Here is a 71,925-nt window from a genome sequence, read left to right as displayed (position 1 = left end):
AAGGACTTGGGTCCCTGCCACCTGCGGGGGACCTGGATAGAGTTTCTGGCTCCTGATTTTGGCCTAGCCTAACCCTGGCTATTGCAGGCATGTGAGGGAGTAAATCCACAGAGGAAAGGTCTCTTGCTCTCTTTCTTTTTAAAGATTTATTTATTTTTATTGCAAAGTCAGATATACAGAGAGGAGAAGAGACAGGAAGATTTTCCATCCAATGATTCACTCCCCAAGTGACCGCAATGGCCAGTACTGTGCTGATTTGAAGCCGGGAGCCAGGAGCTCTTCCAGGTCTCCCACACAGGTACAGGGTCCCAAGGCTTTGGGCCATCCTCAACTACTTTCCCAGGCCACAAGCAGGGAGCTAGATGGGAAGCGGGACCACTGGGACTGGAACTGGAGACCATATGGGATCCCAGCACATTCAAGGACTTTAGCCGCTAGGCCACGCTGCTGGGCCTTCTCTCTCTCTCTTTCTATCTCATTCTCTCAGCCTTTGAAATAAATGAAAACAAGCAATAGAGGGCTGACATTTTGGCATAGTGCATAAAACTACCATCTGTGACAGTGGCATCTCATATGGATGTTGGTTCAAATCCCAACTGCTCCATTTTCAATTCAGCTCCCTGAGAATGTACATGGGAAAACAGTAAAGGATGTCCAAGTCCTTGGGCCCCTGCACCCATGTGGGAAACCTAGAAGAATCTCCTGATTTCTTGCTTCAGCCTGTTGCAGCTCCAGCCACTGGGGCCTCTGGGGAGTGAACCAATAGATGGAAGACTTTCTCTCTCTCTCTCTTTCTCTCTCTCTCTCTCCCCCCTTTCCCTCTCTCCCTCTCTTCCTCCCTCACTCCCTCTTCCTCCTCTCTCTCTCATGCACACTCTTTCTATCTCTCCCCCTGTCTCTTTAACTGGTTTTCAAATAAATACATCTTTAAAAATTCAAGTAAAGAACCTTTTTAAAAGGATCCACGGGAAGGAACCATAACTTGCTGGATGCACCTGCTCTGGCTGGACTCTTCTTGTGCTTTCCTGTGAGATGTGCTGTGTCTCCTTAGAGGATCTCCCAGAATCAGACCCTGAATGGAGGTTTGAGCGTCTCTGTTGGTTTCAAAAGTGATTCCAAAAGCATTGGCAGGAAATCGGATGAGTGAAAGTGGGGCAGCTAGGACGAGAAGGACAGAGATTGCAAACACCCTTAAATTAAGGTTAGACTTCATTGAAAACACACCTGCAGCTAGCCACCTGCCTAGCTCATTTCTCATGGAAGGGCATGCCCAGGCACAGAGATGAGCTTTGGATTCGTTTGTGTGTAGTGTGGTTGTGTCAGCTCTCCTTTGTGCTAGCCGCTTACCTTCTTTACAAGCTGTATTCAAAGCATGGGCCACAGACACCTCATGCCCAGTATCTCTGTTAGTGACATCTTGACACTGAGCTGAGGGAAGTAGCTAGGAGGCAGTATTGGACTGCAGTCCAGCAGCCTTCGACTGAAATCTCCAGCATGCCACTTTCTCTCCTGTGATTTGGGGGCCAGGGACTCCATTTGCCCCCAAGTTTTGGTGTGTTCATCAGCAAAATGGAAGGCAGCGAGACCCACATTCTAGCCTGGCACTGCAGACAAAATCAGACAGGGCAAGCGTCTGGCACCTGGCCATGGCAGGTGGCCTGCTTCAGGACTGGGCGTCTGTGTAACTAGTGCCCAGAATTCTATGTCCCCTTTCTGCCTTTGAGAGTCAGAATGTCAGCCCAGGTCCAAGGTCCACGGCTGCGTGCATGGGCACTTGTGTGTGCACGCGCGCAAGCATAGCTCTGATGGATACTTCTGCTATTACTCACCCCAGCTCTCTGTCCTCCGTCCCTCTCCTTGCATCTGCTTCACCTAGCCTGCCCAGAGGACTTCTCAGCAGCTTTCCTGGAAGCACCAGCAGCAAAGGGCAGCTCAGGTCAGCAAGGGCTCCCTCCGCCACCGCCTGCAGCCTCCTCCCCTGCCCCCTTTGCCTTCCCTGGGATTTAATTTAGAGCCAGGCCTGCGGTGTCACTCCCCGGGGCTTGCGACCACAGTGTCATCAGGAAGGACAGAGCCGGAAATCTGCCTTGCCTTCTAATCAGAGTCTTCTTCCTCCACCAGCCCCGGCCACACTGCCCTGGCAGCCGCTGACTGGCCTGGCCGGTGCAAGGAAAAATCTTGATATTGCCTGACTGTCCGTGTGGCCTGCTTTCAATCAAAAGCCAGCAAGCCTGGCCACAGTGAAAAAAAACAAAAAAAAAAAAGCCCGAAAATGTCAATCTAACAACTGCACAAGTTTCCTTTGGCCCTGGCGATGTTGTGGTTTCTTTCTCCATCGTAATGATTGTATCGGTGACAATTCCACCTTTCAAATGAAAGCCCTCTTCTCGCCTCGTTATCTCGGTTTGCTGAGATCCTTGTCGGAGCTGAAACGGATTTTGTGACAACTCTGAAAAAAGCAGGGTTGGCTAAATTTAGCTCTAATTAGGCCTCATCTCAGCCCCCATGATTATTCCTTCCCTTCGTGTGGATTTTTCCCGCTGGAATGCTGAGCCAGGGTTTGGCTCGGTGTCTGTGCGATTTTCACAGAATTCTCCACCACATTTCTTGCGAGCCTGCTGATTGTTTGTAGCCACAAATGGTTTTTGCAGATAGAGCATTAATCCCCCTTTTGGAGCTCAGAGTTTATTAGGGAGACCCAGGCAATGCTTTGCAGCTGGGAGCCGCTGAGAGGAAAACCCAAAACCCCATTGCAGGGCGTGGCTCTGCCTTCGTGCAGCCCTGGCCCGGAGCATCCCCTGCGGACTAGACATTTGCCACTCCAGATGGAGTGTGTCTGACACCTCTCAAGAGGGTGTGTCCACCTTTATTTGAATCTTAGTGTGGAATGGAACGTTTTGCTGGCCTCCTCTGGCCTCTCCCATGTTTGAAAATGATCAGGTATGCTGGGTTACAAGAGGGCTCTGGAGCTGGAACTACCAGGGGGCAAATATCAGTGCTTCCCATCCCCCCGACCCCGGCATGCCCCCTCCACTTTGTCTTGGCAAAGTTGCCTCTCTGCCTCCGTTTCCTTGTCTGCAACAGCGGGGTTGCGGCAGGAGTGCTTCGGTGGGTGGCTGTGCGTCCCGAGTTAACATACTCGTATGGAAGGCATTTGGAATGGTGCCTGGCACAGCATATGGCATAGAAGTGCTTGTTGCTGCCACCACTGCTGCTGTTGCTACAGCCTCCTGGAAAACAGCATCAAAGAGTTCTGTTCAAAGTGGCAGAGGGGCAGGCACAGCCTGGGAGTGCAGGAAAATCTGCATTTCCCCAGAGAGAAACTCACAGGAACCAATCATGACTTAATCTTCAAGGGACACTGGATTTTCCTTTAGGGAGCTGCATGATTCGATAGCTAGTTGGCACGACAGAGCCACTCTGGGTAGGGAGTGAGATGTCTGTTGGGATCTAGCAGCTGATAAAAGGGTTGAAAGTCATTCCATCATGGTAAAAGAAAGCCAACTGGTTGATCCAGCAGACAGTATCTGTCTCCAGTAGGGTTGGGACCAAAGGCCATCAGTGAACACCAGAACTTGGGTGGATCTGAAGAGCTAGAGCCAGGACCATAGAGACGGGGCCCCAGAGGCAGCAGTGTGACAACCTGGGCAGAATGAGAAGGTGAATGCAAAGAAAACATGTGCTTCTTGCCTTCTGTTCTCTCATCTGCCAGCACTGGGGCCCACGTGACAGACATCTGGGAGATTATAATTCTCTGGGGATGCAGATCAGAAATCAGAGAGCCAGTAGCAACTGGCCCACCTCTCTTCCCCCAACCAGTCCATGGGATTCTGGGGGAACCGATCTTGACCTCTGCCTGCAGGCTTGTGACCTTGGGCCAAGTCTGCCAGCCACAGTGTTGCATGAAGACTGTGACCCAAAGTGCTCCAGTGAGTTCCCGCATCGTCTCGGGGAGAGTGGAAGGAGTTGGTGTCTCTCTGTGAGAGTCTGCTGGAATCCAACAAAGTGCACACACACACACACAAGAACAGGACAAAGATGACCGACAACACCACCACATCCAGCCAGGACCAACACACAACAGATCTGAGATGGAATTTGGGTGCCAAGAGGTGATTGCAGTTGAAACAGTGGCAGAGAAGGAAGCCCATGGGCTACCCATGGGGTTCGGTGCTTCTAGATGTGAAAGATGGGCAGAGAGCAAAGGAGAGGACTGAAGCCTTGCATAGCCCATCACTGAGTACCTGCTCATCCCAAATGATTTCTAGATGCACCCACCTCCCCCAACTCTTGGAGGATCTGGCAGGACCGACTTCCTACAAATTCCTCTGCTTTGTTGTTTAATTCCTCTCCAATTTCTCTGTGATACTTGCAAGTCCCTTCAGACTGCAAACTGGTTCCTCTCCCACCCTTCAGCACACTTTTTCTTGGGAATTCTCTGTTAGGTAGCAGGTATTATGCAACTGAGACTTACACATAAGTATCTATGCAAGCTCATGTAGATTTATGAAGACAGTAACCTACAAGGTTAAAAATTGATAGCATTCTCATTTTTAAAATAGAAAACTGAGCCTGGCGAGTTGGTTTAATTGGCTAATCCTCCCCTGCACGTGCTGCAAAACCATGTGGGAGCCGGTTCATATCCTGGCTGCTGCACTCCCCATCTAACTCCCCAACGCGGCCTGGGAAAGCAGTACAGGATAGGTCAAAGCCTTAGGACCCTACACACACATGGGACACCTGGAAGAAACTCCTGGCTTCTAGCTTTGGATAGTCTCAGCTCTGACCATTGCGGCCATTTAGGGAGTAAACCACGGATAGAAAATCAGTCACTCTGCCTTTCAAATACAAATAAATCTTTTGACCAGGGAACTTGAGATTGAGATGGGTATGTTGTCTGGTCCAGGGTTTGAAGCCAGCCAGCAGGCCTGAGACTGGAGTGCCTCCTTTTGCCATCTACCTTTTCCCAAGTAACCTCCTTTTCCTTTTGGTCTTAGCTTTGGTCTACCCTTAAACTGGTTTCAGGTCTCCTTCAGTACTTGCCCAAACTGACTGTCCTCCCCTCTTTATGGATGTGTGCCCCTTCTGCCATGGTCCCATTCAGTGGATCCTATCAGGCATACCCGTACTTATGACGTGCCCCTGGTGCCAGCACGCTCTAGATGCTCAGGGCCAGTTTCAGGAAATAAAGCAGAAGTGCATGTCAAACCACAGGGGTCAGCTTGAAGGATCCTGCCTTTCATTCTGGTTTAACCTGAAAATTGTGTGATGAGTTGCCTTTCTCAATTATGAATCAAGAAGTTTAGGACTGATAGGGATAAAGAATCAGATACAGCTTGATCCAGCTCCGGACACTCAAAGGGAAACTCTCAGAGGATCAGGCAAGGAGAGAGGCCGTCAGGACGAGGAGTCTGATCGCATCCCAGAATCAGATCCTAAATCATCCCTGGTCTCTCACTGTAGTAACCACCTTTTCCAGCAGTTGCCAATTTCCAAGAGCAGTCTTCTCCCTACCTTTTGTTTTCCAGCCCTTGCCCATGGCATTAGTTGTGGCTGCAGTGCCTCCCTGCCTCTCCTGGGTTGAAGCCGGGTGGAGAGGATGGTTGCTAACTGCCAAGGGGTCACCTGCCCTGTGCAGCTTTGGTGGACATGCCAAACTTTTGCAGGGACCAGTGCTTGGGCATGGCACACGCTTCTGATGCTGCCTTGTCATTTCTGAGGATGTTGCCTGCTGAGGCATAGAGATTGCTCTCGTTCACTCAAAATATGTACTTATTGGCTCAACTGCATTCCCCCAGGCATTGGCGGCGGTTTCCATACCCGTTCATTTCTTCGCATAGGCGTCATCCAGCAAATATTTGCTGCACACGTCTCAAGTGCAAGAAGACACATGCAAGAGTTGTGGCTGTGGGAGGTGGCAGGGGATGAAGGAATCCCATAGGCATCCTGCTCTCAACTGAGCTGAAGCCAAAAGGACCATAATTTTGAGTGCATGCACTCCATGTCAGGCATGTGCCAACGATTCCTGTAGAGTGTGTCATCCATTCTGCACGGCTGCTCCACAGTACAGTGAGTAGACGAGGCCATGGGTGCTTTGGATGAGAAAGCTACTTACTGCAGATTAAACAACTGGGGAGATACAGCTTGGAGATTACAGCCCCATTCTCTGAGATGCTACAGCCTGGCTCTTTGCTTCATGCTGTGATGCCTTCAGATAAGGATTGAGTAGAAGGTGGGCAGGGATCCTGCAGGTTCAGGGAAAGCATCATTGAAAGTCAGGAGGGACAACATGCAGGCGCTGAATGCTTCCCTAAGGTCGAAGCAGCCTGCCTGGATCTCCCTAACTAACACCTGGCTCTATCCTGAAAGCAAACTGAACATTCACTGGTTCCAGGTCTAGTGATCCCTGATGTGAAATCACAAGGAAAATACATGCATGCTCATTCAGATGTATACTATGTTTACACACACATACATATGTGCACATACATGTACACACGCATGCGCGCGCACACACACAGAAAGTGAGCTTATTTCTGGGAGCTGCTTTTATGTTTCTCATAGAAACTGTCACTGCTGGCCAAGCCACTTTCCCATTGTGTTGGATTAGAACAAACTCTGGACTGAGCTTGGTGGAGAGCTACCTACTGGGTGACAGCAATGTTCCCAGAACCCACAGCCACAGCTGGACAACATGAACTGCTTCAGCTGGGATGGTCCTCTCCTGGCCATGTAGCTAAGAAAACAGTAGGGGTTGGGCAAGGTGCTATAGTGGTGGACTTTCCTCTAAGAAAATGGATGCTAAGCCCTGTCTGACATCCTAGGGATTTCAAAGGTACCCTCTGGGGAATTGTTCTGGGCTAGGGAAAACTTGTTCTCCTCTTTATGGGAAATCTTGATTCCTCCATAGGTGGCTTCAGTTGACCTCTGGTTTGTAGAGGTCTTATTGGAAGTTGTCAAGGTCCTTGTGGCTGAGCTCAGCACTATAGAATTCCATGGGGCTCATAGTGTGGCACAGTGGATAATGCCACCACTTGCAAGGCTGGCAACCCATAAAAGAGTGTTGGTTCAAGTCCAGGCTACGATGCTTCTGACCCGGCTTCGGGCTAACACACCTAGGAAGGTGGCAGAAGATGGTTCAGTTACTTGTGTACCTGCTACCTATGCAGGAGTCCAAGATGGAGTCTATGGCTCCTGGCTTCTGCTTGGCTATTGCAGACACTTAGTGGATACATTCAATCTCTCTCTCTCCTTTTCTCTTTCCCTTCCTCTTTCTCCCCCCTCTCTCTCTGTCTCTCTTTCTCTCCCTGTTGGTATGCTTTTCAAATAAATCCCTTAAAGGAGGGGCAGGGGACTGTTCTCTGGAGCAATTGTAAATTGTCTCTTTAAACTCCCGAGTCTTTAGTCAATTCCTATTAGAAGAGAAAAAGCAGAAAGCCTGAAGGTTGGCATAATCCAGGTTGATATCATTTTATTTGCCAGCCTTGTGCTTTTTGTTAGCTTACTTCCTGAGCCTGTGATTCCTTACTGATAAAATGAAGATCACAACCATACTTAACTCATCTCATTATTATCATCGTTAATTTCCCAGAGGCATGCTGGCTGTAAGCTTAAGAAAATTATCACTGGGTGCTAAAAGAAGCATCATTATCCTTAAAAAGTGGCTTTCCCCAAAGAATTCCAATTTGGATAGAGTATTTTCATTGTCCTTTTTCTATTTTTTTTTTCTCAAGTGAACATGTAGAAAGACATTTAGTGTCCATTAATGGGGTGATCATTCCAAAGGTGCCGTAAAGAAATGGGATGAAAACAAGTCGGGAATGATTGCATCGCTTTGATTAAACTTACTTATTATTGAACTTGTTTAAAAAGAAAAATGGATAGCAATTTAATTCCATTTATAACAGTTTAATGAAATCCTTTTCATTAGGTGGTAAACAGTGCAGAGTTGGCAACAAGCTGTTCCTATTTGTCCAGGAGAAGAAAAGCCCGTAGCTTTGGGAGCTAAAGGATTCTGAGCAGGACTCCCCAAGACGAGCAAGTCTCTGAGTGGGAAATCTGGGCTTCCATATCTTACCAGCTCCAGTTGTTCAACTACTCTTTATTTTTTAAAAGATGTATTATTTATTTGAAAGGCAAATGTACGTAACTGCCGTATTTAAGTGTCTTAAAACCCAAGATCTGGGGCTAGCACAATGGCTGCACTGGCTAAACCTCCACCTGCAAGCACTGGCATTCCCTCTACATAGCAAAGGAAATAATCAACAGAGTGAAAGGGCAGCCTACAAAATGGGAAAAAATATTTTCCAATTGTGTACTTTACAAGGTATTAATTTCTAAAATGCATGAGAAACTCTTATACTCAATGGTAAAAAAAAAAATGAACCAAACCATGTAAAGCAACTTACAACCTATTTTTTTTTAATGGGCTAAGGACTAAAATGGACATTTCCCCAAAGAAGATACACAAATGGCCAATATGAAAAATGCTCAACATCACAAATCTCCCAGACCAAGCAAATCAAACTCACAATGAGATATTGCCTCACATGTCAGGATGGCTGTTAATAACAAACGTTGGCAAGGATGTGGAGAAGTTAGAATGCTGGTGCACAGTTGTGGGGATGCAAAATGGTGGTGGCGCTCGTGGACAAGAGTGGAGAGACGCTTACAAAAAATTAAAACTAGAATCCTGTAATCCAGCCACAATGGCACTTCTTGGTATTTACACAAAAGACCTGAAATTGAATTTCAAAAAGATATTAGCACTCTTAATGTTCTCTGCAATACTTTGCAGAAGCAATCTAAGTGGCCAAGGACAGCCAAGCAGATGAACAAAAGGCTGTGTACACACACAATGGGATTGTCAGCCTTGAACAAGAAGGAAATTCTGCAATAGGTGACAATGTGGATGAGTCAGGAGGATATTGTGCCTGGTGAAACCAGCCAGCCACAGAAAGTTAATGCCACCTGATTTCACTCGCACTATTTAAACTATCTCAAATTGTCCAATTCAGAGAATGAAGGGGTGGAGTGGCGATGGCTATGGGCTGGGGGAGAGAAGAATTGGGTAGTTAGGAACCAGCAGGCATGCAGTTCTGATTGAGCAAGATGATTAAGCTCCAGAAGGCCGCGGTACGCCATTGTACCCACGGTCAGCAACAACGGCCGCCTGGACGGTGGCTAAGGGGGTGGATCATACGTTGTGTTCTTCCCACAAGGAAACATTTCGAATGATTACAGATAAAATGGATTTAATGTAGAAAATTCATGACTTCATAAAGGTACTAAAGGCAAAGGAAGCATGAAAAAATAAGCCATTAAACAACTCCATACTTTTAAATCAGTAATTTTACAAGAATATTAACCTGTTTTTCTAGGAGGACAGGATAACCTGTTGACCTCATGTGATACAAGAAGCCCTACTTTATCCGAGAGTACCAGCTAGTCCTGTAGACGGAAGGAAAGATGTTACAGGCTTTGTTTTGGAAAGCATGATGAAATTGCTCATTTAGGCGAGATTTGCAAGTGAGAGATGAGTGAGTTCTGAGGGGGTCAGGACATTGACAGAGGGCCAAAGTAACCTTCCAGAAACTCCTTTCTGATCATATCTCAGTCATCCATTGACAAGTAACAAACCATCCAAAACACTGAGCAGATTAAAACAGTGGTCATGCCCATTCAAGTCAGCTTCTCGGTTTTCTCTGTCTGGGTGAGCTGCACCAGTCTCTGGGGTCACCTGGGGACTCAGCTGCAAAGGAGAGCTCTCAGGCAACCTCACTGACACGTGACCCAGCAGGCCAAGTTGGCTGGGTCTGTGGGCATAATCCAGGACAGCTCGGCTCCCATCTCCCAGAATGGGCTGACTTGCCCTTGGGTGCCCTTGGCACATGGCAGGTTCAAGGTCAGTGAGCCCTGCACACAAGCCCTTTCCAAGCCTTTGCTTGCATCATGATTGCTCATGTCCTCCTGAACCAAGAAAGTCATCCAGCCAGGCTCTGATTCTGGGAATAGAGACAAGGAGTCCATCTCCATGAAGCTCATATAGTGAGATGTTCAAGAATGGAGGAGACACTCCCTGCCTAAATTATCCAAACCCTGACCATAGCCACAGTGCAATGGAGCATTTGAAATGTGCTCACCTAAAACACAACAATGGGACTCTGTTCAACTTAATTGCCTTAGGCATAAATTCAGACATCTACACATGGCTGGTTAGTTGAGTTCTAGATGTAGAATTACTTCTGGGAAAGACAGGGTGGGAGCAGGGAGCATCCGGCTTATGGGCTATACAAGGCCTTTAACATCATCTAATCTGGCCTGGCCAGGCCAACTGTAGGTAGAACTTCAAATTCCTAAACCTATTGAAGGCTAGTTTTTTCTTTAAATTATTGATTTATTTATTTGAAAGTAAGAGTTACATAGAGGACATACAGAGTAAGCGAGAGAATGTTTTATCTGCTGGTTCATTCTGCAAATGGCCACAAGGGCCAGCACTGGACCAGGTCGAAAACAGGGACCAGGAGTTTTATCTGGGTCTTCTATGTGGGTGCAGGGACTCAACCACTTTGGTCATCTGCTGCTGCTTTTCTCAAACCATTAGCAGGCAGCTAGATGGGAAGCGAAACACTCAGCATGCAAACCAGTATGCGTATGGGATACCTGCATTGCAGGCGACTGCCTTATCCAATACACCACAATGCTGGCCTCTGAAAGGTTAATTTTTGAGTTCATAATTTTGAATGATAGTATACACATCTAAATGATCTTGGCAGAGGAAAAAAAAAAGATTTCTCATCCAGGACAACCGAAGGAGCTTCTCGTGAATCCAACAGGCCTTTAGATCTGGCACCCAGCTTGGAGGGGTATAGGTGAGCACCAGCCAGACAGCAGAGCAAGCAATGAGAGCAGCCTAGAAGTCAAGGTCACTACGAGGGAGATTGTGATGAGTTAGAGAGCAGTAAGGGATATATATAATATTACCCAGACATGTTTCTTGATAGATCTCTTGAATAAGAAAAATCTCTAAGGATTCTTTTGAACTTATTTGGGAAAGTTGCATATGATCTGAATACTCAGTGATATAAAGATGTCGTGCAGTGAGAAGATAGAAATCACTGAGAAAGCAAGTTTTAGACTATTGGATAGCACATTTAACAGGAGAGTAAAACAAAACATACAAATCTACGTGTCTGAATACGGACACACACACACATCATGATCCAACGGCTGATGGCCTAAAATACAGTGATTCTTTGGTGTTTCCTAATTGTCTGCCAATGCAAATGTGCAACCGTATAACAATAAAGGGGTTGTTGAGAATGAAGGAGAGACACTACTGACTGTCCCCGACATGCCAGCACTAGGTGTTGTGTGTGCATGTCTGTTTAGGAAATGTTGCGTCATGATAGAGTTCTATTACTTCTTGCAGGCAAGGGCAGACCTGGGTAGGTCTACTGCTGTTCACAGGGCATAGCTCATCTAGACATCTGAGAAGTCAATCCCTTCCTGGTGATGGCACGGGAACTCTGGTCATCAGTTTGGATCCATCCGTCAGCATTTCCCATGGGCAGCATGTTCTAGAATGTTCTAGTATGATTCATGGTGGCTTCCAGTGTTGTTGCTTGGTCTCCCTCAGAAATAATGGCCCCAGGGACGGAACGCTGTGTAATAGAGAAATGAATAAATTGGTGCAGGCCTGCCAGGTGTCAGACCAACAGCAATATGTCACAGGTAAAGTGCATCTTCTATAATTGATGACAGCCTTTGAAAATTTTACCAGAAATGGATAATACAATTTGTTCTTTTATGCATTTTACTTTTTGTGATGTGTATATACTTTAAAGCAGATCTAATATTAAATATACATCAAACTCTTCTTATAGAGCATATGATCACTGAATGGGAAAACTTTGCATTTATGATGGTCTCGTTGTTTTCTTTTAAGTAATTATTCACTTGGGTGTTCCATGTCAAAGTTTTAAGAACGTAATGTTTGTGTCAGAAGGCATAACAAGACGATCAAGTAAAAAAAAAAAAAAAGAACTTACGCCTGCCATTTTTTTTACACCATTTTGTGTAATTGCCAAATTGCCACTGTCATCATAAAAATCTAGATTGCCATTAGTTTGTCTTGGCATGACATGGCTATCTTTTAAGGAAAAAAAAAAGCATGTATTATCATTTCTGAGTTTCAGTCCCATTTGGGCACCTTAATCTTTCTATCAGTCAACTGAATAATTAAATGGTAAGGCGATAGCTTTTAATATCCCCCAAATCTGCAATTGAACATTTGTGATGGAACAAATGGATGCATCTCTCTTTGAGATCCATTAGGGAGAAAGAAGAATTTTAAACTCCTAAAGTCTAGCAAACTGCAGTTGTTCAAGTGTTAAGTTCTAGCAGATAAAATTAAGCGAAATCAGATCCTCTTCCCATTTGTAAACTTTATGTCCTTGTCGAAATTGCTCATTCTGAAACACAGCAGGCTGTCACACCTTTACCCTAAGTTTCTAAAGTATTATTAAGTCATCATCCTATTGTCTGATCTCTTAATGCTGTCTTCATTTTTCCTTAAGTTTGGGAGTAAACAACAAGCTTCAACAAGCTCACAAAATCATCTTGTTTTCTAAAGTGTCTCCCACTGCCAGCATTATCAGGTCCCGGAGAATATGACTATTTCCTGCAGCTGATTTGCAAAGGAAGTACAATACAATGTTTTGCTTGTAGATAAAGGATGGCAGTGATTTGTGCACTCTGTGTTTATAAGTGATCTCAGAAATCCTTTGGTCAAGGGTGTACCCACAACATTTGTTGAGACTGATTTCAGAGTTCATCATTTGAGTGAGGAGAGCAGAGGGCATCTTAGGAGGAGACGTGGAAAGCTTTCAGAGATGAAAAGTGTAGGTGACAAACCTTCATTCTTTCTCTACATCAAGTGCTTGGAATAGGCCAAAGCTCGTACCGGGTGCTAGGGATAACCCTGCTAACCAATGCAAGCACTCAGGTAATTCACAGACTGCCAAGGGCAGTAGCTACTTAAATGATGATACTGCTAGTGGATTAATTAACCGCAACGATGAGGCATGACATGAAATACAGCTACAAGAGGATGAAGCAGAGTGACCTGGGCAGTCAGAGGATGTAAGTCGGAATTAGGAACCAGTGTGAAAGGAGAGAAGAGGTGTTAGTAAATGAGGGCAGTGGGTAATACAAACAAGCAGGCTGCACCAGCACACCAGCATAGCATGCTAGTCTCCCACCAGCACACCATATGGGCACCAGTTCACATTCCAGCTATTCCACTTCCAGCCTAACTCCCTGCTTGTGTCTTGGGCAATCAAGTGTAGGATGGCCTAAAGCCTTGGGATCCTGCACCCATGTGGGAGACTCGGAAGAAGTTCCTAGGTCCCAGCTTTGGATCAGCTGAGCTATGGCTATTGTGGCCATTTAGGGAGTAAATGGGTAAATGGAAGATTTTCTCTCTCTCTCTCTCTTTCTCTTTCTCTATGTAAATCTACCTTTCCAATAAAAAGAAATACATTGTTTTAAAAAAGAAAGAATGCATTTTTAAGAAAAAATAAAAATGGGAGCAGGGGAAGAACTACAAGACCCTAAGCTGGAAAAGGGCATGCAAGATGAAAGAGTTAAAAACTGAAAGACAGCAGGGGCCAATGCCATGGCATAGTGGGTTAAGTTCCTGCCTGCCGTGCCAGCAACCCATGAGGGTGCCTGTTCAAGCCCTGACTACTCCAGTTCCAATCCAGCTCCCTGCTGATGTGCTGGTGAACACAGCAGAAGATGGGCCAAGTGCTTGAGCTCCTGCACCTTTGACTTTCAAATGAATAAATAAATACATAATTCTTTTTAAAAAAAAAAGAAAGACGGTAAAGACAGCTGACACGTGAAAAACAAAAGGGAGACCAGAAACGCGGGGTCCAAGGGGCTGGCAGAGGTCGCCAAAAGGCTTTCATGCAATAAAGAAGAGTGCCCCCTAGAGGAGGAGAAAGGAGAGTCCCATCACCATTGGAATGTCTGTTGGAACTGCAGCAGTGCCCGGCCTGCGCTGACATCGGAGTGGAATGGAGACTTCTGGCCCAGGGACTGTGCTGAGAGCTCTGTCCCATGCGCTTAGGAGTGGGCCGAGGAGAGTGAGTGTGCCACAGAGACCCACTAGGAAAATGGGCATTCACTAGCTTTGTGAAAGAGCTGATGAAAAATAAGGAAGAAGAGAGATACATGAATATAGGCTAAAAACATACAGTTAGAGACTGGTGCTGTGGCACACTGAGTTAAGTCACTGCGTGCAACACTGACATTCCATGTGAGCACTGGTTCAAATCCTGGCTGCTCCACTTCCAATCCAGCTAATGTACCAGGGAAAGCATCAAAGGATGATGGTTCAAGTACTTGGGTACCTGCCGCACACCTGGGGGACCCAGATGGAGTTCCAGGCTTCTGTGTTCTCCTGGCCCAGCTCTGACTGTTACAGCCATTTGGGAGAGTGAACCACCAGACCAGAGATACTCTGCTCTGTTTCTGTCCCTCACTCTGTAAATCTGCCTTTCAAGCAAATAAACCTAAAAAGAAAAAGAAATTCTGAAAGAAAAGCATGTGCCTATTTCTCAAGGTTAACCAGTAGCTGATTGGGTTGCTACAAGATGATCCCAGCTCCTTCCACTCAAGGAGATAAGAGGTTGCAGTGGCTCGCGGAAGGGCCCAGTGGGACTTGGCATCTGCCAGCTATATCCCGGTTCTGCTTGACGACATCCCCTTCATGGGCTTCTTCCCTTCTTCCTCTCATTTCCTGGTCCTTCTCACACATTTGCAGAACCCCCCCCCCACGAGATGAACTACCTGACCTTACATTTTTGTCTCAGCATCTGCTTCTCAGGGTGAAAAGCAAAAACTGAGGCTGTGTGGAGGGGAGAAGATGGAAAACACGCACACGCGCGCACACACACACACACACACACACACACACACACACAATGTCAAATTTCCAAACTTAGGATTCTACTTCAGGTATTGTTTCTAAGCCCCTGATAACTGAAATCCACAAGAGGCAGGGTTTCTTCAACAGGTGTTTGGTACATCTCACACTAGAGTGGCTGGGTTTGACTCCTGGCTCTGTTCTTCATTCGATCTTCCTGCTTATACCCTGGAAAGCAGCAGGTGAAATCCAACATGGTTGAGTCCCTGCCAACCACGTGGGAGACATGAATTGAGTCCCCAGTTCTTGACTTGGTCCAGCCCTGGCTATTAAGGGGAGTTGGGGAATAAGTCAACAGATGGAAGATTTTTCTCTGCCTTTCAAATCAATACACTTAAAATCTTAAAAAAAAAAAAAAGATACAGAGAGACCCATACCTTGATCAAGTACATGGGAAGACAAGGTAGGGTGGCAGAAGGGATGCTGTTGCAAATGAGAGCAGTAAGCAGGTTTGGCTTGGGAGCCTGCAATGCAGAAAGCTTTCAAAAGAGCTGCTGAGAAATTTGGAGGTAATTTACATTTATGAGAAAGTTGCAGAACAGCGCACGTGATCTATGAAAAACGTCTGGTTTATGTCATTGGGGGGTCATTATTTTTGTGTAGAAATCTTGCTACTTCAGTAAAAGTTTGAGCAATTCACTCAACACAAGAGAAGTTTAAAAAACACTCATGGGGGTGCATCCTTTGAGAATGCTTATGGTACTTGCAAAGTTGTCTTACAGCGTCTCACTAGGCCAAGAAGAAAAACAAAATGCTACATGTGTTCTGCCTCACATTTCTCTCATTCATATTATTGGATATTTTACTACTCCTTGCATCACTGTAACACTTACCAAATGTTAGTTAGGAAATGCATTGTCGTTCTCGCTTTCAGGGTGAGGAAGTTAGAAGAAAAGTGACACACCTAATTCACCACTGACTTTCTTCTGAGCCAATCCTCCTTGCCTTCACTTATAGTATTTCTCTGGTTTGAATTGAATTAGAAATGAATATAATTTAATAGGTTTGCTCTGTAGTTCGATATTTCGTGGTTTATGAAGGAAATCATTTTGAAATGAAAGGGCATGTTTCCTATGAAGTTTTGATCTTTTCCCTGGGAGTTATTTAGGCCATGCAGCTCACATCATTTATGATCAAGATTGGTCTTTTCTTGTGGTTTCTGTGGTTCAGGAAGAGGGAAAGCTTCCATAAGATGAAGGAGTCGTCCACCTCTCCCCAGATTCTGTAGGGTCAAGAGGCACCGAGGGGAACTGAGTTCTAAAGCAATTTGCTCAAATGGGGTTCTCTCTTCATATTTTTGAAAGTTTTATTAAACCTAAATTGTCAAGCCAAGACTTGAGTATATTCTAAGGTTCTCCTCTTTCATCATAGCAGTTATTACTTTCCTCTATTTAAAGAGTCTGGGGTGGGTATTTGGCCTAGTTCTTAAGATGCCATTAAAGTGACTGTGCCCCCTCTTGGGAGTATGTAGCTCGGCTCTGGCCTCCAGCTTCCTGCAAGTTCAGACCCTGCAAGGCAACAGTGATGGCTCAGCAAATTGGGTTCCTGACTCGTACGTGAAGACCTGGGTTGAGTTTCTGGCTCCCAGCCTCAGTCCTAGCTTAACTCCTTTATGAGCATTTGGAAAGTGAACCAATGGACAGGAAATATCTATATACCTGTCTCCCCTCCCACTCATACCTCTCAAAAAAATAACTGAAAAAAATTGTTAAAACCAACAAGGGCACCTGCTAGCTGATTCTCTCTAAGAGGCCTCTCTTCTTGGGGTGCTGATAGCTGCCTCCTCACTGTGCTCCTCTTCTACCATGTCTTGTCTTTGAAATCATGCTTCTCTGATGTCTCTTTGAGTGTCCACAACTCCTTGGAAGAAAGCAGGTGGGGCTGTACCAAGGCCTGCCCTAAGGGCCTCCCTTTAACCTGGTCAGCACTTGGGAGACTGGATCTCTGTGTACTCTATGGTCTCTAGCATTTGGGTCCATCCACTCACACAGTCTTAGCCAATCTCATTCCTAACTGTAAAAACCTTCTCTCCAACTCCACATGTGTTTTGATGTGTGGACAGGGAAGGCTTCAACAGGTGGTTTCCTGGCATGACAAAGCCACCTCTGACCATGTTGAGAGTGGGTTCTTATAAGTCCTCCTTCTGAGAGGACCTAGGCTTGAGCCTTCCTGTTCTTGCTTGCAGGATCTGATTTTAGAAAGAATTCTGCTATGTCAGCTTAAAAAGAATCCTCATCCTTGACCTGGGATCATTGCTCATGTCTGACCAATTGCCTCCTCCCTACCACTTGGCCTGCCTTCAATAAGGATTCTGAAAAGTTGATTTACTCCTGAGGTTTCCTCTGAGTAGCTCTCACCTGTTGATTGGTTGCCCTAGTCTTTGGCTACAAATTGCCACTTTCCTATGCTGTGTTTAGAATTAAGTCCAGTGCTGTGCTGGTATCCCCTCTCCTCTATTGTCATAGTCTGTCTTTAGGGTCTAATTTTCCATCTCTGGTTTTCTCTAACAGAAAGCATGATTGAGTCCATGATAGAGCCACTCTAGGAAGAGAATTTCTGTTTTTCTGGAAAGTTGACACTGACCTTTTGGTCTTGAATATTCCCTGGTGGGAGTTTTGCTCTCCTGAACCCCAAGGAATGCAGATCCTGCCCACTACTGTCATCTACAACAATCCCAACAACATCTGTCTAAACCACCTGGTGATGTAGCAGGGGTCCCCCTGGTTGGCACACACAGCTGATTGAAGTAGAGTCCTAACCTGGACTCTTGAATGAGAGAGCATATTGTATTCTGCCCATCCCAGTTTGATAAAGACCTTCAGTCTATAACTTGGACTCTCTCAGCCTCAGTTTCCCTATCTGTAAAATGAGGGTAATGATATGAGAATACTTTTTAAAAATTCATGAGATGAGGGCCAATGCTGTGGCACAGTGAATTAAACCATTGTCTTCAGCACCAGCATCCCCTATGAATGCTGGTCCAAATCCTAGTTACTCCACTTTCCCTCTCAGCTTCCTGATAATGTACCTGGGAAAGCAGTGGACAATGGCCCAAGTATTTTGGACCCCCTTGACCCACATGGGACACCCGAGTAAAGCTCCTGGTTCCTGGGTTTGGCCTGGGCCAGGCTGTTGCAGCCATCTGGGGAGTAAACCAGCAGATGGAAGATTTCTTCCCATCTCTCTGTAACTCTGACTTTCAAATATATAAATTTTTTATTTCATGGGAAACCAGAATTAAAAGATGAATTTATTTCATTGCAAACAATGTGAAATCCATGCATCATTTTTGTATTATTCATTGTTCATGAACTCTGTGAAAACCTCTTTAGTCCCAACCCAAAGTTTGTAGATGAGGATTAAAATGGGCAATGCTAGAGCAGACACTGTCATGTAGCAAATCAGGCCATAGCTTGGGAGGCCCACAAATCACGTATCAGAGTGCTTGGGAACAAGTTTTCCCGGCCCTCTCATACACACATGTGCTTCTAGTCTAGCTTAATGCTAACACGCACCCTGGGGGGTTACCTGGGAGACAACAGGGGAGGGCCCCATGCTAGGTAGGGTTCCTGACATCTACAAGCGAGACCAGGAAGAAATTACACACTCCTGGACTTTGGTCTGGCTTGAGTGTTGCACACATTCAGAGAATGAACAAGTAGCTGAAGAATTTCTCTCTTTCTCTCTTTTATTTTTCCTGTATGTGTATATGTATTAATGACTCTTATAAGTCAATACATCAAAAGTGTTTAAAGAGAAGTATTTGGCAGGTAGTTGGCACCCAATGAATGTCATTGCCATTGCTGAAGACCATCCAACCCAGTGCCTGGATCTGATGGCTTAAAAAAGCCAACACTTAAGATCCTGCTGTGTCCTGCTGACTTCCTCCTCAAATCCTTTCTCAATTCAGGTAGCTTTGCATTTGTCTGAAATCTTAGGGTAAACAATGGCATAATGATTGACCTTGAACCTGAGGGGCCGCTCCACTTCAGGCCTTCTGACTTCTGGTCTGCCTCTCCCTGTCTTCTTTTCACTTTACTAGAAAGGGTAATGATGGTGTTGCATCCACAGAGGCACGCAGGGTGGTTTACAGCTCATTTAAAACCAAAACCCAATGAGAACCCCAATGCAAACATTCATGGTGTGGTTTTGACTTAGGGTTCTTTCAAGCATAGAATCGCTTTTCACATTCAAGACCAGTTGCTTTATTCCCTTAGGCCTTCATTTAGAAATGAGTGTCTCATTAATTATCTTCTTGAATACAGAATAGATGATGCTTCATTCCATTTTCACATTGGGTGACTCAACTCAAGGATCACATTACTAAGAACCATGGATGACAATTTTTCTTTGTTTCCTTCCTCTGACAAGGAAATTCACTCCCCCAGAAAGGCCACAAACACTCCCACTTACATTTGTCTTGTGTATTCATTCTCACAGATTTGGTACTTTGGGTGCTTTAGTAAGTTTCATCAGAAATGTCATCTAACTGTTTGCCGTATCAGCATATCTGGGTTACCCATATGTGGTTGTCCCATCAACACTCTTTTTGCACACAGGTGGGATATGCAATCTCCCCCTATTTTTAGGTACCGGAAGTTTGTAGCTCTTTTCTGGATGTATCAAGTTTCAGCCACAGTTACTGGAAATGCAAATGACACAGATCTGTGCCTTTTCCCTTTAGCCTTAGTTTTCCAGCCTTGAAAACCTGATTCATACTGTTATTTTTAAGAGTATAGCTAATTAACAGAGTGGCGTCTGTGAAGCTGCAAAATGTAGGACAAAAAGCCCAACCTCTGCTCTCTCTCTCTTTTGATGAGCAGCAACTTTTCTGATTTCTAGCACCTTCTTTTCACTGAAGTGATGACGCATCCTCTGCGTTGGGGGTATGCTTGTTTACTGTTTATTGCTCACTTTTGATTCATCACTAAGCGTGTTTGAAGTTCTTTTCCAAGCAGAATGGGCACTTTTTCTCTTCCGTTTAACAAAAGCTGTATCTTCATCTTTCTCTTGCTGTTTTTTTTCTTCCAATAGAACCAGTTAAACATTAACAGCCAGGAAAAAGTAATTTATTTATTAGGTATACACTTCAGAATGAATTACCCCTAAATCCCATATAATTATAAGATGGAAGCACTTTAAATGAATTCCACACAATAAAACAAAGTGAACCAATAAAAAAAAATACACAAACAAAGGAACCAGATGAACTGTGCAAAGTCAGGTGGAGAAAACACGTTTGTAAATAGCTTCTGATTATGGGCTTAAACAGAATTGAGTCCTGAGCCCAAAGAAGCCTTTCAAACTAGTTATAGGCAATTTTTCAATGGATAATAGCACTGAGAATATTTTTGCATTTGTAAGGAGGTACCCTTAGATAAACAAACCCCAAACCCTTGCAAAGGAGGAGCAAAGAACACCAGAGAGAACAAAATCTGATTGTGGGTGGTATTAAAGCACTCCATAAATGATGATTGATGGTGTGAATAAGCTAAGAATGGGAGCAGACTCAGCAGGACACACACAAGTCCTTAACTATGTGTCCTTGAACTTGCACTGTTTCTCTTTGGGTCTCTCTGCAAACTCAGGGATGACCCTGAGCCCTGAGCAGGACTTCTTAGAAGGACAACTGACATAGAAGACCTTCCAATTCAGTCTTCTCTGAGCTCCATATCCATACCACACACCTGAGCTAATCCACTCACCTCTCAGGGACCCTAGCTGTCTCTTGTGTGAGGTGTGGATTAATACGGAGAGAGCGCTTTGCAAACCCAGTGCTCAGAACATTACGATGACCAAAGCCTGGAGGGGACTCACCTTCCCGGGTGAGGCAGAGGAAGTTTGCTCATCCACACAACATGACAAATTCTCTTTGGCCATTCCCTGAAGATGCTGTGAATGAGACAGGCAGTGGGACAAAATAAATAAGAGAAATTAGAACTAATCTCGCCATCCTGACACCATAATATTGGCCATTCATGAGATCAGCATGAGTTTGCCTTACCCCACCTAAGAGGGCCAAGTTTTTGGCATTTTGTATATAAAGGGATTCTGTCCAAGCCATGTGGAAAGTTTGCATTGATACCAAAGGAAATGTGTCACCTCTAGGGGAGTTGTGTTTTTGCTGTCTCCAGTCTTCAGGTTCTGCTTCAAGCCTCATTTTTGGTTCCCCAACAGCTGTCAGAACCACGCCGCCACCACAAACTGTCCCCTCTAGTCAGAGGGACAGGGTCTAGCAAATAATAATAATAATAATAAACAACACTGAATTAAGTTGGAATCTCGGTTCCCCAAGAAGTGTTTGTCAGCAGAGTTATATCCCAATTACTTGAAAGAGTGTGTTTACACATGCTCCTGGAGTTGGGGTGCAGTTACATCCTGAAGACTCCATTATGAATGGAAAATATTGCAAAATGGAGATGCATCTAAGGAGTAGGCATTTAGCCTGGCAGTTACAATGCTGCTTAGGGCTCCCATGACCCATGTGGCATATCAGGATGCCTGGGTTCAACTCTCGGCTGCTGGCTCCTGCTTCCTGATACCACAGACGCTGGAAGGAAGTAACGGTGCTTCAAGCACTTGGGTTCTTGCTTTAATAGGTAGGATGCTGGGATTGAGTTTCTGGCCCACACCTCTGGCCCTAGCCCAGTCCTGACTTTAATAAGCATTTGGGGGAATAAATCAGTAAACATCTCTGTCTCATTTTGTGTCTCTGAGCTTTTAAAATATTTCCAAATGCATGTACTAAATCTAAACTAATGAGCAACATAGCTTAGTCTAGCCTAAGTTAAACATGTTATAGTCAAACAGAATCTTCTAATGCAAAACCTGTTTTATAAGAAAATGTTAAATGCCTTATATACAGACACAGATGTGCATTTTGATTATGAGATATAAAAACATGAAATGCAATATTCAAAAATACCCTTGGACATGCAACAAACTGAAGGGTAAAGGCTGGCTGAGAGCTGTGTTCCCTGCCGTTGCACAATACCAACAGAGAGGATCAGAAGGTATAGTGCCAGCCTGGGGGAAAGACCCAAATCCAGAGTGCAAAGGTCAGGGGCAGGTGGACATTGTTCTGCAGGTTAAGTTGTGCTTGGGCTGTCTGCCTTCCATCTAGGGTTGCCTGGGATCAAGTCCAGCCTCTGCTTCCAATCAAACTTCTGCTAATGTGTGTCCTGGGAAATACTTAATGATGGTTCAAGTACCTGGGACTCTGTGACCCTCATGGGAGACCAGAATGGGGTTCCAGGTACCTCGCTTCAGCATGGCTCAGCCATAGATGCTGGGGACATTTGGGGACTGGACCAGTAGATGGACAGTCTCTTTGTGTCCATTCCCCCACCTTGTTTTTCCTTTCAAGTAAATAAATAATCCAAAGTTCAATTGCTGCTAAATGTATATCAATTCCACACCATCATAAAATCAACAAATCACTAAGTAAAGCCATTGTCAAAGCTAAATACTTACTCATTGTTGATCTTAAATTCACATTTAATAGACAACCTAGACAATGATAAGGCAACCCTAACCCAACCGCTGGGCCAAATCTAGAAGGTTCTTTTGCTTCTTCAGGAAGAAGCATGAGTTTTGTTCCCCTCAGAGGTCCACATTGAGAAATGGAAGAGCAAAGGAAAGGCAGGGATATTCTTGGAGTAGGGACAGAACGTGGCTGGTCACTTGGGGATCTGACTTCTGACGTCCTCTGTAAGTCACCACCAGAACAGGCCTTAGCCGTATCTGAAGACTCACCTGCTGAAGTGCAGGTCACAGGTCTGCCTGGAAGAGGCTGACCACACGTGTGCTGATGTTTCCCACCTGCACACTGGCCCAACCCTCTCTTCTTTAGTGAGATGCACAGATGGCCCTTCAGAGAGCCAGTGTTCCTTTCAGATACTTATCTCAAGATTGGCTCATCATATTACAGAACTCCTTGGCAACCAAGTAAAGCTGATGTTTGAATTAGATAAACATGTTCTGTATTTTAGATATTTTTCCTACTTTTTCAGTGTAGGTGAATGTTTGATTTTAATTTTCTATTATTTTTAGGATAAGAAATAATAATCTTCTGAAGATATTTTTACATTTTCAGGTAAGCCCTGTCTAAATCTTGTCAAAATAATGGTTGTTATTTCTGCTCTGATTTGTATCTGGTACATTTTGATTTAGCCACTGCATCATCTGAACATTTGTTCATAAATTGAGGCTGTGATATTATAAAATGCCATTTCAAAGATGAATTACGAAGTGTTATATGGAAAACTGTTTTTGAGTGAATTATCTAGTTCTCCCATTTGCCAAATATCAATTTAGGGTCATAAACATGATTACGCAGAGGAAAGCATCTCAAGAACCCTTCTCTGCGATGCTGATTAGCTGATAAATAAAGCCACCATGAAAACATCACACATGTAGGAAAACTGCAAATCATATTGGATGTTTAAGCAGGAACAATGTTATTTTTCATAAAATTTGGGCTGGGCAAAATGAGGTCATTTACTTGTCAAAATGCTATAGGAAAGTTCCATGATACTAAGGTTAATATTTCTGTAATCCCATTTCAAAGCTATCTCAAGCTCTGTGTAAATGTTTTAAATTCGTTGGTAAGTTATAAGCATGTTGAGTAAGAACATATGGTATAATAATATCTAAAAGGGCACTTTACCTATATTCTTTCATGTTCTCCTGGCAACTTTGCAAGGTAAGTATGCTTGCTTCATTTTATAGATAAGGGAACTAAGACTATGAGATGTTGAATACACTGTGCCGGGAATGGCCGTGGCTAAGACATGAACCTTTGCCCTGCTGGCGCCAAATGCATACAACTCTATTGCTGTCAGCAGGAGCACTGCACCAACATAATTAGATAAGGTGGAAAGTATAAACTTTCAGGCCTGGCATGACAGCCTATTGGCTAAAATCTTCACTTTGCCCCAGGATCCGATATGGGCACTGGTTTGTGTCCCAGCTGCTCCGCTTTCATTCCAGCTTCCTACCTGTGGCCTGGGAAAGAGACAGAGGATGGCCCAAAGATTTGGGACTCTCCACCTATGTGGGAGTCCTGGAAGAAGCTCTTGGCTCCTGGATTCAAATAAGCTCAGCCCTGGACTATAGGATCCTTTAGGCAAAGAAATCGGCAGACAGTAGATCTCTCCCTCTCTGGCTGTCCCTCCCACTCTCTGTGTCATGATGCATTTCAAATGAATAAGTGCATCTTTTCAAAAACAATCAATAAAAAATGAAGATGGGATCAGCATTTGGCCTAGCAGTTAACCTGCCAGTTAGGACACACATGTCTGTCGTCAGTGTGTCTCGGTTCAGAACCCGGCTCCAACTCTTAATTTTACCTTCTGGCTAATGCAGACCCTGGGAGGGGGCAACAGGTGGTTGTGTGTATGACTGGGTTCCTGCCACCCCCATGGGAATCCTAGATGGGGCGCTAAGCTCCCAGCTTCATCCTGGACCAGGCCCCCGCTGCTCCGGCACTTGGGGTATGAAACAGCAATTAGGAGTCTTCCTATCTTTCTCTCCTCTTAAATAACTAAATAATTGTAAAGATTTACATACTTAAAAGATAGCAGCACAGAGAAAGATATTTTCCATCCTCTGATATACTCCCATGATGACCAGGGGCTAGGGCAGACTGAAACCAGGAGCCTGGAAGCCCCTCTGGGTTTCCCTTGTGCACTGCAGGGGCCCAAGCACCTGCGCCATCTTCTGCTACCTCCCCAGGCTCATTTGCAGGAAGCTGGATCAGAAGCAGAGCATTTGGGGTTTGAATTGCAGTTAAGGTTAAAAGGGGCTTAACCTGCTGTGTCCCAAAAACCTTTTTCTAATAAAGACAGAAAAGAAAGATAATTTCAGAGAATTGATCTTTTTGGACTCATAAATTACTTTAGGTGAATCCTAAATTCAACTCTGAGTATCCCATCAGCCAAGTACAAGTTGAGTTAACCTATTTCTTTCAAACTTAAAAGATTAATAAATAAGCTCTTCGCAAAGACAATCTTCTTCTTTCCATGACTTGACAGAAGAATTTTTTACCTCATTTCTCTTTGAAGAAATGCTAGCTAGAGGCTGGCATTGTGGTACAGCAGGTCCAGCAGCCACCTGCACTGCGCACATCCCATGGGAGTGCTGGTTTGAGACACTAATGAAATTTTTGGCTCCTGGTTCCCAGCTTCTGGCTTCAGTCTGGCCCAGCCCTAGCTATTGTGACCATCTGAGGAGCAAATCGGCATTTGGAAGATCTTTCTGTTTCTCACTGTTTCTCTGAAACTGCCTTTCAACCCAATCAATCTTGAGAAGAAGAAAAAGAAGAGGTGGGTGACAAGGAGGAAAAGGAAGAAAAAGAAGAAAGAAGACGAGGGTGGAAAGAGGAGAAGGAGGAGGAGGAAGGGGAAGAAGAGGGAGGAGAAATGGCAGTTAATGTGACAAATATTGGCTCACTTTTATCTTTGATTTTGTAGAACTACAGCTTTGCATGAGCCAATTCGAGTTGAGGCTGAACTGCTCCTAAGGTTGTCAGCCACCATCGTTTGAAAGCAAAGAGATTTTGGCATACGTTGACATGCGATGTGCATGGATGTTGGTTATATAAACCATCTTTGTTTGCAGAAGGATTAACATTAAATTGAAATTCATTAAGGACATTTACGTAGCAGGCTGCTGTCTGGACGCAGGTCAGCAGCTTTCCCTTTGTGGGAAACTACTTCCAGCTTTGTGAACAGGTGGTAACCTTAGCTGCAATTCCTCAACTCTGCTGTTGCAGCATCAAAGTAGCCAGCAACTGGACATGAGTGAACGAGTGTGGCTGTGTTAGGAAACTTCATTTACAGAAGCTGACAGCGAGCCAGATCTCACCGATGGGCCCTGTTGGCTGGTCCCCATTCTGAAATAATAAACGATAGAGCTTTGAAGAGTATCTCTGCCTCTTTCTGTCTCAAACACTCGACTTGCAAATGAGTCTTGTATATCACAAGTCACTTTGGGAGGAATCCTTCAGTGTGTTCACGGATTCTCTTCAATTGCTTCTTTAGCGTCTTATTCTATAATCAAAAGCAAGAAGCAGGGTTGAGGGTGGGAAGATGGGAGGCCACAGCACACAGATGGCAGGGCTGGGTCCTCTCTTGTAACCATGGGGGCTCTAGGAAATGGGGGATCCAGCTGCATCCCTACCACATTCAGCCAGGAGAAGGGGTGCCTTTTTCTAATTCTTCCCCCCAAAGAGACATCTTTTTCTCGTTTGTCTACAGGGAGGGGTGCCTTGTTTCAATTCCTATAAGGGTGTGGTATGTACTAGTAGAAGCCCTATGGAAACCTAGGGACCTGACTCATTTCTGTGGGCTGCAGCTCAAAAAAACAATCCTCGCATGGTTCTCTAATAAAAAATTAATTTAAAACCATAAGGCTTGGCGCCATCTTTTAGGAAGAAGATTCTTTAGGCCTGAAAAGCATTAAGAGTAGCTGCTAACAATTGCCTGCTGCAAGTGGAACATCGTAAGATTGTGTTTACCCCCTCAGATTATGGTTTTAATAAGCTATCATAGGCATTTGAAAGTCCTAGCCCTCTGGAATATGTAGGGAGCTGTATAATTTAGATAATGGGACATTGCTTTCAAGGGAATCAAATGCAGACTGCGGATGGCAAATGATGTGAGGAACTTTGGATTAGCTATATTGCTATTCTGGCAAGATTTTGTCATTAAATGGTGATCAGTTGTGCAATAACTGTGCTTACACTGTACCCATTGTTCATATGACATTAAAAAAAATCCTGTGTTGCAATTTGTCAACAAGGATGCTGCCATAGAGTTGTTTTGTTTATGGGCTTAGTTTTACTATTTTAATTAGTACAAATCCTCATCGAAATTAAAACAACAGTGAAGGACGTAAAGGAAAAACTGAAGTCTCCTGTGTGTTCTGGCTTTTGAGCAATGCTACAAAAGAAGTGCCCTGAGTCAATGCTATAAAAATACACCCTCTTATATTTTCTTCTAGTAGTTTTCTTGTTTAATTTTTCTATATACATCTCCAAGTTGATTGGAAGGTAGTTCTGAATATGTTGTGACATTGGGACTGGTCTTTTCCATATACATTGCTAACTGTATGCTTCCCAGAATTCTCTATAGTGTCATACAGATTATTAAAAAGCTGCTAATCTCAGGTGGAGAGTTAATCAGCACTGCCCTCTTCTTTACCAAAGACATTCATACATGAAATTGGAACTTTTTCTTTTTTTTTTCTGGTAAAGATGTATTCATTTTCATTTGGGAGCAGATTTACAGAAAGGAGAGACAGGGAAAGATCTTCCACCCAATGGTTCACTCCCCAGATGCTCACAATAGCTGGAGCTGAGCTGATCCAAAGCCAGGAGCCTCCTTCAGTTCTCCCTCAGGGTAGCAGTGTCCCAAGGCTCTGGGCCATCTCTCCACTGCTTTGCTAGGCCACAAACAGGGAACTGGATGGAAAGTGGAGCCACTGGATAGAAACCAGTGGGGCCACTGGTGCTTGGAGATGGAGGACTAGCTAGCTGATCTGTTACACCAGCTCCCAAACTAGATACTTTTTAAGACTCTACATACATGTACACAGTAAATACAATGACTATTACCGTAGCTTGGGACCCTGCCTGATTTGTGTAAAGAGGCCAACAATCATACCCATTACCGTGTTTGTGTGATCATTCACAGTAAAAGAAAAACAAGCCAATGTCCTACCATTATTTTAAAAGTAATTTGAGGGCTCTGCTAGCTTTCAAGGCATGTATTAGCAGGAAGCTGGAGTCAAGAGCGGGAGCCAGGACAGGGACCAGGCATTCTGATATGGGATGTGGATGTTTTAAGTAGCATCTTAACTGCCAGGCCAAGTGCCACCCCTGCTCCATTTGATTTAATTAAATATATACCCATATATCCTTTACATGTTAGAAACTATGATAGCAATCCCATACACCTTGCAAATTCTCTGTTAACATTTTCTTCAACTCATTTCATTTTTATACCTTTCATCATGAAACTGCAAAAACAGAATCCAATATTGTCCCTGCCACCGAATACTTATGTAACAATTCCCTGGAGAAGAAAGAAAAAACACCTGTAAAGGGGGTGATGTCAGCAAGGGATATTTTGGGGCAATAACAACCTTGGATATCGACGCTGAGGGACTGAAACAAGTTGATGGGGTTGCATTGCATCTTTAGCAGCTAGAATGCATGGGAGAGATCATAAATCAGTTGAATCATTGCAACAAAATTGAATATTGTGTGGAGAGATTAACAGAACTACCCAGAAATTGAGAGACGTGTCCACCCGTTGCTAGGAATGGTAATGAGAATATCATAAATGAATAGCTCTGTGTCGTCCTTGAAGTATCATTACCTGTTGTTCAGAAAGGCACTTTCCCACTTGTATTTTTCCGTAATGCAATACATTTGTTTGCATCCTCATTCAGTGAAATTGTTTGAAATATGTCATAAATGTTCTTTAGTTTCGGTTGAAAACAACAATGTTCCAGCATTCAAAAGAGACTTTTAAGAATCACTGATGCTTTAAAATCTACCCTTTGCAAGAACGTGGAGTGGGAAATCAGTGAACCCACTCTCACTCTGAAATGAAGATGAATATTTATTAAAAAGATCGACTACTGCTACCTAAAAACGTCAATACAAATATATCAAAAATTGAATAACAATTAAATATACATTAGACTTTGATCATGTTTTCATTCAATATCTTCCTTTGCACAAACGATTTAATATTTAATGTAGAAGAATGAAATCTTGGGACCACAGTGCAACAGAAGTCCTGAATAACAAAGTAAAACTGGCTGCCAGGGTCCATTTATTTTGAGCGATTTGAATGGCATGATCTGAAGCCAGCAACAGCTCGCTATCCACACCTGTCACTCTCACAGAATGTCCTTTTTGGGTGATGTATAGAGCCATAGGTGTATTCTTCAGAAATTTTGCAGACATCAAGAGAGTAGCAAGTACTGGTGAAAAGGTGGGGTCATAGGAACAGCATTGTGGCAGAGTGGGTTAAGACCACCTCCTGCGATGCTGGCATCCTGTTAGGATCACCAGTTTACATCCTGGCTACTCCCGTCTAGCTTCCTGCGAATGGCCTGGGAAAAGTATCAAAACATGACCTACAGGTTTTGGCCCCTACTACCCATGTGGGAGACCCAGGTGAAGCTCCTGGCTCCTGGCTTTAACCTGGCCCAGCACTGGCCATAGTGGCCACCTGGGGAGTGAACCAACAGATGAATGATCTATCTGTCTGCATGTGTAGTGTGTTTCCTTCTCGGTAACTCTGGCTTCCAAAATAAATAAGAAAATATTGAAAAGAAAAGGAAAAAAAAAACTTGGGGAGACACTCCTAGGCTCTATGTTAAGGGATACTCAGTGAAACTGATTGGAAAGCAATTGCACAAAACCCAATTAAAAGTGCACATACCATCTGATTATATAATTGACCTTGGGAAAGAAACTCCCATGCATATGCACAAAGAAATGTGCCCAGCTTTGTAGGGAAATCAGGAAACCAGCTCAGATGCCACCAACCAAAGGGCACTAAACGAGCCATGCCCTCCATGAGATATTTCAAAGATGTTAAACTGAACAAAGTAGGTTTGATGCCCTGATAGGGACCCACCTTGGAAACCTGATGGTGGCTGTCAAATCAAATTGCAGACAAGCAGAATGTGACACCATCTACCCAAATGTTAGACATCCCAGATGAGAGCCACAGCCTATTCCCTCTCATTTCATTTGTACTTTTAATGTTCCATAAGAAAGCTCAAGAAATACTTCGTGTTGCTTGGTCTTGCACAAATATTTTATGATACAGAAGTGAGAGGCAGGTTTGCCTCAGTGCAACTCTGAGACAGGAGGCAAAGAAATACACAAGGAGATTGACTGCCTCTTTGCTCTGCTTGGGGAGAAAAATTCATCTGAAGCAAATATGGCAAAATACGAAGCCTTCCATACTTTCCTGCATGTTGGCAGAAGTTGTTTTCCAAAAAATGAAGATCAGAAGGGGGAGGCAAAATCAAACATGAAATGGTTGAAAATCGTCTTAAAACCAAAAATCATCTGCTCCATGAGTTAGTCAATGACCGATTGTTCACCCCACCCACTTTTGCCGCTTGTGGAGTGGGGATGGGGGAGGGAAGATGTCTCTGGGAAAGAAAGGCAGAGGTTGGAAGCCTCCAGGCCCTCTTGACAACATGCCAACCTGAAGTGGCGCTGGAACAACCTCAAAGAACAGAAAGGGACACCAGAACTTCTGTGCTTGCAGGTTTTATGAAAGCCAAGAACATTTGGTCTTTGTTTCCTTCACCACTGTACCCAGCAAATCCCATTCAGCGGAACCTGCATTCTGTTCTAGCTGTCTCCTAGGGACTCATCATCTGGCCTGGAGTGCTGAAAACAGCAGGTTGTGGGCATTTCAAAGGCCCTTCTGAGAGCAGGTTACAACTTACCCCTCTGCAGGGGAGGCAAGCAAACTCCCAACTTCCAGGTACCAAGTACATCCTTTTGGGGGAACAACTGATTTTATTTTGTGGTAATTTCTTGTACTTCCTGGTGGTCTGCAGCCAGGCTAGCCATCTCCAGCATTGTGCTGTCTGCCAAGGTGCATATGCTATGCGCGGCAGAGACAAAGACCTGGGCAGCAAGCCAGGGAGAGGACAGACTACCTGCTGCCAGGTCACAAAGTCAGGAGGGTGGCAAGTGCAGGTTCATGTTTCAGAGCAGCAGAGTCAGCGCCCTTGGAAGCATGTGGGCCTGGCAGTACCCGCCTCGTGGGGCAGGTCCAGAAAGAGAATATCCCTGGGGTGAGTGTCTTTGCACCCCCATGTTACAGAGTAAGGAAAAGGGGGACTATGGAGAAGAAAGGCTAGGATGTGCAAGCTCCTGAGAGAGGACCTGAGTGCTTGGGACAGTTTTTCTTGCCCTTTCTGTAAAGGGATAAGACAGACCCAAGGGCTCCTAGCACCCCAGCAAGGGAACAGCTGCCGAAATCATGGAAGGGCATAACCTTGATGAAGCAGGTAAAGTGGCAGCAGAAAACACAGTATGACTCCTGGGGTCCAGGAACATAGGTCATGGAAGCAAGGCAGCTGTACCCAGCAGAAGTGGGGGGGAAGGAGGGGCTGTGGGTGCAGATCAGAGGGAAGGGGGTTCAGGGAACCACGCTTGTTCGTGGTGCAGAATGAAGGGGAAGGTGGCTTGATGACTCCCCGGTCCCCACCTGCAGCTGTAGGTGAGGCCCCTGTGGTTGACTCCATGGAGTTTCAGCTTCTCGTTGTTACCACACTAATGTGAGGACAGCTGTAGTAGACCTTGATCTGCAAGCTGCCTTACTGCCCATTCTGCTTCCATCCCTGCTTCACACACATTGCTGCTTCTCTCTCTTGTCCTCTGGTCATGCCCAAATCGGCCGGAAGCTCCTGGAGGTACTGCCCACTGCATCATACTCACAGTGACTTTCTTAAAATGCATGTCATGAGCCAGTGCTGTGGCAAAGTCAACTCTTGTAACATGAGCATCCCAGATGGACACCAGTTCAAGTCCCGGCTGTTCTACTTCCAGTCCAGCTCTCTGCTAATGCACCTGGGAAGACAGCCAGAGGATGGTCCGAGTACCAGGGCTCCTACCACCCACGTGGGAGACCTGGGAGAAGCTCCTGGCTTCATCCTGGCCTAGTCCTGATCATTAGAGTCATTTGAGGAGTGAACTAGCAGGTGGAAGATCTCTGTTTCTCCCACTCTCTCCATAATTCTGCCTTTGAAGCAAATAAGATACATTTTTCTTTTAAAAGAAGCATGTTGGATGATGTCAGACCTGTCAAATCCCTCCTGGCAGTTCATTGCTCCTGGAGCAGGTCCTGAGTCCCCCAAGTGAGCTTTCCGGGCTTTGTACAGCATCGTACCCATCCACTAGGCACTTGCACCTCAGTTCTTCCCCGTTGTACTCTCTGCTCAGCCACCCAGGTCTCCTTGTGACTCTCAAGGATGCTCCTAAGGTCTGAGCTGATGGCTGGCTTCCATTCATAGCCACACATCAATTTCTCTTTCCACTCGCTACAAAAAAAATCATAGCTCTAAACCGTAGCCTCCAGACCACACACACCCACTCCTCTCTCCTCGCCCACTCCCTGGTTTCCCATACCCTACCATGCCACCTGACTTCTTATAGTTGTTGAGTCTTTGTCTACCTCCCTCCCGCCACCAACCCCAGAACCCTGCTGGAATGTAACTAGAACCAGCACAAAGAAAGCACTCAGCAAATGTATATGAACTCTGGGAAGTACCAGATCGGTTTTGAGTGAACCCCAAAGTTGGAAGAAAATATTTTCTCAGCAAAATCACTTTCTGGTAGACATTTGGGAGTCTCTCCTCTCCCTTGGCCTCCTTTCTGCTTGCTCTTGCCATCTGCCCTCACCTCTTTCACTGCCCTCTCTGCCCTCCAGAGTCCCGGCTCCATCTTGGATGCATAGGACAAGGTCTTTCAGGCCCTCCGCAAAGCCAACAGGCTTTACTGCACTCACCTGGGGCTCCTCCCAGGGTTTTACATCCCTCTGTGGTTATGCTGTGAACATCACCTATCTATGTCCTCTGTTTTATCAAAGGCCACATTTCATAAAGAAATTATGACCAAAAAGGAGGAAAGTCCCTCTGGCCACATCCTCCTAGCTCACAGAGGCAACTGTGCCAGGCAGCACAGTGGCCAACTGTCCATAAATCTTAGGAGCCAAGTGTCACTGGCTTTCTAATCTTTGATAGAAGCCTACAGTAAGAAAATATGTAGGGGCCACCATGGCTCAACAGGCTAATCTTCTGCCTGCCAGTGCCAGTATCCCATATAGGCAACTGTTCAAGTCCAGGCTTCTCTACTTCCTGACCCAGCTCCTTGCTTATGGCCTGAGAAAACAGTGGAGGATGGCCTAAGTCCTTGGGGGTCCCCTGCACCCCTGTGGGAGACCTGGAAGAAGTTCTTGGCTCCTCTGATTTCAGATCAGTTCAGCTCTAGCCATCACAACCATTTGGGGAATGAACCAGGAGATGGAAGATCTTGGTTTCTCCTTGTCTCTATAAATCTGCTTTTCCAAATAAATAAATCTTTTTTTAAAAGAAATATTAACATTGAGATTAAGCACACATTCACATTTATAAAACAATTATCAGTGTTTAGAGTGTTACCCTCTGATACTTGCCATTCTCTTCAATTTTATTTAAGAAATTTCAGCCAGGAGAACAGGCATTGAGACACCAGCATTCCTCATTGGAGAGCCTGGGTTCGATTCCCCACTCCATCTCTTCACTCTGGCTCGGAGCCATGCAAACTCTGAGAGCTTAAGTTCCATCATGCGCATGGGAGACCTGCGTTGAGTCCTTGGCTCCATGGATTGGGCATCTGAAGGAGTTCTGGAACTGATGCCCTACAGATAGACAGCAAGAGACCATTGCATCTTACTATATCGCTTTATCATAGGAGCAGCTTCCAAAGCCTGCACGTTCATGAATGTGCTAGCACGTGACTTTCACAGTAAGAGAATTCTCTGAGTAGCCGGTTGCTCTCTCTAGCACATGCCTGCACACCTCGCCCCCCCATCACTCACCTGCCTACATTTTGTCTATTCTGGCTGTCAGAAATCAGACATGGCATTAGAAAAGTGTTTGATATAGCACCTGGTGAACTCTATGTCAATCACCGAGAGAGTGAATTATCTACACTTACAGAACAAATGTTCCAGAGCTGGACAATACATGACAAGTGTACATGCTTCCCGTCAGGGTGTGCAAAGGGAAATCAGCAGGTGGTTGTGAAAGGACAGGAAAGGCTGGAAGGCCCTGGGATTCCAGAAGCAGCTAGTCTGTGCCAGACATCCTCACATGCATGTCCACCAGCATGTTCTGGAAGCTAGAAGAGGCTGTGATTCTCACTATACAAGTGTGAAAAACTTAGCCTTGATGGAGTTCATTAAATGGAACAAAATGTCCCTGGTCACTTTTTAGCTCCAGTGCTGTCTGTTCAGTGGCATTGATGACCTTGTAGCTTGTAGAATCCAAGAACCAGTATGAGCTTAACCTAGGGGATAATGATTGAGAAAGCTTTAGATACATACTATAAAATACTATGCAGCTAGTTAAAATAATAGCTTTGGGATCAGTGTGATGGCTCAACAGGCTAATCCTCCCCCATGCAAGCACCAGCATTTCACATGGGCACCTTTTTGTGTCCTAGCTGCTTTGCTTTTGATTTAGCTCCCTGCTTAAGGCCTAGGAAGGAAGTGGATGGTGACCTAGCTTTTTGGTGGTTCCCTGCACCCACGTGGGAGACACAGAGGAGCCTCCCGGCTTTAATCAGCTCAGTTTTGGTTACTGCAGCCATTTGGTGAGTTAACCAGCAGATGGATGGAAGATCTTTTTCTCTGTGTCTCTCCTCCTCTATGTAAATCTCCTGTTCATGTATAGATGTGTCTTTGTAAAAAAAAAAAAAAAAAAAAAAAAGATAGCTTCAGACTTCATCTTGAAGTGAGACTGGATCCTGCAGTCACCTGTCAGCTTCCAAGGAGGTGACATTTAGTTGGTTATTCAAGACAACAGATTTTCCATCCTAGAGGCATAGCTCAGTGTGCCTGTAACTTCACAGAAAAGACCTCCAAGCTGCTGAACACCTGTGCACCTTCCTCAAAGCATAGATTGGCCATGTTTTGTCATCTCAGCAAGGCTGAGCAGGTCCCCCGAACGCTGGCTGAGATGCCTGCAGCTATGCAGAGCCTGCCAAATGCAACCTCGAGGTGTGCAAATGGCAGCTCGCAACAGCTCAGTTGAGAAACGGTGTTTAGCGTTCTAGTGGCTACTGAGGTAGGAGCTGGCTTTGTACAGAGAGGTCACAGGCAAGCATGTCAGCATTGGCTACGACATTTGACAATCAGTCTTGAACATCTGATTGTATCTGATTATTTTAGTGTTCATGGGCAATGTGCGATCACATTGCTATGTTAATCAGGATGTATCAAAAAACAAATGAAATTTTTTAAATGCCTTGGGTCTAAAGTTACTCAGAAAACCCAGTGGGAGAAAGATATGCATGATATAGCCCAATTTTTTAAGAAGAAAGGAAAATGCTTACAAGGTGTTCATAGGAGGTTGGTAGAAAAAAATGCAGAAAAATAATAAGTCATTAATTGTAGTTATTTAGAGAAATGAGCCTATAGGAATGATCAAGGAAATGGAGAGGGCTAAATAATCAGGTTTCTGCTTAAATAATCTCATTTGTTTCCCAAAGTACCGTTTTTGAACTTTTTTTTTTAATGCCTTTATTTAAAAGGCAGAGTTAGAGAGGAAGAAAAAAAGGAGAAAGCTGCTGTTCACTGCTTCACTCCGAAAAGGATTACCCTGGCCATGCCAGGCGAACGCCAGGGGCCAGGAACTCCCCCTAGCTCTTCTCCTGAGTGCAGGGGCCCAAGCACTCGGGCCATCCTCTGCTGTTTCCCAGGGGCATTAGCAGGGAGCTGGACCTGAAGCAAAACAGCTAGGACTCCAAGCAGGGCTTACTAATCCCAGCTTCATCCCCTGTGCCACAGCATTGGGCCTAAAGTCTCCCAGATTTAAAAATCTGACAGAGGCGCAGGTGTGTTGCATGCAGCGGTTAGGATGCTGCTTGGGACACCTGCATCCCATCTCCAGGTGCTTGGATTCCAGGCCCGCCTCCACTTCTAAGTCCGTCTTCCTGCTCACGTTTACCCTGGGAGGCAGCAGGGTCCCTGCCACCCACCTAGACGAATTCTTGGCTCTTGGCTACAGCCTGGCCCTGCCCCTGCTATTATGGATGTTTAGGGAAGTGAATCAGCAAATGGTAGATCTCCTTCTCCTCTTTCTCTCTCCATCTGCCTTTCAAGTGCATGAATGAATAAATAAATAAATAAATCAAACAAAGAACATCTAGACCAATAGGAGAAATTTCCTTTCTTCCAGTTCAGCTATAAGTGACCCTCCCAAGGTCACCTCGGCTGAAAGGAGCAGCATTGCACGCTCTTGACCCCCAAAGCCGCAGCTGCCTCTCCTGGGTCAAGTCTGTGACAATCCACCCGCTTGAGATTCTCCCTGGGTGAACCCACACAGTGAGGAACAGAACAATGCCATGTAAGATAACACGGTGCAAATGATTGTTGTTCCTGCAGTGTTTAATGCAAATTTAAGCATGCGAATCAGGTATCACAATAACTGCTGGAGAAATGTGATGCTGGCAGTATTTGGCAATAAAATAATAATCACTGTGTGTATCTCTGATGAGATGAGATTTAATCCATTTGCACTCCTAATTGTCTGCCACACTGCGTTAGAGACAGATACTGCTATTGTCTGCCGCTCAGAAATATGAAATTCAAAGCAATATGTCCAATGTCTCGGGATAAGCTAGCTTAATGAAGCAGCAAATTAGACCTTTCTATCTCTTTATTTAACATCCAGCTCCATGAACGTTTCAGAGTTCATTACAAAGGTGCAAAATGTAAAGGAATACTGCTAAATTCATTTCTGATTAGAACTAATCATTTTGAAAAAGGCTTGTCATATTTTTAGAGGGAGCTATTATTTATTATTGAATTTATATGGCTTTGGATGATAAACGTTCAATCTTTTCTCATTTCTGTGATTAACAGTTTTGAATTTTGCAATACAGTCACATACACAAGAAAAGCTAACCATGTAAAGAAATGAATGTGTCCCCCTCAAAACACAGAAATGACATTCAGAAAGACAATGGCAATTTTTTCTTTGTGACTTGTGACAATGGTTGTTGCCAACGAGAAGGAAGAAGGGATTTTGTCTTGGAAGACATTTGGTAATTTTGGGGTGTCACAGCTAAAGTACGGGGTGCTACTGGTAGGCTACCACCAAGAATTATCCAGCCCTGAGTATTAAGGGTGCTGGGATTAAGGAACCCCGACCCCGTGTGAATGTGTCTCATTGAAAGAATACTCCATTTCATTCAATGTTTTCTAAAGTGAGATCACTTCCCTTCTTGTCACACAGGCTCAGAGCAAGGCCAGCTAAAGGCTTGGATCTAGCGCCACTAGTTTCATCCCAATAGCTACAGCAACGATGATTTTAGCATCTGCAATAAAGATGATAGACCTGAGTGCTAAGAGGGACCCCTTAAACACAGATTATAGGAAGGACTTTAATTTGTCCAAGCATTTACATTATCTTCAAAGAGACGTCGTTCCCATTTTAACAACATGCATCTAATAGGTTTCAAGTTGCCCGCATATTGGTGCAAGGCGTTTAGAGGAAATCTGTTTGGGATATTGGTGTGGATGAGAAGCGTCAGCAGTGCAAGAGTCTGCAATGCTGATGTCATCATGACTGCAGCTACATCAGCCAGATGTGTGGCCGGGGCCGGCAGCGGGAAGATCAAAGTTCTGATTCACTTGGACTTGTATTTGTGTGGAACATGATTTGTAGCCTGATAGGAGGTAGAACTCCCACATTTAGGAGGGGGAAAAAAAAGCTCAATGTTGCAGAATTTCTTTTATAGTACCATAGATTTAGTATAGCTCTTGTTTTAATCTACCTCTCATGCGCAGTCGTTAAAAATCTGATTGAATTGATACAATTTAACTTGATACTTTCAGGAACTCTATGATAGCAGTGATCAAACTTTTCACAGGCTTCATTTGATTATAGAAAACCCAATCGTTATAACAATTCAGTGAAAAAGAATGAAAGAAATGGAAATCTTTCTCATCCAGAAAATTCATATATCATAGAATAAAAAGATTGAAATATCAGCTTATTTCTTTGGAGCTAGGGTGTTCTAAACAAAACCTAGCTAAACATATATAATGTGTTCATAGATTCTTCTATCTCATTAAATAGACTTAATTAAATATTTTATATAATGTGGAAAATGTTTTTAACAGTTTTATAAGTTATAATAATGATAGGTTTATGCATGATGATTATCAGACATTTTTATCACATCAGCTCCATGACTCAGCCATTGTACTGCTGTCTAAAACTATGATGAGGCACCAGTGTTGTGGCATAACTGGTAAAGCAGCCACTTATAGTGCTGGCATCCCTTATGGGCACTGGGTCATGTCCCAACTGCTCCACTTCTGATCCAGCTCCTTGCTAATGGCCTGGGAAAGCAGCAAGGATGCCCCTGCACTCACATGGGAGACTTGGAGGAAGCTCCTGCCTCCTGCCCTAGAGATTCCCACCATCTGATAAGTGAACCAATGCATGCAGGTTCTCTTTCTCTCTTTCTAATTATGGTTTTCAAACAAATAAATAAATCTTAAAAAAACAAAATCATTTGCGATCCCTATAAGCTCTATCAGAATGCCTCAGTATGAATCCCAGCACAGCTGTCCATTCTGGCTTCCTGCTAATGTGCACCCTGGGAAGCAGCAGGCAATGACCCCAGTACGTGGGTCCCTGCCACGCCACGAGAAACCAGGAAGGAGTCCCTGACCCCTGCCTCCAGCCCAGCCCAAGCCTGGCAGCTGAGGGCATTGGAGGATAAATCAGCAGATAGAAGGTGTCTCTCGCCCTCTTTCTTTCTAGTTTTCAATAAACAAAATTAATTAAGCATTTGGAAAATAATGAACCAGATCTTGGTGTTACACACTACTCAATCTAGAGGCCTTGTTAAGTAATTAATAATACAGGTGGTACTCAGATATAGCAAAATCTGTGACTGGTACCCAAAAGGTACCAGTCTTGGAGCAGTCCTTCAAAGCAATAATTCTGATTTTTTTTTAATTCTTTATTTTATGATACAGTTTAGTAGGTTTTGGGGTTTTCCCTTCTCCTTCTCCCACCCCATTATTCTCCTTTCCAGTCTTTCACTAGGTGTCTTCCAAGTGCGCTCAGAAATCCATCATACTGCCATTGAGATGTCTCCCAACAATGGAGGGGCTTATCTTTTGCTTCACTGTGAGACAATCCCTGAATTAAAAGTACAAGGATATATTTCTCTGTGTTTCTGCCTATGGACATATTATGGAGCACTGGAGTGAACAAAGTAACAAGGATGGAGGCAGAATGACCCCAGTACATGTCATTACATTGGCTTTTATCATCTATCATAGCTAGTGTTCAGTGGGTCCTTTCATATGATGCTTGCTACAAGCCAGGGTGTTGTAAGGATATTGCCTGTATGTTGTTGTCTTAAACTCATTTAATCCACACCAGAACTCCATATAACCAGCCACGGCTCCCACACTGTGAAGCTGAGATTTGTACCTTCAACTAGGCGATACTGCATCTCTTGTGACAGAGTAGCATGTCCTCCATCAAGTGGTTTTACATTTCTACAAGGGCCACTGGGCATTGGGAGTTCAACATGGTGGTGTGAAATTAGCCAAGGTTTTCAGGTTGTGTTTTGAAGGGACCAGATCTCTTTTGCACTGGTTGAAAGGAAGAAGTGCTTTAAGATGGATTTTCAAAATCTTTCCTCCATAATACACACACTGATATGCATATTATGGAATCAGCCAGTCCAGTGAAGCAGTTCCCAGGCTATGGTTGGATGTTACTTGTGCCTTCAAAAGTGCGTGGGTGACAATGCTGAGAGGCAGATCCTGGTGGTAAGTCTTCAGACCAACGGGAGGTATGCTTTCAGTGGGGTTAAGACAGTTCTTGAATGACTATTGGAGAGAGAGTGTGTGTCTGGAGCCAGAGCCAATCTCGCCCAGCATTCCTGCTTCCCATCTGACCCTGTCATTGGTGCCTCTTACATGTGTTCCTGGTTGCCATCCACCAAGACATGCCACAGCTGAAAGTGTCCTCACGGGGGCTGAGTTGTGCCAGTGCCATGCCTTTGAGCCTCCGGAATGGAGAGTTATACACACTTCTTTTCTCTATAAAGCTGGAATATCTCAGACTTTTTTTATATAGCAACAAAACACCTGAGAAAGGCAACCAATAAAAAAAAATTGATCATTGAATAAAACTATTCTGACAGTTCATCAGAGCATTTAAAGCAGTCTGTCTGTGGGCCACCAGGGGCAGACTCAAATTTGCTCCCACTCACAATTTTTTTTGCATGTCCAGAGCTGAAGGGTTCAGAAGGGTTTAGTGAGACTATTTTTACAACGTGTTCCACTCGGTAACTGGTTTAGCCTCAGCTGGTGATATGTGTCTTCTTCGTTATCAACAATAACAACACCTTAATTTGATAGCACACTTCTAACTTTACAAAGGATGGTCAAGTTCATTTACCCACTGATCTCAGTTGTATTGCTGTTTGATCTCCCACTAATGACCCAGTAACACAGGCTGACACATTAGGAAGCAGGATGTGTTCAAAAGTCTTTTCAATGTCCCTTTAGTGCTAAGCAGAGTTCAGAATGATGAAGAAATGATCTTAAGAAAGTGCTGGTATCTGAAATAACATATTTAGTCCCCAAGACACAAAACCTCTATATGACAACAAATGAACAGAGAACATTTGAGGATGTAAAAACATTTTTTAAAATTCACACTCTAAATACAAAACCCCAAACCAACTAGAAATAATTGAAGAGCTTTGTTACTCTCTGTCTGTGAATCTAGGTAACTGAGAGTTTACTATGCTGAAATGTCTACCCCCAAAATACTGGAAAAGGATGAAGAGCGTGGAGTGGGACTTGGGCGTCACCTTTGAAAGGACCATGCTGTGTCGGGCTATAGAAACATCTTGCAATGGTTTACAAAAAACATTTCTGCACTCGCCATAATAAGAGAATAATAGCTATGTCAGCAAACCCTTCAACTACAAAACTCGCTAAATGGTGTTTAAAACAGCGGGGGAGCATTTGTCTATAGGTTGTGTATTACTATTTTGAATTGTAGCACATAAGATTATATGGCACATTTTAACATCCTGTGACAAAAGAAGGCAACAACTCTTCAAATATATGAGGCTCTAAACTTATATTTAGATATTTCACTATATAAGGAGGCAAGTTTGCAAAATGAGATGATTAGAAGGGCTGTGCTTGTGCTATTTTGGAGGGTAAACCAAGGAAGTAAGTCTTTTTCAAGTAGAATTTCCATCTTAAGAATCAAACTTGAAGATATATTAGTCAATGGAAGGTGCATCGGAATAGAATATATACCAGATTATTCTCTCACATTTAAAAGAGAAAACACATTATAAAACGACTATAAACAGTATGTCTCTATACCAGAATCATTTCTTACAGCAAGGATTTTTTTTATGTCTGTTATCCAAAAAATGCTGTCTATAATTAGCATTTGTTTATATCAGGTATGAAATCTGTCTATAATAAGTCAAAATCACAGTTGGTTTTGTGTCTTCCTATTCAGCTATTCCTGTTCTAAACTTGGTGTTGTACAAATTGGAAATTGGTTTTTTAATCAGTGAGCTCAAAGCAATTAATATAGTCACTGCTTAGGACCCCAAAAATGATGTCTCCCTCCTCTGTATCTTCTGTGAGCTCTTTATTTGCCGTAGGATAAGCAAAGAGTGTCCTTGGAGCAGACGCCCAGCTTTACAGCTTTACAGAGCACCAGGACATTGTAGCACAGTTGAAGGGAATCCTGGTGTTGTTGATGGAGACTCCCTTGGACTGATGTGAATCCTCTCAGATTTGCATAAACTGCTAAAATTAACACAACTGAATGCAGTTACCTCAAGAATACAAGTTCTTCTCTGACCTTGGGCTTTCTCTCTCTGACTTTACAATGGACAGACACTTTCACCCCAGGGTTCAGGCATCCCATGGAACTGGTCAGATCTGACATTCCAAATGGCTCACCCTGGTCCAGGTAGCCATTTCCTCAGTCCATGCTCTGTGCCCACAGACGGTTCTGTGTGGTCCACTTAGCAAGGGATCTAGAATAGCTTGGGAAGGACCTACCCATAGGTCCACAGGTAATGCTAGATTTTTATCAAAAGAGCTGAAGCTTTTCATAACTGCCACACTATGCATGAATAATTGATTCTATACCTACTCTTCCATAACAACAATCGCGACTTCATTTGGTATGTTTCATTGTCTGTTTAGAGATATTTACTCTCTGTGAGTGAATTACAAGTTCCTGGCTTATCAAAGTCAGGATTAGCCACGTGACTTGCCCTGGTCTACAAAGGCTGGTGAGAATGATGACTGTCCCTTTGGAGCAGCCCCTTAAGATCCAGCACACACTTCAGCAGTTGTTCTGTTCCCTCTGACATCATAGCAGCCATGTTACTATTTAATGTAATTATCACCGTGATTACATTTTAATCCTCTGTCATTTTTCTATCCTCCTAACCACGTTGTGTTCCTCTATTTTACATGATCTGGTTTCTCTGTGGTTATGTTGTGGGTTCTGTTAGATTCTTGTAAAGATCGTTGCTGGCATTCTTTTAACAGGCAACTGACTTGCACAGACTCAAATTGGGAATTTCACATTGCTGTGAAAGGCATCCACTCACATCTCAACTCCGTTCTCTTAGCTTTGAGTCTTCCCCAGGTGTGCATCATCCAAGAGTCAGAGATGTGGAAAGCTGACACAGACACTGGGTCTCCTCTGCTCTGGCCCTGTTCATTCCTGAATTCTTGTTTTACTTTAATGGCAATGGTGGCTTCCCCAGAACGTCTGGTTGTTTAAGCCAAAAACAAAGCTGATTTTCTAATGGAGTTTTTGTCCATGCATGGTACACTGCCTCTGATTTCAGAATGAATCCATGAAAATGGGAAGTTCTTGCTCTGATGACACCTCTGCTAAGTTTTGACTACTTTCCCAGGTTGGCTTGCTTGTTTCAATCCCCAGAGCATTTTGCTTAGAGTTCAGGGTTGTTACTGCCAGTGTATTAGAAATCTCTCCTGCCATGCTGGGGGTTATTCTACAGAGCCAGTTCTCAGCTTTTTATTTAAGGAAAATCAAGCGTGGTTGGAGTATACTTGTACACTTGTGTCTGCTGCCTATTTTACCCTGAGCTGACTAGTTAGCCACTGAGAACATTCGAGAATACTACTATTTGCCATTTAACACCTAGATTCGAGAAACCTATTCCAGAGCACGTGAATTTCTCGTAACTGGTGATTCTGTGAGTTTTGCTTTTCTACACTATCAATATCCTTTACATGATATCCATTCCTTCCTCATCTCCAGGGGCACTATGAAGAACAATGTTCTAGAACAATGTTCCTGCAAAGTAAGAGACATTCATTGTTCTATGTCTGTAAATAACACTCATTGAAGCCACAAGGTTCAGGTTCGGGGGGGCGGGCATTCTAGTGCAGCAGGTTAAGCAACTGCTTGGGACATGTGCAAGCTGTATTGGAGTGTCTGGTTCAAGTCTTCGCTCTGCTGCTTCCAGTCCAGCTTCCTGCTGGTGCATATGGGAAGGCAGGAAATGGCAGCCCAAGTACTTGGGTTCCCACCACCCACATGGAAGACCTGATGGAGCCCTTGGCTCCTGAGTTTGGCCTGGCATGCTCTGACAATTGAGGGCATTTGTGGAGTGAATTACCGATGGTTTATCTACTAACCACCTGAATTCAGTCCAGTCAAAGACATTACTTCAATCAGAGAACCAATGACCCCTTGTCTCCCAATCCACTAACCACTTTTAATTCTTTCCTGGTGTCACTGCTTGGTAGCATCTGAAGCTCCACTCAGTCCTGTTTCCTTGAAGAATGCCCCTGCCCTGGGGTACTCTCTTGGCCATGCTTTCTCAAGCGACCCTTGAGCATCCTATTGTTTGAGCCTTCCATGCCCTACACACTGGCACCTATCCACAGCCATACTTGCTTTAGTAAGTACTGCAGGGACTCAGAAATCTACATCCCCAGCTGAGACATTGTTCCCCAACTCCAGCTACTCTTACTGACTGCTTAGGGCACTTTTACTTGAAATGCCTCAGGCTGCTGAAATATGATGTGTGCAATGTTGAATTCACCATCCTGCTTCCTTCCATCTCCAACCTCTTCCTATCTAGCCTTTGCCCACCTTGGCAAGTTGCACTGTTGTCTGCCTCCTCAGCTGCCAGAGCCAGAAAGCTGCATGCCATCTTCTGTTCCCTTACCCTACCACCCCGCCACCCCCAAAAAACTCCTAAGGACAATTGGAGTGACTTTTTTTTTTATGTCTGCTCAGATCCATCTGACTGACTTCACCCCAATTCCCACGTCCTTATACCAAGCTGCAGTGGAACCAACACTTCCTAAGTGGCCCTCCACACTGTAGCCAGGAGTACAGTGCTCAGTTCCTTCCTTGACTGGGGCTGCCTGAGGCCTGAAACTCCTTACAGCATCTCCCAGGAACAAGACTGTGTTGGACACAAATTTATGCATCTTTGCAGATTCTGTCAACTCCCTACTTTTTTAAACAGCTCAGTTGTGGAGCTAACATTGTGATGCAACCTCCAGGAATTGTGCATCCCATTTGGGAGTACTAAGTGAGGCCCTGCTGCTTGCCTTCTGATCCAGCTCCCTGTTCATGCACCTGGGAAGCTGAAGATGATGGCTCAACTGCTTGAGTCAGGAGACCTGGATGGAGTTTCTGGTCCAGGCCTCAGCCTGATCTAGCCCTGGCATATTATAACCACTTGGTCAGCAAACCAGTGGATGACGTGTGTGTGTGTGTGTGTGTGTGTGTGTGTGTGTGTGTGTGTGTGTGTGTGTGTAAAATAAATAACCACTTCTTTAAAAAAGAAGAAGCTCAACTTGACTTTAACATATCCCCAAGCTGGCTGAGGCCCAAGTTGACCTTCAGACCAACTTGTCTGAGTCATCCCTCAGCGTGGGCCTAAGATCTGTCTGGCTGGTGGTTCCCAGGGACTAGATGGTACAACCCAGCAGGCTGAAACAGTTAAGTCTGCACGCATGGATGGCCACAGCAAGTGGGAAGAAGCTGGAAAATTGAATCCCCTCACTCTACTTTCCCAGATTCTTATGCAAGAAGGTTTCCCTGACACCTCCTGTAGAGAAATCTCACTCACCATGCAGACTGGCTACTGGAGTATCTGCCAGACCTCTCTTCAGCTCTTTGTTAACACAGTGGCCACCCCAGCATTGTCCTCTAGTTTCTTTGCAGCTTTTGCTCCTTTATCAGCCTTACCACTTTTGAACTTGCCTTTTTAACCCTGTACTTGCATCCAGGATCCAGTTGCCAGAGACTACGGATAGGAAGACCACTGCTTACCACTCTTACCTGGTACAACTGAACACTTCCCTAGCTGACACCCTGTAGGTTCACAGACATGCCAAATCCTTTTTCCTTCTCAGGCCTTTGAACAAATTTCTCAATCTCTGTCATGAGCACATTTTGAGGCTCATCTGCAGAGTCCTTTTGCCTTATTGTACCTAACTCATTCCGGTCCTAGGTTTAGATGCTCCATGGCACACTGTGCTGTGTACTGTGAGAACTTATTCTGGGGCAGGTGCGTGAGTGTGTCCTTTCCATCAGACCAGAAGTCACTCAAGGCTGTTCCTCTAGCAACTGGCTCAGTACTGACACTGAATGGCCCAATGAATATTTGAAGGATAATCATATTGAGGGAACATGTCTTCCAAAGAGGACAAGTTTTATGAAAAAAAAAAAATGCCCCATCCAGGAAATTCTACTACAGGCTCTTCTGTATACAATAGTACTTCAAACAGCTCATAAAAAATGGAACTGAAAAAGAAATCTATTTTGGTACCAAGTTCAAAAATCCATACATAGTTTTTTTTTTCATAAAACTATGTGCAGAACCCTTATATTTTGAAAGGGAAGTATATTGCATTCTTCTTTTTGTTGTGAATCTTCACAGAAATAAATGTTATTAAATATAGTTTAATGATTAAGGTTAATGACTAAGGTGTAAGGATGACTTCAAAATCAGACTGCCTATAATTAAATCCCAGCTCTTCCACTGACAATCCTTGTAATATGTGAGCATGGTGACCTGGACACACACCTAAGTGTGCTTTCTTTGCATTTGAAAAGTGAAGTACATGACAATCTCCACCTCACAGAATTATGAAAAGTCAGTCATACTGTTGGGTCAAATGGCTTGGCATACTATTCAGCACATGGACATCAGTGAGCATTATCCACCATCATCACCATAGGAAGAGGGCATCATCAGGAAGGATGGGGAGACCCATCCTCAATGCCAAAGGCAACAAAGAAATGTGATGTCTTACATAACTGGAACAAGTAGAACACTTCAGTAGCTCAAGGACTCCTTCCAGTACCTGGCTGTTTCCACACCTCTGCTCTTTCTCATGCTAGTTCTCTGGGCTGTCTCCTGATTACAGGATCCTGAGCTGCATGCCTCTTTGTTTCAAGCACCTGCTAAAAGGAGGCCAAGCCATGTCCCCAAATGTGGAATGTATATTGCCTTCATTTTGATCGGACCTCCGTTAGTTATGTGACCAGTTATAATCTTGGGCATAGGGCAGAATGGCTTGAGTTGATTGATTTAGGCTGTTCAGGATCCACTCCTGGAGTCCAGCTTTGAGTCACATTCTCCTAAGTCAAGGGACACATGGAACAGTGATTACTTGATCAGAATCTGAGTTCCATTAGTATGAAAAGTGGGGGGTGAATTGTGGCTGATTGGGTAAGCTGAAATGGTCAACACATGTCCTATTGCTGTTTGGAAAATATGGAGATGTGTCTGCTAATCAAGAGGATAAATTCCAACACATGGTATTGTGGTTAGAAGCCATGTTGCCAGATGTAAAAAATATAATTATATATTTGTCTATATTTTATACGTCTATACAGCTACTATTTACCAAGTGATTGCCTTGTGCTGTGTCCTTTCCACTCAGCGTTTCCTCACCCTTCACAGGCACCCTTATTCACTTCATCTATAAATACTTGGTGAGCTTCTGCTGCACTTCCGTCACTGCCTCCCAGCTGCAAATCCAACAATGTCCAGAAAAAACCAAGGCCTTTGCCCTCAGGGAAACGGAATTCTCTACATCAGGAACTGAGGCTTGAGTTGGGGGTGCTACTTAAGGTCACACAGCTTGAAAATGGCAGAGCTAAAATTTGGACTTGAGGAGGCAGAATATAAAGCCCAGAGTGGGTTATGATAGGAAACAGTAGGGGGAGGGCAAATTCACTCACTGTCCTCAGCCAATCACAGGCTCCTTTTCTTCAAGTTCCTGCTTTGGGGGCGGGCTCTCCATCAGGGGTCAGGGACCTTGACCTGCAGTAGTGACTGTCTGAGAACACCTAGAATGGGGAAGCAAGTTAGGGGACAGTCACCCATTGTATGGGTGTGGCAAGCGGCTCCTTGTGTTCTGGGTCTCAGGAGAGATGTGTTGGAGACTAAGGCTGCCCATGTATATGAGCACTTCTCAGTCCTCAAGCTAGCATGTGCAGTATCTTAACTCTACCTTTTACTTTCACCAGTATGGCTAGCCTACTTTCCAAATCGGAGCTTTTGTGGCATGCAGTGAGGTGAGGCATTCAGAATTTTGAGTAAAAGCCTACGTTAAGAATGATTCATATTTTTAAATTTGTCTCTGAATCTCCCCAATCAAATGCCAGCAAATTAATTTTAAGGAGTTAATTTTTGTCCTGTTGTAATGGCTCATGACCTCAAATCTTAAGTAGAGATTTCTATACAACCTTGACAGGTTATTTTGAGTTTGTATTCCATTCAGTTACATCAAACTTATATGAAGAATGAGTTGTTGATTTGTGCAGAATCATATGAACTTGACTAGATTCAAACATGTCTTTCCTGTACAAGTGTTCAGTTAGTTGAGATCGATATTTTATACTTCTAACCAATCTTGAAAACAGTTGAAATGTCTACAGGTGCAGAGCTTAAGGCTAGGCTCTGGGTGAATGGCTGTGGTCTTTTCTCCAGAAGCAAAGACTCTTGGGAACAATGATAAATGCAGCATTCCTGGGTGACACTGGGAAGGGGATGTGAAGCCATGGGGGTGGGCGCATGGCAAATCAAGGGGGAGAAGCAAAGCTAGGTGGTGCTCTCAGTACAACATCAGGCTCAGTCCAATCTTATGGAGATCCCAGGAGTGGAAACTGCACCTCCGAATCCTCCTGACCTGCAGTAAGGAAGTCAGGCTTGCTCCCTCCTGGGTTGGCTGGGTATGGACTATAGGCTACCCCAAGGGAATGAAAATGCCCAGACAGCCAGGAGGCACTTTCCGACAGAAACTCCTCCAGGAGCCAGGGAGCAGTCCTGGCCTGGTGTGTACTGCTGGCAGCAATCATGCAGGCCACCAAGGGAGGGGAGCACAGAAATGATGAAGGGGTTACTAAGGTACCTGGGGGAGCAGTGATGATCATCATGAGCAGGTGCAACAGTGTGTTGCACTGGCCAGAATTCTCCAGAAAAACAGTACCACGGGAACATGAGAGAGGGCTGCAAGAGAACCTTACAATGTCCATGAGAAAGTGAAGTTAAAACTGGGGCTTATTGTGGTGCAAAGAAAAACGATAAATCCATGCATTTAAGGGAGTCTTCAAAAAGTTTATGAAGTTTATTGTGAAAAAATTACATGGATTTCAAATATTTTCAGATTAATTGTCCCTCTTTCTTTCTCTGGTTCATTACCCAAATGGCCACAACAGCAGGGACTGGATCAGGCCAAAGCTTGGAGCCAGAAATTTCACACAAGTCTCCTGTGTGGATTGACCTGACCCAAGTTTTGCCCATCTGTGGCTGCTTTCTCTAGGCCATTAGCAGGGAGCTAAATCCAAAGTGGAGCAACAGGGACATGAACCAGCCTCTCTGTGGGATCCCAGCATTGCAAGTGGCAGCTTAACTTGCTCTTACCGCAGCGCCAGCCCTTCAAATTGCTTGGACCAAAATATTTTGTCCCATACTGCATTTCCCGTGAGCTATATGATGAGACTTTGGACAGAAAGACACTTATGATGAGAAGCTTGCCTATGTCCTCATACAGACTAAATGCCATACTCTGCAAGCTGAAGCCCAGAGAGCCAGTGGTTAGTAGCCATCCAAAGCTCTGAGAACCAGGGCAGCCAATGGTGTCAGTCGCCGTTCCAGTCTGAAAGCCTGAGGACCAGCAGTACTGATGGCCAAGGGCAGGAGAAGTTGATGTCCCAGCTTGAACAATGTGCAAATTCACTCTTCCTGTACCTCCCTATGCTGTTTGTCCCATCCCAGTGAGGGTGTGCTTCTTTACTCAGTCTAGGGATCCAAAGGTGTTTCCAGAAACACCTTCACAGACACACTCAGAAATAATGTTTGTCAGCTCTCTGGGCATCTTTTAACCCAGTCAAGTAGACAGCTAAAATTAACCAGTACCTTTGCCATTACCAAAAGCAAGAAATGCTGCTAAGGAAATAAGCAAAGTACAGCAGCCTTTCAGTCTAGCAGGTGGGCACCAAATTGGGGTACCTGCCAGAAGCAAATCCTCTCTCAATCTGCAGATACACTTGGTCCTTCTTCTCCCCTCTGCTAAATATGGACCCAGTGCCTATGATGGGATGACCATCAGGTCACCATGAGGGGCCTGCACAAGAACTACAAGTCCAGGAAGCCTCTGGTGGCATTGCAGAGCCAGCCAGTTTTGGACAGCCACCTCCAGTGGCTTCTATGTAAAGAAAACAGTGTTTCTTGTGGTTAACCGAGTCCGTGGTCTTTTCCCTCACTTTGGGCAGCTCCCAAGCCTTGGAGGAAGGGTCGGATTTAGAGAGAAGCATCTTTCCCCCATTTCCCAGGAGTCCGAAGCGAGGAACGCTGAAAATGCAGCAAGGAGGTTTCTGAAACGAGCTTCTTCCTAGACAATCAGGGTGTTACGATATTTGCATAAAGGAATACTCAACGAGTTAAGTAAAAAGACATGGCTTACTGTTTTATATGGGGGCTTTGCCTGAAGAAAGCAGAGTTTGTTTGAAGCAGGTTTCCTCAACCTTGCCATTATTGATGTTTAGGATCAGTTAATCCCTTGCTGTGGGACTCACTTGAGCAATGCAGGAAGTTTGGCAATAGTAACCTCCCCCTCCCCAGTTATGGTAAGCAAAAATGTCGCTAGACGTTGCCTAATGTCTCCTGAGGAACAATATCTGCTCCCTCCCCGCTTCCCCAACCAGTTGCAAAACACTGATTTAATCTGTGACTTTTTTTTTTAACCCCTCAAAAATCTATTTAGAAGCAGGCAATTACCCAGCCTTGAAGGTGCACAGGTCCCATGTGGGAGTGCCTGGCTCAGTCCAGTTCTCTTTCTGCCTCCAGCTGCCTCAGGTCCTGGGAGGCAGCAAATATTTGGGCTCTGACCATGCATGTGGGAGACCTGGATTGAGTTTCCAGCTGGTGGCTTCGGTCTGGCCCAGTTTCTGCTGTTGGAACTGATACCGGTTCACACAGCATGAACCAGCAGCTAGGAGCTCCGACAGGCATTGTCTCTCTGCTCAGCCATCCCTCCTTTCTTCCTCCTCTCTTCCTCCTTCCCCCAACCCCCTTCCCTTCTCTTCACTGATCAAGTAGCTAAATTCAAAGAAAAAAATTAAACCTATGCTTTTTATGGTGAGATGTTTAAAGAATGCAAAATTTCAATTAGGAAAAACAACCTCAAGAGAACTAGTGTACAATGTTGAGAACACAGCTAATAGCTATATATATATATAGAGAGAGAGAGAGTATATTTTTTGAAAATTGCAAAGAGTATATTTGAAGTGTTTGCAGCATCAAAAAAGTATGTGATAAAGCACATAATTACATACAATTTCTATTTGTCCATCAAAATAAATAACTTTCAAAAATTGATGGGCAGCCCTATTCTTCCTGCATTCCTGGTTCAATTCTTTTAAAAAAAAAAATATGTTGTGTTGAGTATAACGAAGGAAAGCAACAAGTTCAGTCCTCATTATCCACAAACTTTACAATTAATGACTAATTACATCCACACTACAAGAGAGCTGTGAAAAAAAATAATCTGGTTCCATAGGTCTACCCTCCGTCAAGTTAACACTGAGAGCTTGTAATCCGCAATTATAGGAAAGAATGTTAATGCAAATCGCAAATCCAACTCGCTGTAAGTGCACCTGAAGTGAGTCATTTCTCGCCATATGGCCACATCGTTTCCACATTTGTAAATGCAGAACTTAGGCAAGATGGCTTGGAAGTTTGTTCCTCTTTTCAAAGGAAAATTGTTCTTGGTGTAGACATTTGATCTAGTGGTTAAGATTTCAGTGTCAGAGTGCCTAGGTTTGGTGCTCTGGCTCTGGATTCGAGCTTTCCACCTTACAGACCCTGAGGAGCCCTGGGAAAGGCTTAAGCAACTGAGTTCCCACCACCCAATGGGAGACATGGACTGATTCCCCGTTCCTGGCTCCAGCAGTTCAACGCCACCTGTGTCCGGCATTTGGGGAGTAAACCAGTGCACCGACTTTCTGTCAGTCTCCCTCTAAAATGAATATGTTTTAAATGAAATCAAATTCAAATTTAATTATTCCATGATTCACTGCAAAATATCTGAATTAGTTTCCATGGACCATAAATGATGCTCTAGATATTTCAATGTGACTGACCTGCACATTTAGAATCTATAGCAATTTTTTTTTTCTTTTCTCTTCTTTTTTTTGGGAAGGCAGATAGATTTACTGAAAGAAGGAGAGACACCGAATGCTCTCCTATCTGCTGGTTCACTCCCCAAGTGGCTGCAACAGCCAGAGCTGAGCTAATCTGAAGCCAGGAGCCAGGAAGTTTTTCCAGGTCTCCTACACAGATGCAGGCCCCCAGGCTTTGGGCCGTCCTCTACTGCTTTCCCAGGCCCCAAACATGGAGCTGATGGGAAGTGGAGCAGCTGGGACACGAATCTGTGCCTATATAGGATCTCAGTGCTTGCAAGGTGAGGCTTTAAGCCATTGTCCCGTCACACCGGGGCCCTCAGCAAGGGATGTTCCTTTCCTTGTTGGAGAATACAATTTAAGATTTAAAAAATATCACTTTTACATTTTGAACTTCAACAAAGTAATTGTGCTGTGGTTGACTCACAGTCAGACCTTTTACATTTCTGTCCCCTTGGAGCATTCACTACCAGGTCCTTTCACTCACTTCCAGCTGCCTGGGCCCTGTTATGAAAAGGTCAGTAAAGGCAGAGGTGAGTCCATTTGCATTGTAAGACGGAAAGGGTTTCTCACTGCAGCAGAAAGAATCAAGGGAAATAAAACTCATCTACAGTGGCAAACTCAACGAACCAATCTATAAATATTCCATAATTTGAGCCCCATAAAGGCTTATTGTTTGTGGCTATCTGTACTGTGAGTAATCATGGGTTGTTTTCTGTTTGTTTCTGCCTTTTTCTGCTCATCCCTGAGCCACGCCATCTCTGGAATAGCACCCACTAATTTCTTTTTCTTTTACCTCATTCTGGTCTCTGGAGAATGTATAGTCATCGAGCAGGAAGTTAGATACAGAGCTACCCAATTTAAACATATAAAATCTGCATTTAGAGTCAAAGTGTGGTGCATAGAAATGGAAATCCGAAGATAAAGCCCTCAGCAGTTTCCTTCAGCAATATAATGGCTCTTGTTTAAGACATCATCTGTTTTCCAAAAAGGCTGAGAAATCTGTGTTGTGGACAACACTATGGTTTGTGTGTTGCTTGTCCCCTCTGAAATGCATGCCGGGTTTCTTTGTTATTATTATTAATTAATTAGCAGAACAAAGAGAGCTAGGCAGAAAGAAGAACAACTCTGGTCCTGCTTCAATTCCCAAATGCCTGTGATGGCTAGGGTTGGGCTTCTCCAAGTTGGGCACTTGAAACTCCATCCAGGAACTAGTCATTGGCAGGAACTCAGTTACTAGAGCAGTCATCACTGCCTCCAGGGGTCTACCAGAGCAGGAAGCTGGTGTCAGGAGCCGGAGCTGGACATCCAAGCCATATGACATGTGAGCATCTTAATCAGCTTTTTAACCACTGGACTACATGCCCACTCCCTCCTGTTGAGATTGGATTGCCACTGTGGAGGTGCCAGGACACTTGGCCTTTCAAAAGTGAATAGGTGGTGAAGAGGGATTCATGCCTGTAGTAGGACTGGATTCGTGAACCCACACGTGTGTGTCTCTTCCTCTTGCACCTGCAGCATAAGGGCCTCACCGGAAGCCAAGCAGTTGCCAATACCACCTTCTTGGAGTCTCAGAACAGTGAGCTTGCAAAGCAATCCAGTCTTGGGTGTTCTGTTGTAACAACTGAAAATGAGCTAAGACAGGCAGTTTCTTTGCTTCCAAAATCCTGGGAATGCACAAAAGGTTCACGGGTGACTGACAGATAGATACAGACTAACCCTGTACACAGCCACTGCCTGTGCATACATAGCTTCCATCCCCTCTTCCTTTGCTAACAGCACCTCCATTTGCCCTGGGAGAACCTGAATTTAGGTGGTTGGGGTGGGGCACCCTTCTATGTGCACCAGCTTCATGTGCCTGAATATCAGAAGCCCACCTGACCAGCCTATTCTGTCCGTGTGGCTATCATGATTGGTTCAAAGATGAATACTCAAACAGGGTGGTCTACTGAGATTCAATATCCTGGACCTTCTGCTGGAATTATTTAGGGCAGCATAGTAGGAGTTAGGGGCCCTTTGCAGTAAATGGGGAGCAGGGGTGAATATTGGCTTGGAGTTGCAAGGTCTACTTCTTAGGCAGCACTTGACAAAGAGCACTTGACCAATGCGACACAACCCATAATGGAAGCCCAGCCTGCATCTACCCCCAATTCTTTCGGTTTCTAGAATGCGTGAGCTCTTTCCCCTCTGCTTAAGCCAGTTTGAGTTGGGTTTTAAAACTTGAACTGGAAGCAATTTAGAACTCCAAAGTAAAGTTCTGCAGAACCTGCCAAAGGGGAAGGCTGCAAAGACATTTGTGCACACTTTTTTTTAAAGGGATCTGTACATAGTTGGCCCAGCTGTATAAAACAAGTTAGGAAATAGTTAACACACACATGCACACTCACAGATCAGCCAAGTCCTTGGCTCTGGGGTGGGGGAGGTATGCTTACTTGGAGAGAGGCTCAGATGGGCTTCTGATGCCTGCGTGGTGTTCAAATGCAGAAGCTGAGTGTTGGCCACATGGACACGTTATTGTTTGTTTTTAAATGCACATATACAGTGTATGCTTTAATGCACAAAATTAGATACTTCTCTTTTTTAATGTTGACTTATTTGTTTTCATCTACTGGAAAGGCAGAGCAACAGAGACAGATTTTCCATTTCTGATTCATTCCTCAAATGCCCACAACAGCCAGGGCTGGGCCAGAGTGAAGCCAGGAGCCAGGAACTACATCCGGTTCTCATATGTGAATGCATGGGCCCAAGCACTTGAGTCTATCTTGTTTTTCACGATGCATTAACAGGGAGCTGGATTGGAAACAGAGCAGCTGGGACTCAAAGCAGCATTCTGAGAAGGGATGTGGGCACCTCACGTGGCAACACAAGCATCCACACGGCCATGCCTGCCCCAGATTAAATATTGTGATATTTCTAAGATCAAGATGCTGATGCCACGGGATACAGGAAGAGGATGGGGTGCTGATGACACAATGTAGCTGGGGAGAAGGAATGTGTCTTAGTGTTCTATACATACAGGGGTGACTTGTTCACACAGAACTTACTGTTGTGTGAAAATGGCCAAATGAGAGGGTTTTGTATGTTTCTAACACTAACAAAAACTAGGACAAGTGTTTGAAGTGAGGAAAATGCTCATCCCCCGACTTGATTTTGACACACACCTGTCCAACTATCACCCCAGGACTGTGTCCCGTTAATAAGAGTCAATTGAAAACTTGTCTATACTTACACAGAATCATAAAGTTTATCCACATGGCACTTACCCGTGTTTCTCTCACAAGGTTTGAGGAGGAAGCAGGGCAAGGCAAGTCAGGATTCCCCATCACACCTGACATGCAGTAAGTTCTCCGTAACTCTCTTATTGCTGACGCATAGTTTAGGGGAGTTAGGAGGATTATGTGGGTGCATGGCACAACAGGTTAACTTGCTGCTTGGGATACCCAGACCCCATATCCTGACATTCTACTACTCTGCTTCTGATCAGCTCCCTGCTAATGTGCTGAGAAGGACAGCCCAGATAAGGGTTCAAGTACTTGAGTCTCTGCCACCCACCTGGAAGGTGAGGAGAGAGTTTCTGGCTCCTGGCTTTTAGCCTAACCCAGGTCTGGCTGTTGTGGACATTGAGAAAGTGAACCAGCAGATGAAATAATTCTCTTTCTTCCCTCTGCTCCCATCATTCAGCCATTCAAATACATTTTTTAAATGTCTTGCTTCTATTTGAAAGGCAGGGTTACAGAACACAGGAGAGACAAAGAAAGAGACTTTCCAGCCAATGGTTTACTCCCCAAATGGCTGCAGTGGCCAGAGCTGAGCTGATCCAAAACCAGGAGCCAGAAGCTTCTTCCAGGCCTCCCACATGGGGTTAGGGGACCGAGGACTTGTGTCATCCTCTGCTGCCTTCCCAGGCCATTAGCAGGGAGCTGGATCAGAAGTGGAGCTGCCAGGACATAAACCAGCACCTTGATGTGGGGTACTGACATTCCCAGTGGTAGGCCAATCTGCCGCCCCACAATACCAGCCCTTGCAGATATTGTTATTAGCTCCCTTTATTGATAAGAGAACCAAATTCTGAGTTTCTCAAGTTTCCTAAGGCTAAAGAGGCTCTAAGAGGCATAGTTGGGACTGGACTCCATTGAGCAGTGCTCTTCAAATATAAATCTACATGGAAAGAGGCTGAAAAACAGGCCAAATTCCTCCTGCTAAGCTATGCATTCTATTCCTTGGGGTCTAATCAGGAAGCATTAAACCTGCACTTTTCCTGGTAGGAGGGAAGCAGAGTAGCTGGAAGTAGCCCCAACTTGACATCCCCTCGCCGAACCCAAAATAGGTCCTAGAGTTTAATAAATGTTATGATAGGGTCTGAGAAAGGGAAGCAGCAGTATCCAGAGTATAAAGTATGCAGTAACTGGGTGTGCATTTTATACTTCAAGGACTCATTTGCTATGATGGCTCATGATAATTGGAACAAACCTTCAGAAATCAACCAGTCGCCCAGCACCATAACTGCGTTACAGAGAGGGGTGGACTACATGAGCTGAGCTATCACTTTAAGAAACCAGGTTAGGACTTTGAAGATGCAACAGTGAGATGACGACCGAATCTGGCCATAGGTACAGCAATGCTCACAGCACTTTGACTGCGGGCACACTGCAATGACCCAGTCCTAGGTCTCTGAGGAATGAAATTGCCCATGCTCTCCCATCGCAATTCCTCCTCACCTACCTTCACATGCAAGAGCCAGAGAAGAGAGGAAAACAGGAAAGCTTTAATTGACTATGATTGCCACCCAAAAAAAAAAAAAAGTCTGAACAATTTTGAGCTCCTCAAAGCCGGTGTACAAGAGAGCAACTGGCAAATGAGACTGGCAGTTAATTAGTTTTTAAAATAGCTGAATGCCTGGAATCAGTTCATGCTGCCTTAGGATATGGGGGGTTGCATCAGCGCTAAGGAAGGCGTGAGCTCTACCCACTCCACAAGCAAGTTGGTTGTATTCTCAGCATCCTGATAAACTCAGCCCTGACTACTCCCTCCCTGTTCTCTCTCGTCTCCAACGTGTTATTAAACAAGCACTCACAAAGGAAATTGGAGGGAGACCCGTGTCCTAAGACAACAGAAGCACAATTACTGTGGCTCATTGACTATGGAGCTCGGCCTCACTTTCCTGACAGCCAACTGCATCTATCAGCTGGAAAACATCTGGGAACTTAAGATGGCAACTTGACATTTTGCTTTGCAGGATTCCCAATTTATCCCACCAAAAGTCATCTTCCAGCTCCCTCCCTCTTAATCCTACATTATTTTTGCAGATTCATGAGCCAAAGATGGGTAAGTCTCGGGTCTCCATCTAGCCATCCAAACTCTGCAGAGGTGTGCAAGAAGCAAAGTCAGTGGATAAAGACCCGCCATGTTCTACCATCACAGCTTCATGGCCATCATCTACTTGGTAGAAGGGTACCCAAACCTCAAAGAGATGCTAGTGTCGCCAAATGAACTTGAACTTGGAAGTGAGCGATTCATGGACTAGACCCAGCTTTGTGTCCGGAGATTAAATCTTTCACCTTCTGAGTTTCCTCATTTGAAAAACAAGTTAGAGGAACTAAATTATTTCAATGGTCTTTATAGAAAAGTCTCCCAAAACTTTGAAGGAAAATATATTCTGGGGGGCCAGTGCAATAGCACAATTGGCTAATCTTCCACCTGCAAACACCACAATCCTGTATGGCCACTGGTTTGTGTCCCAGCTGCTCCACTTCCCATCCAGCTCCTTGCTTATAGCCTGGGAAAGTGGTAGAAAATGGCCCAAAGCCTTGAGACTCTACACCTATGTGGGAGACCCAGAAAAGGTTCCTGGTTTCTGGCTACAGATCGGCTCAGCTCCAGCCATTGCGGCCATTGGAGGAGTGAACCAGTGGATGGAAGCTCCTTTCTCTTGGTCATTCTTTCTCCCTATAACTCTGCCTCTCCAATAAAAATAAATAAATCTTATAAACAAAAAGAAAAAAGTGGGTCTAAATGTTAAGTTTAGGGGGCCGCACAGTGGCACCAGTGAAAGAAGCCCAGGATCTGCATTGGCTGCATCCCATAGAGGTGCCAGTTCAAAACCTGACTGCTCCACTTCTGACCCAGCTCCCTACTACTGCCCCTGGCAAAATGTCAGTAGGTGATCCAAGTCCTTGGATCCTATACTTATGTGGGAGACATGGGTGAAGTTCCTGGCTCCTGGCATTGGCCTGGCCCAGCCCCAGCTACTGTGGTCATTTAGGAAATGAACCAGCAGATAAAAGTTCCCTCTAATTCTGCCTTTCAAATAAATAAAACGAAATCTCTTTAAAAATTAATTCCACTGCAAAACTTAAAACCCATAGTTTTTTTTTCATAAAATGCATTCTCTAGGAACATTTTAAAACCCATTCATATTTGCTTAATGAGCATTTCCAAGAGTGGCTATAGACTAAAGACACTTATTTTAAATCTGGTAGAGTTTGTTATTGTTGTTGCCAAGTGTTGGGATTTAGATGAGCCTGTAACTGGAACTCCTGACACGTGAAGCAAGTGTTCCACAGGGAAACGTTGGGTTGTGTCGAGTTGGGCTGGTTGTTCCGAGTTCTCAGAGCTTCTGATGGGTTCACAACACAAGCGGTGACTCCTTCCTTATTTGATCTTGGAATTCAATGCTTTTCTAAAAAGAAATATCCACTTGTGGGTGGGTGCTAGGGTCCTGAGCCCCATTGTTAGGCTCACTGTTGAGCTGCTGCCTGAAACAGCAAGCAGAATGCCCTGGGCAGCCCCTCTCCAGGATGAACCAGGGTGGCAAGTTTCCTTTGGCTTACGGAGGACACCAATGCCTATTGCCTTGGCACCTGATAACAGAGTTGCTCCTTGGGGAACCTGACATCCCCCATAGAATCAGGAAGCCCTGGACCTGTGCTCTGCCACTCTGCCTCACGTGTTGATCTCTAAGTTGTGGACACAGAGAATATATATATATTATGTATTTTTTATTATATATATATACATAATGATTTGTTTATTTTTGCCAAAATATTTCATTTGGAAGAGTGTTAGACTGAATATTTACTTATTTTTAATTGGAAAGCCAGATTTACAGAGAGAAAAGGACAGAAAGATCTTCCATACTCTAGTTTGCTCTCCAAATGGCCACAAGAGCCAGAGCTGAGTCAATCCAAAGCCAGGAGCTGCTTCGGTCGGGGTCACGCACACTGGTACAGGGTCCCAAGCACGTGGACCCATCCTCTGCTGCTTTCCCAGGCCATAAACAGGGAGCTGGATGGGAAGTGAAGCAGCTGAGACATGAATTGGTGACCATATTGGGATGGTGCAGCTTACAGGTGGAAGATTAGCCAATTGAGCCATTGCGCTGGCCCCAGGGTGAGGTTTTAAGACGAGTTGGGGTAAAATTCATAGCATAGCATCATCTTCCTGCTTCTGGTTATTAGGGTAGTATTTCAGCAAGAAATACCTTCCTGGGGAGTAACTGCCACTGTTTAGGTCCTGGCGTGAGCCCAATCTGCACTGAAACCCAGGTACAAGTTAGGGTTTGGTGTAATACAATTTCCCTGGCTCACAGTTCCCTCACCTGTGACTTAGGAAGCGTGCTGGCAGCCAGCTCAGAAAGTAATTGCAGGTGCCATGTACAGCACACTGAGATTTAGTGAGTGCTTGGCTCTCGCATGGCACGGCGACAGTGTTGGCAATTAGAAATGGAAGTCTGTGCCTAGAAAATGTGCTAGAAAAACCCAGCAGATTTTTCATGCTATCTGCTGAATTCTTTCTCCTGGCTCCAAAAACATCAATGTGACTCAAATGTAGGGAAGGAAAACAAGCTGCTAAATGAAATTGATTTGCATGACATAGTTATTGAATATTGACCCAAAAGAATTAAAAGTAGTTAGTTACCTGGCCCTGGTTTTCATCTTAAGAAAATTCGTTCTGTAAGAGACTTTCTGGAAAGTTACCAAATGTGGCACAGATTTGCATAACAATCACTTCCCTTTAACAAAGTGTATGACACATAAGCTTTACCCTGAAGGCCACTCTTCAAGCCTGAAATGATTATTAAATATATGCAGCATTACAATGAATAAATCCTAAATCTTTTAGAATCAAATTTGATCCTGACCCCTCCTGTTATTTCAGATGCATTTTATACTCATTGTTTCTTTAAAAAAAAAAAAACTCCTTGCCCTGATTCATATTTCCACTATTTAAAAATAGATAAACTTTATTGTACATTACCACTTGAATAGAACAAATGCTTCTCAGTGGCTTCACAGACAATTGGCTTTCAAACAAGATCCTGGTGATTTATTTTTAAAAAATAAAGAGAAATTATCAGCACTGAAAGATTAAAATAAATGTCTTATTCAGAATTATAAAAGAATTCATTTTTTATGTCACGTGTAAAGCACAGTGATTATTTTAAAAAGATATTTCAGACTACTATTACAGGTTTGTTAACAAGAAAAGCTAGTATGTAACAGCACAGTGACAAATTATAAAAGGTGAAAAAAAAACAAGGAGAATATCTATTTTACTTTTTCTGAGCCCATCTAAATGAAAAAATCGTTTTCACAAAGGCAAATGGGACCCAGCTATGAAATTAGTAGGCCCACCTATTAATACTATCATAATTATATGTCATTGGAAAAAGACTCATAAAAAATCAGTCCTCAAGCAAGTTGGAATCACTCTTAAAAGTAGAGCTTCATTGTAAAAGAGTAACATAAGTTTTCTTTGTGTACATACTTAAGTTTTTAAAATTATTTTTATTGGAAAAGCAGATTTACAGACAGAAGGAGAAAGATTTTCCATCAGCTGGTTTATTCCCCAAGTGGTCACAATGACCAGAGCTGAGCTGATCCAAAGCCAGGAGCCAGAAGCCTCTTCCAGGTATCCCATGTAGGTGGAAGGTCCCAAGGCCTTGGGTTATCTTCTTTCCCAGGCCACAAACAGGAAGGTGGGTAGAAAGTGGAGCAGCTGGGACACAAACTGATGTCCATATGTGATTCTGGTGCTTGAACGAGGAGGACTAACCAATTGAGCCATTGTGCCCAACCCAAGAAAAGGTTTTGGGCTTCCATTTCAATATGGCAGAATGAGTGACTACTCATTGACGGCTCAAACTCCAGCAATAGGTGTTTATGAAGTGCCTATTATGTGCTGGGTAACAGGGTGAACATGCAAGGGACACAGCTTCTAGCCAACGCTCAGCAGGAAGATGCCTTACATGGCAAACCACAGCAGGACTTAGAAGTACAGCCCACAACAGGCCCAGGGAGGGGAGAATGGGATGAACTGTCCTGGGGCTTGGGTGGGTGCTGGTGGGGGGTGTCTAGAAAGTAGCAAAGTTTCTGTGAAGGACCAGATGGTCAAGCCTTTCAGCTTTGGAGGACCTGCAGGCTTGCAACTATTCAATACTTTTGCTGTCACCTGCAAGTTGTCAATAGATCACACTTAGAGATGTGGGCCAGTAACCCAGGAGAGCCCGTTGATAGCTTGCCCACCTCTGATCTCAAATCTTACTATTGAGACTGCAGTGTATGAAATGGGCAAAGGAAAATATTTGTGAGTAAATCTTCCAGCCAGAATCAGCTGTAGCCCAGCACTGCCTGAGCCTTCCCTACCCGCACCCTGCTAATTTCCATGTCTCTAGCACATTCCACAGTCCATCAATTCTGTAATGTGCATCTTGACACTTCCTTCTTGAACCATCTGTCTAAACCAAAGGCAAATTCTTCTTGTATTATTTCTTTATCTTTGGTATTTCTTCCTTTAAAAAAATTTTTTTAAGAGAGAATGAAGACAGCAAGAGTGAGAGAGAGTCCTCCTGTGTGCTGGTTCACACCCCAAAGCCCACCTCAACAGAGGCTGAGCCAGGCAGGGCCAGCACTAAGACAGAGAAATGCACTTGGGTCTCCCAGGTGGGAGACCCCCATCCTGTAGGCCAGCACTTTGCCTCCCAGCGTGTGCAGCAAGCTGGAGGCAGGACTAGAGCTGGACAGTGAGTGCAGGCACTCCTCTATGGGGAGAGGAATTGGGACCAAACATGTGCCTCAGTTTCCCTTCTCTCCCTCTCTAATGCCAACGCCAGCAGAAACCATGCAGGCCCCTCCAGCAGCCCCCATCTGACTGACAGTAGTAGCAGTAGCAGCAGTCCCTCTCCAGGGTTTAGTTATTTGCATTTTTGGTGATTTTGCCCAACAAACGAGAGTATTTTCAAAAGTTCATGGAAGATGCAATTCAAAGTTAAGCTTATTCTGAGGCAAAAACTTAGAAAGCTGTGCATTGTTTGTACATAGCTCTAAATTTCCCATGAGAATTTTGAAGACCACTCATAAGCATGGATTTCAAAAATAATTCTACACCAAAATAAACCGATCTTTTAATTCACCTTTCCACCAACTCTTTGCAGTACCTTCATATTTAGTGAGTGACCGCTCTGTGCCAGGTACTCTACCAGGTACCGGAGATAAATCAGTCAACAGGTCAAAGTTTGGAAAAAACAAATATTGATGACCTGAAGCTTATATTAGGCTGTATTGGGCCAGTGGGCAGATAAGACAGTAAACAATAAATGTCACATACTAGCATGATAAAACATGCCAGAAGGCCCTTAGTGCTGCAGAGAGCAACAAAATATATAAAAAGGCAGAGCAAGGAGCATCTAGAGTGCTGGATTACTGCCTGCTTAATCAGGGTGGTCAGCATCAGCGTCCACGGGAAGGTAAGGATATGAGCAGGCATTTAAAAGAGGAGGGATCAGCCATAGGGGACCCTGTGGGTGGACGAACCCTCTTGACAGAGAAAACTTCCAGGACCAAGTTCACAAGGTGGCAGCACATCTGGGTGTTGTAGAAACCTTCAGTCCATATGGCTGAAGCAGAGCAGGTGGGGAACCTGGGGAAAGGCGGGGAGGGAAGCCTCCACAGGGTTTGGAGCGCAGGCTCTGGCGGACATTTTAAACCCTTAAGCAAGGCAGCCAAGGTAATGATGGGACCCAGTGGGCAAGGGATGAGGTTGGGAGGTCAGTTAGGAGGCAACAATACTGGCCATCCAGCTGGCAGTGATAGGAAATCAGGATTAGAAAAGTGGTGGCAACAGAGGGCAAAGTGATCAGAGGAGCCTGACTGCAATGTACCCCAGGGTGTTTTATACTCTTCTTCTATAGGACAGCATGTCAGAAAGTCCACGGGTCATGCATACAGTGAAGTAAATGACTAGGCATGGACTTCAGACATTGTGTGTACTCAGCTCATCTTTTCATTCCATTTTTCTACAAAGCACTCTGTGAAGTATCCTCATATTAATATATTTTAGCAATCAGACGGAGAGTAATCTTAGACTTGGAAGGCCAAGTCACCATGAGTGCCAGGCAGAGGGACCTGAAGTCTGGACAACACACAGGGTCAATGGATGACTTCAGAGTCGCCCCGGTAGGATGGAGTGGCCTTCCACAGAAGAGCTTAAGGATGAGTGGGGACCAGGGGTATTTGGGGTTTAGATGTGTTGGGTCACACTACTGTGAGGGTCTTCTTGGTATTCTTTCTCATTCCCCAACCATAATAAAGACCAAGATTTTTAGCACCACCTACACAGAGCCCTGCAGTGGGTCCCTGCCATGTCTCTGGTCTCGTATTTCTGGGGTCACCTCAGCTACCCCCTTGGTTCCCTGAACACAGATGCTGTCTCGAGCTTCCAGCACAAGCTGTTTCTTCTGTCATGAATGCCCAGCCACCCCACCACTCAACTCCCACTGCCCCATTCTACACTACAATCAAATCCTGCCCAGGTCTCAGCTCCCATCCCAGACTCCACTACTTTAAAGAATCTAGGTTTCCTCATTCGCTCTCCCAGAATTTGTCTCCTGGAGTCGCACGGTTGTGTGATTGAGTTGTGAACCGTAAGTTCCCCCAGGGTTGGGTTGCCCATCACTGTAGCTCCAGTGCTTTACACTGTATCTGATATAGTGGATTCTCAGTAAACACCTGCTGAGCAGAAAAATTTAACTGTGGAAACCATCAACTTTCAGCTTCGAATTTCCTCTTTCCAAATCTTTATGTATTGCAATATAAGTAAGGGATACTGAGCTGGGGGGGGGGGGGGGAAAGCACAAGGAAATAGCGCAACATCATCATTTACAGGAATAATTGTTGATGTCATTTGAAATTCATTATGCACATTAAGGAGCCCAAGCCAGGAGTGTGTCCTTTCCTGTGGAATATTGTGTTGTTCACCAGATTTCTGGTTCTCTTCAGGAACCAGAATGGACTGCAGGCTTGCATTGCCCCTGCCTTGAAAGGCAGCTCGCCGCGTGTCTTGTTCGGGTCACTGAACACATGAGCAACAGACAGAGGCATCAATTCCAGGCACAGGCAATAATCTGTGGCATGCAACCCTCCAGTCATGCCCACCTGTAGTAGTTTTCTGGGGCTGCTATAGGAAGTTGCCAGAGCTGGAAGGCTTAAGCCAGAAGTTCACTCATTCTGGAGACAGCAAGCCCAAAACCCAGGTGTTGACGAAGCTACACGCCTCGTCAAGGTGTAGGAAGAATCCTCTCTTGCCTCCTGGTTCTTACAGTTGCTGGAATCTTGGTGTTCCAGGACCGATAGATGGCTCAGTTCCATCCTCATGTATTCTCTGTGTGTGTCCCACTTCAGCACCACAAGGTCAAGTTTCCCTCCCTTCTCTGATAAAGACACCGGTCACTGGATTCAGGACCCATCCCAATCCAGTCTGACCTGATCTTGAATTGATGACTTCTGCAAAGACCACATTTCCATTACCAGGTCACATTCCCAGGAACACCAGGGGTTGAGGCAGGAAAATGGCCTCCCACTGACCCCTCTACAGCACCTTACACTGGCAGTCATGGAGCTCAAGTTGAAATAGGACCTGTGTCAACAGGGGATCACGAGGGATTGCCACGAGACAGGCTCGTGTCTCCCAGCCCACCTCATTTCATTCACATGTCCTTCTAGGAAACTTGTGATGGGTGGGCCCACCTCACCCTGGGTAAAGTCCAGCCTTCTGTTTGCTGACTGCATGCAATTGATCTGCGTCAATTAAATGTGTCTACACCATAAGCACGGCTTGCAGCCTGTCTCTCGTCTGTCTTCCCTTTAGACAGACACACTGTGGCTGTCCTTCTTCTCATTGTGCTGTGTGCCCAGATGATATGCAGGAGCAGATCAGCAATCTGCTGGGCAGCACACACACACACAAAAGACCAAGATCAGTGTTGGCTGACCCTGCCAGAAGAAACCAGATAATGAGTTTTAGTAGACAGGTGACCCCAACAGGGTGTCCGTGCATTCCAGACTCTGCTCAGTACTTCGCAGTTCCCTATGCCCCCCTCTGGAGCTGGTATCTTATAGCCACTTGACAGAAGAAATAGAGGAATAAACAAGTGGCATAACCTGCCCATTGGTGACACAGGATCTTCAGTGCAGGCCCATCTGACTCGCCTGCCTTCCCGCCTCGATCCAGACAAGCCTCAATGGTCTGCCAGAGGAGACGAGACTGCCTGGTGTCACAATCGATGCAGGTTCATCTCTCTCCATCCTTGGGCTGTGGCGACTCAATGACGTCAGCAAGTTGCGCTCACAGATCGGAATGGAGTAAATGACTCTCCCATTTCCAGCTTGGCCCTCCTACCTGGCTGAGTTTTCCAGACTAATCCAAATGCATTTTCTCATCTTTCCCTTTATAAGGATTGAAGTCAGACTCAACTTGCTAACCTGGCCCCAGACACAACAAACATCCTGCTGCGAACAGTCACTCGGCCATTAAGACAGTAAAAGTCCAAAAGAAACATGAGGCCAAAGCCATCCTATTTTTAAGTATTTCCAACCTTATTTCAAAACAACCTTATGCGACTTGTTTTCCAAACAGCCCTGTAAGCAGCCAGTCACTTCTGAAACCTGATTTTTCCTACACACACATATCCTGTTTTCCATGCTTGGCACTCAAAAGCAGCAAGTATGAAATAGGCTATTTAAGAAAAAAAAAAAGTTGCAGGAATGTTAAAATCCGCGGTGACTGGATTTTACATTTACCGGCAGCACTCCCATGCTGGTGTTGGCATGGAAACTAGGAAAGAAAACTTTCCATCTGTCTGTCACTTGCTACTGTTTCCACTGATTCTACTGTGAATCCCATTTTAACAGTTTCTGCAAAGTTAAAAAAGTGATTCCTTTTGTGTTCTCTTTGAGGACCTCTGGCAAACCTGCAAACGCGTGTGTTATTAAAAAAAAAAAAGATTTGAAAGCTCAAAAATTTGGGCTGCTACACATTCAGCTGGTTAACATCGGAACAATTGCCTGCTTCCCTGCCCCCGCCCCCTTCCACGTTTCCTCTGAATGCTTGGGTCTGGGAGAGCCGCGCAGTCTGGGACTAACTCTGCCCAGGCCCTCCTTGGTGCACTCATTAAAGACACTAGAAGGCGCATGTACTTCTCCGACCCGTGGTTTGATAGGGCAGGGGCTGGGACCACTCCAGCATCCCACAACCTTCGTGTAAACAGCAGGTGGGCTGCGGTCACACCTGGGGCTCACTCGGGTCAGGAAGACTAGAGATTCTTGGAGCTGGGCTGGGATCCGCGAGGCTGGGCAGCGTTGTCCTTGCCTGGGAGCGAGGGGGTAGGAGCGATGGATGGAGCCCTGTGTCTAAGCGAGTCAGGCGGGACGGCTCACAATAGCGTTAGCTCCGTGGCGTCTTAGAAGGCTGAACTGCGATGTTCCTGGCCTGGATGCTGAAGACGAGAGCGCCGCCTACTATCCAAGGCTTAAGGAGCCTCAGGCGGACAGCAAAGCCAGGTGTCCCCATTTTCGTGAGCCTCCCGACTGGTAGCTGCAGAGGGTCGCCCCCACCCCCACCACGGTGTCCACCGGAGGGGACAGATGTGGGCGCCAGGGAACGGCATTTACCACGCCAGAGACTCTCAGAAAAGGATTCCGGCGGCTGGGAGGGCGACTCCCTCCACATCGTCAGGAACGCGGGATTATGGCTGATTTTGCCTTCCCTGCGTACTCTGTCCCCGTCTTCCACGTAGCCCGCTCACTGCTTTGATGTGTGTCTTGTTACTCCACCAAGGAGACATGTGCTAGAAGGCAGTGCCCGGGGCAGGAGCTGGAGAGATGGGGCGGGAGGGCAGAGGGAGGGTCGGGGTAGGCTTCCTGAGCAAAGGAACACATTCGGGGGGCCCCGCACCACGGTTCCCAGCGTCCGGCACGTAGTAGGCACTCGGCAAACATCTGTGGAGCAAATGGGCCGCAAGTTTTCGGCGCTGGGCACGTGGAGCTTGGGAAACCAGGGCAGCAAATGAGACCACAAAAGCGACGCAGGCGCGTGCGGCAAGCAGGGGCGCGCGGCGGCGGGGAGCGGGGCGCCCCGCGGGGGGCAGTGCCTGCTTGGCGCCCGGGGCGGGGGCGCGGCACGTGCTCGCCCGGGCGCCGGCGGCCCGCCGGGGGCGCGGGGGCGCCGCGCGGTGCCCCCTGCGTGTGCTGCGGGGCGTGAGTCACGGCGGGGCTCGCCTTTATAACGGCAGTCACCGCGCGGGAGCCGCCGCGCCTGCCCGACCGTGCGCTCGCTGTTCCACGCTCCGCCAAGCCCAGGTCCGCGCCCACAGCCGTCACCATCCGCCGCCCGGTCTCGAGGACACCATGAGAAGGCCACGTTGCGTCCCGTTCCTGCTGCTGCTGCTGCTGCTCCCGGCGCTACTGCTCACACCCCTCGCCGGGGACGCCGCGGTGATTACTGGGGTAAGCGGCCAGGCGCACCTGTCTGCCTTAATGATGCTCGCCGGAGATGAGCTTGGGGGGAAAGGGAGTTGGGGGAGAATATCCAGGATTGAGACCTTGGAAAGAAGGCGAAGGGTGTCTGGAAGCAAAACGGCACCTACCTCAAGGGCTCTTGGGCACACTTGGGACCGCGGACAGCCCGGGGCGCTACGTGCGCCTGGGGAGGAAAAATAACAACAACAACAACAAAAAGTGGCAGGAGTGTCATGAACAGCGAGTCCCGCGCACTTTCCTGGCTCCTTGGCCCCCAGCCTCCTCCTGTCTGCGCTGTGAACCTGCAAGAAGTTTCAGGCCCCTTCAAGTACTTTCCTTCGAGGCTCTGCAGCCTGGAACCCTGCATCTGCAAGGACCCCTTCCGGAAAGGCAAAGGAGAGGGACTAATGCCCTCGGGGACTAATGTCCCCCGGGATCTTAATCCTGCATTCAGGGGCTTTGCTCCCTGAGGCGTCCTTGGCAGAAGCCCTTTGAGACCCCCCGAGTCCGGGGCCCTGTATGTCCTTTGAAAAGCAATCGTGGGAGCTTCCTTCTGGGTTCCGGGGCATTCTTTCTTTCCCCTTGCCAGCGGCTCGAGGTTCTCCGTGTGAAAGTTTGCCATTTCCAATTCCTGATAAAGCCCCCTCTTGGCTGCAGCATAATTGTGAATTAGTCTGCCATGTAGCTGTTGTTTAAGCCCAGAGAGGCCGGCTTCATCCTTGTGGGAGGGGGGGACCAGTTCAGGTCTCTCCTGCTCCCAAGGGAGTTCTTTGTGTGGGTCTGAAGAATGAATTTGACAGCAAAGAAAAGTCTGGTTCTTTTACATCCACAGGGCAAAACTGCAACATTTCCTGATTCAACTACCTTATTCTTTTTTTTTTCTTTTAAATTTTTTGTTTGTTTTAGCACACAATTGTTTTATACCTTCATAAAATTACTTTAGAGCTACAAGTACACATGCTAGGATTTAAGGAAAATGTCAATATTTGAAGCCATGATACGTAGTTAATGAAGCGACCTTTCACTTTAAAGGCAATGTTCATCGTCTGGAGAAAATCAAGCTGTTGTCTCCATATTGGTTAATAGGTTGATAGCCTTTTGAAAGCCTTTGTCCAATAGAGATTTAATTAAAAGCTTAGTAGTATTGGCCAGGGTAGAGCTTTTTTTTTTTTAATGTATGTAATTGTTTAGTCACTAGGCAATCCATACATGTGTTGCTGTGGGTTTTTTTTTTTTTTAAGGTTTTTTATGGGTCTTTCTGAGACATGAGAATTGAAACCTGATTTGAGTTTTCCCCTCTCTTCCCTGCTGGCTCATTTTAAATTTCTCCTAATCCTCCAAGCCCAAGATTCCTTGGCGGTAAAAGTATCTTTTTGTTCCATTCACTATTCGAATAGATCTACAATGGGGTGAGGTTGAAGGGCACCAGGAAACAACTGTGTAATTGAAAGTATATAAACCTGTGCAGTGCTTTGTGCATTTTCCAAGAACTAAATGAGGTTTTTGTTTAACTCCTAGAGATGTTTAGACAGTACTTATTATTTAGTTATGTGTGATGTTTTTGTTGTTGCTTTAACTCAGTGCTACAAAAAAAAAAAAGTTACATTTTTTTTCAATAGCAATATGACAATAAAATGTAGTTAGGTCTCCCTGGCAGAAACCATCTGGATCCAAATGAAAACCCCAATGATTTGTGAAGCTCTGTTGTTTCTTGAATGTTAAACATGCAACGGGTTGATTGAGTTTTAAGATTTTGGCTAGGTTTGGTCTTTCTAAAAAGGGTTAGTGAGGCTTCAGAATCTGGGGAACTTTGAACAACTATTGAAATGAGATACTGGCTAGGACCTTTTCGGGGGAGAGGGCATTAATACTTATAGGTATTTGAAACACCTTTGTTAAGACCGCATTGGAACAGATCATTGTCTGGTCCTCTCATTTGTGGAGTATAACCGTGTGTCATGGTCACATGTACCGATATCTGGCATAGAGACAAAAGCAGGAGAATGGGAAGGTGCCAAGATTGTACTATAAAATCCAAAATACCCACAAGGTGAAAAATACAGTTTTTATCCATGTACACATTTGTTGTCAATAGACTGAGATTGAAAAAAAAAAAAACTAACAGGCAAAAGACATAACCCCCTCAAGCACAACCATGATGTGGTCACTTTTAATGATAAGTCATGTTAAGAATGTGCATCTATTTAGGATTGGAGTTGTCATGGCTGTCCCCGAGGCCACTAACTTGGAAGGCGGCTTTAGTTGCTTGCAGTAAATGTATACTTAACACTTGTGCCTAAATTATACACAGTGCAAGCAAGACATCCAGTTATTGGTTGTTGGTTTTCAAGCAAAAGCCTCTAGACTGCAGTATTTATTTCTGCTCAATGGAGTAGAGAAGTTCTCCACTAGCTGATGCTTTGCGGATAGCCCCTGCTGCCATTTGCATGTCTTGATCTGGTGCCATTTTACAGCGTCATTCCCACCAACCGTGAAATGGACAAGTACATTCCGGCCTCATCCAGTCCTTTCATTTTTGCAAAGTATTTGTTCACCTGAAAGAAGACCAACGGAAGTCTTGACCCATCCGTTCCCAGCCTGTGAGATTTCCTCCGCCACCCCCTTTTTTGTTTTTTCTTTCCTAGAGAAAATGGTGAAAACCAAGTCAGTAATTTGAGAACCATTAAGTTGCATAAAGAGCCATCAAATTTCGTGAACCAAAATGAAATTGTTTGAAAGGGAAAATGGATGCTTCTCCGCTTTACGTCAGTGCCTTTGTGGGTCCAAAGTGTCCCTGATTCTGACACCATTTACATCTCTTTCTAAAACTAGGCACAATGTGTGCAGGTACTAGTCATGAACATCTTGTGATCCAATTTGGGAAGTTTCTAAATGGCCACGTATAGTGTAGAACTAATAAAGACTCTTTAAGTACAAAGACAAGTTAGCCATTACAAAAAAAAAAAAAAGTGCTAGGACAAGACAGCTCTTTTAAAAAGTCTGGTTATTCAAACGCTAGCATTTGGATCCAATGTTGGAAGAGCATTTCGCTGCTGATTTTCGATTTCCGGGGCTGGCTCACCACGTTTCTCTTTCTGTTCCATTGCAGGCCTGCGAGAAGGACTCCCAGTGTGGCGGAGGCATGTGCTGTGCAGTCAGCATCTGGGTTAAGAGCATAAGGATTTGCACACCTATGGGCAAAGTGGGAGACAGCTGCCATCCGCTGGCCCGTAAAGTTAGTATTCGCGTATGCGTGTTCTCGGAGCTTTTCTGATGTTGCCTCAAGGAGGCTGAAACCTTGACATTCCCAGGGCTGGTGCTGGGGGGCTTGGGATTGGGAGTCAGGGGAGATGTGAATGGGAAACCGTCCTCTCCGCCTCCGTTTCAAACAGTCGTATCCTGTGCCACCCTCGATAGTGAGCACATCCTTGCTGTCATCACATCAGAAGCGTTTGGCCAAAAATAACTTTTAACGCCTGACTTTGCTTGAAAAATCTATTTAGGGCATGAGTGCAGATGATGCTGGAGTCCGTGGAATAGAGCAGAGTGTGCATCTCTGCAGAAGCCAGAGGGCAATGGTTCTTGGACAGATTACCAGTCAGGAGACCTCCTGGTAAGGCAGAAGTGAACAGGCGTCCGTGTGTGTTTGCAGAAGGTTGTCCAGTTGCTCTGAGATCTTAAAGATTCGACATTTTGTCTCTAGCTACAGAATACATGGTTCACCTGTTTAGGGATTGGTGATACTCAGCTCTCCAACTTGTATTACCATGCAGCTCAACATCACAGGGCCCCAAATGACACTTTGGAGAAGTTAGTGGCAGCCAGAGGCGTGACTGTCAGTAGGATGGCAGGATTGGATTGTGTCACCAGTGGTTGCAGGCTGACCTATCCCCAGGGTCACATCAGGAAGGAGCAGGCCGAGGTAGCAGGGAGCCAAGAAGAGTGTTCAGCTTGCGAGGGGGTTGAGGGAGGATCGTCGCCCTTCAGACTGCAAGCCCAAGCGCTGCCAGATGCTGGGCTGCAGTGAGGGGCCATCCAGGGCCAAGTAGCTTATTGCAGGCAGAGCCCCAGCCTCTCTGTGTCAGTCTTTCGACACACTGTTCACTCTCATTTTTTAAAACAGGCTGGATATTTTCGAAACAGTTCTGTCCTGTAGACTTATTCCATCACATGTTGACTGAGGGCTTCCCGTGGTCACGGAGGTGCGTGTCTTTCCAGGAGCCGGCAGTCTCTGATGACATTTATGATTTGGAAATTTCCCAGAGTGAGCGAGTATAAAGGAAGGGACGGGGCGGGGCCCCTCTGTCTGAGGGTTAGCTCCGGGAGTCTGGCTGCGGATTGCGTGGTCTGGACCTAACTGAAGGCTTTCCTGTGACCAGCTTGTGAAATGCTTCCTGCGGGGTGTAAACTGTCCCCGTCTGTGGTTTAAGCTTGCAAGGTCACCCAGTCCTCCTTAAGTGCTGTGTGTGCCATTCCCTCTCAGACATTCCCTCCTGTCTCTGTGCCCAGCTCCCCACAGGGAGGGGAAGCTGGCCCAGCCGCCTTACGCGTGGACCTCTGTTTTGTTAACTACCCTTAATGAGTGGGTGTCATCTTTGGTGCATGAAAAATTTACAC

General features: G+C 45.1%; 1 protein-coding gene and 1 long non-coding RNA gene across 7 annotated transcripts in view; one reads left to right on the top strand and one right to left on the bottom strand.

Annotated features, from left to right (window-relative positions):
- Positions 1-19,805: 19,805 nt before the first annotated feature.
- LOC121165847 lies at positions 19,806-48,492 on the bottom strand. Of its 2 annotated transcripts, none has more exons than XR_005885327.1 (3): positions 48,247-48,492; positions 47,075-47,182; positions 19,806-20,884 (listed from the first exon to the last, which is right to left on the bottom strand). It is a non-coding gene; the product is annotated as an uncharacterized LOC121165847 (long non-coding RNA). The 2 variants fall into 2 exon arrangements; XR_005885326.1 differs by lacking the exon at positions 19,806-20,884 and adding an exon at positions 33,181-34,088.
- An 18,515-nt stretch (positions 48,493-67,007) lies between these two features.
- Positions 67,008-71,925, top strand: part of PROK2 (prokineticin 2) — a 25,190-nt gene continuing 20,272 nt past the window's right edge. For 2 of the 5 annotated variants that reach the window (XM_040994826.1, XM_040994824.1), the window contains exons 1-2: positions 67,008-67,296; positions 70,418-70,543. In XM_040994826.1, coding sequence (XP_040850760.1) covers positions 67,198-67,296; positions 70,418-70,543 — 225 coding nt within the window. In that variant the 5' untranslated portion in view covers positions 67,008-67,197. Of the gene's footprint in view, positions 67,297-70,417; positions 70,548-70,811 lie in introns of all 5 variants that reach the window. The other 3 variants (XM_040994823.1, XM_040994822.1, XM_040994827.1) reach the window with 3 other exon arrangements.

The sequence above is a fragment of the Ochotona curzoniae genome, unplaced genomic scaffold (assembly GCF_017591425.1).
Source record: "Ochotona curzoniae isolate NIBS_2020 unplaced genomic scaffold, NIBS_Ocur_1.0 contig_908, whole genome shotgun sequence".
NCBI lineage: Eukaryota > Metazoa > Chordata > Mammalia > Lagomorpha > Ochotonidae > Ochotona > Ochotona curzoniae.
The sequence above is the reverse complement of the archived record's forward strand: the minus strand, read 5'-3'. Positions and strand labels throughout refer to the sequence as shown.